This window comes from Thamnophis elegans, chromosome 3 (assembly GCF_009769535.1).
Source record: "Thamnophis elegans isolate rThaEle1 chromosome 3, rThaEle1.pri, whole genome shotgun sequence".
Lineage (NCBI taxonomy): Eukaryota > Metazoa > Chordata > Lepidosauria > Squamata > Colubridae > Thamnophis > Thamnophis elegans.
The window spans coordinates 87,624,792-87,696,880 of record NC_045543.1 but is presented as its reverse complement, the minus strand read 5'-3'; the positions used below and the strand labels follow the sequence as shown (position 1 = coordinate 87,696,880).

At 41.7% G+C, this 72,089-nt stretch overlaps 2 protein-coding genes across 2 annotated transcripts in view; both read left to right on the top strand.

Moving 5' to 3' along the window:
* Positions 1-10,420, top strand: part of LOC116506477 (hippocampus abundant transcript-like protein 1) — a 21,095-nt gene extending 10,675 nt beyond the window's left edge. The window contains exons 3-8 of the mRNA XM_032214249.1: positions 1-27; positions 1,704-1,775; positions 3,838-3,950; positions 5,611-5,708; positions 7,906-8,057; positions 8,810-10,420. The exon at positions 1-27 is cut by the window's left edge and continues 87 nt beyond it. Of these exons, the coding sequence (XP_032070140.1) occupies positions 1-27; positions 1,704-1,775; positions 3,838-3,950; positions 5,611-5,708; positions 7,906-8,057; positions 8,810-9,013 (666 nt within the window). The 3' untranslated portion in view covers positions 9,014-10,420. The remainder of the gene's footprint in view (positions 28-1,703; positions 1,776-3,837; positions 3,951-5,610; positions 5,709-7,905; positions 8,058-8,809) is intronic.
* A 30,497-nt stretch (positions 10,421-40,917) lies between these two features.
* Positions 40,918-67,220, top strand: LOC116506201 (maestro heat-like repeat-containing protein family member 7). Its single transcript, XM_032213848.1, has 25 exons — positions 40,918-40,971; positions 43,013-43,120; positions 45,089-45,205; positions 45,727-45,849; positions 46,404-46,553; positions 47,418-47,537; positions 49,244-49,323; positions 50,564-50,699; positions 52,077-52,172; positions 52,325-52,429; positions 52,947-53,082; positions 54,165-54,271; positions 54,597-54,746; positions 55,270-55,424; positions 57,439-57,586; positions 57,943-58,124; positions 58,360-58,497; positions 59,174-59,288; positions 62,411-62,554; positions 63,123-63,299; positions 64,233-64,379; positions 64,924-65,049; positions 66,325-66,427; positions 66,869-66,934; positions 67,054-67,220. The coding sequence occupies exons 1-25, from the start codon at positions 40,918-40,920 to the stop codon at positions 67,218-67,220; spliced, it is 3,150 nt and encodes a 1,049-aa protein (XP_032069739.1).
* Positions 67,221-72,089: the final 4,869 nt, after the last annotated feature.

Below are 72,089 nucleotides of genomic sequence, written 5' to 3'. Positions count from 1 at the left end.
TCTAGTTTTTTCCTTTATTTGAGACAAGTAAGTAGTTTCCAACATTTTTCATTGTCTAACTAGTTGTCTTGAACAAAGCTTTAAAATGGAGTTTTCAGCTTTGTTGGACTTGTGGGCACAGAAGAAATTGAAAGCATGCCTGTGAACCACCTGACAAAATAAATACCTGTTTTGCACAGGACGTTTCCCATTCATGAAATGTTAACAGATTACAAACTCTTGAGGATCCTTTTTAACCCCTTAAAATGGTTCCCATAATCCAATTTCCTTAATATCAACCCACATATTTTTTTCTTTTCTCCCAAATGCATATAAAAGCTACTTTGGAAATTCAGTGAAATTATAGGAGATATGAATGAGAAATAACTCCCATGTTTTGGGCCTCGCATGTGATTCTAACTTATCTGAAGGAGCTCTAACGTTTAACCCAATGCATTGTAAATATTCCTCAATTTAAATCACAATTGAGACCAGAACTTTGGTCACTTAACAATGTGATTGTTAAGTGAATGATCACATGACTTCACCCAATTGGATGACTTTTTTTTTTTGCTGTTGTCTTTAATTGAATCACTCAGATGTTAAACCAACCCAGCTTCGTCCATTGATTAGAAGTCAGCTAGGAAGATCACAAATGGTGATCACTGGGATGCTGTTGCAAACATGAATGAGCTGATTGACAAACTCTTGGATCACTATCATGTTACAGTGGGATTGTTGAAATGGTTGTAAGTGTGAGGACTGGTCCACTTATTAGCACCTTCATAACTTCAAATGATTGCTAAGCAAATGGCCATAAGTCAAGAATTACCTGTAATCTTATTTTACAAACAACAGACTTTTTCAATTTAAAATTTTCCCTGAAGTAACATAATATTGCTTACTCTAATCATGACAGTCTTCTTCCATAGACTGAAAAGGTAGATTCCAAACTTTATATATATAAATAAATATCCATATATATGTATATACTATTTGACTGCAAATCACATACCAAATCTGATCTCTCACATTTCTGATTTTTCTAAGAAAAAGCAAGTAAGCAACCAAAAACCTGTTATTGTAATGAAGAAATAAAACGATATTATTATTTGCTATATAAATTTGACATCTTATTGATGGCAGAGATTTCCTTAAAATATTTCTCTAGCCATTCTTTCAGAATTCTCTTAAAAGTTCATAAAAAATTAAGAAATAGCACAAAGGCAGATAAATGTGATAGCAATCTATAACTTTTAGTTGGAGACAAGATGTTAATTTCACCATGAAGGCCTGATTTCCAGAAAGACAGCCATTATTTAAAAACATCTTCCCAATTTCATGCCTTCCAGACATTTTGAGCTATAATTTCTGTGATCTCTGACCTTAGTATATCATGGAATTGTAACCCAAATCATCTGAAAGATATCCAGATTGGGGGAGCCTGCTTAGTAATTACCTACCTACCCACCCACCTACCTACCTACCTACCTACCTACCTACCTACCTACCTATACTACTATACTACCGATACTACTTTACTACAGGTTTTTTTTTAGGAGTTATATACTTCACAAAAATCACCTTAGGTTTGGTGTTCTATTCAAGTTTGTTTTCTGTTTGTAAATTTACTTTCTGTAGCTACTATAATCATTCCTTTTTCCGAAAAAGATTTTCAGTAGCTGTGAAGTTTTAAGTACAAATTTTGTTTGATTTATTTACAGGTGATAAAATTTGAGTATGCAAGCATTGCAACATTCATAGCTGTGATTGGCATTCTTTCTATAGTTGCTCAGGTAAGCATAATTTTAATAAGATTTTAAAAAATTGCAACAAACACACATAATTAAAATGTATTAATTAAGTGATGAAATGTACTTTGCAAATTATGTATGTGGAAATGAAATATCTATGTAGGACCTAACTACTATAAAATAAAGAAAAACATTACAAAAAGTACATATTTTATATCAAATTAATGTCTAACAGAATAATTCAAAAATGCTTAACAGAATTATGAATATTTAATATATCAGTCCAAAAATTGCATTAAATAAGAACAATCAGAATGTTAAAAGCATGTTTATTTTACCAGATGCTGACAGAGTATTGGAGTCTTATCAGTTGGCAAAGATTCTTCAACAGAAACCTTTGTCCTGATTATCGTTCACAGAGTGAACATTTTAAAAAATATTTTAGGTTATGATTGATACATGTTGGTAGAGCCTATGGAAGAAAATGGTTCTCTAGCATAAAGCTGATCAGTGCTTAAAAAGTGAAAATGAGGCACTTAAAACTGAACTTGGAAACAAACTATCACCTAGTAGAGGATCACACAGAATACGTGTACGGGTAGTCCTAATTTACCAATCTGCAATTGGGACCAGCAATTCTGTCACTAAAGTGACATGTTGTAAAGTGAAACACCACACTCCTTATGTTAGTTCTGGCTGCGGGAAGAGAATCACCTGCAATTGTTAAGTGTGTTGTCCTGTGACCATGACTTGCAACTTCCTGCCGGCTTCGCCGTTGACTTTGCTTGTCAGAAGCTGGCTATGAAAGTTGTAAATATTATCATGTGACCATCGGACACTGCGACTATCATAAATGCATGCACTGGTTGCCAAATGCCCAAATTACAGTCAATTGGGGAGAGGGGGGCACTGTGACTGGTGCAACTTTTTCACAAATTGTAACTTCAGACTGTCACTGAGCAAACTTACAAATGTATTTTTTGGAATATAAGATGCACTCTCCCCCCCCCCATTGACACCCCCCCCAAAGCGGGTACAAATATGGGTACATCTTATACACTGAATACAGCATTTTTGGCCTGAAATCCTGCCTCCATGCATCCTGTTTTTCGCAAAAAAGGACGTGCAGAGGGTCTGGGAGGCCTGCAAAGTGCTCCTTGGAGCTGGGGAGGGCAAAAATGAGTGAAAAAATGGGCTGGCTTTTGCTCATTTATGTCCTCTCCAACCCCCAGGAGCACTCTAAAAGCCTCCCAAAGCCTACGCATGTCCTGGTTTTTGCAAAAAACAGGTGTGCAGAGGATTTGGGAGGACTGCAAAGTGCAAAACCATTTTTTTTTTAAAAAAAGCCTCTTCAAAATCTTGGTGCGTCTTATACTCCATTGCGTCTTATAATCTGAAAAATATGGTACTGATAAGCAAGGACCACTTGTGGTTCCCATCAGCTTCCTCGTCACATGGCGTTTGTAGCAGTTGCAGTTTCCAACATTTTTCAGGGGCAACATTACATTGTACTAGTAGACAGTTGACCTTGCTTGTTTGCAAGGAATGTTTGACTTCACCTAGCAGCTTTCTTAACAAAGAATCATATATTCTTTTGGAAGACTTTTTTTTGTTAGTGCTTTTATCAAGGTCTTTCCTTGGAAATATATCAAGGCTTTGGTTGTAGTTTTGAAAGCCCCCCCCCCCCCCCCCCATGTTGATGCTGAAATTGTGCACACATAAATGAAAAATTGATGAGTGGTGCAGTGGCCTACAGATGGAGCTCTTGCCTCACAATCAGGAGGCTGTGAGTTCAATCCTAGGTAGAGGCAGATATTTCTCTCTCTGGGCACGATGAGAATATATCTGCTGAATATAACTCTGCATTGGTAACAGGAAGGGCATCCGGCCAGTAAACACTCAGCTGTATTCAGTTGCCCAGACTTCACCCCGCAAGGGATTATGAGGTCATTAAAAGGAGATAATAAATGAAAAATTGATATCGGTTTCAGATGATTTTTGCACAGCCATACAAATTAATTTTAAAATATTTTCTTTTTGCCTCTGCGTTTATTCAGATACTGATTTATAAATAAATTGTATAATATATTTTTGACTTTTGTAGACTGTTTTTCTCAGCATCCTAATGAAGACTATAGGGAACAAAAACACAGTACTGCTTGGCCTTGGTTTTCAGATGTTCCAGCTGGCCTGGTATGGTTTTGGCTCTCAGCCTTGGTAAGTGCAGTGCAGATGTGTTTTTAACTGACTCTTCCTAATTTTGTTTTTAACAATTCAGTTGTGTACTTGTGGGCTTGGAGGGTACAGTAGATCTACCTGGGCCATATTTTTATGTACAGTTCTAACTCATAGATGTAATAACTCCATGGTTATTGGATAGGATGTTATAGGAAGAGGTGCTTTAAGAACATGATGCTCTGCTGAATCAGATACTTTGCCCTTCTAGTCTAGGAGTCAGTCTTCATCTTGGCCAACCAAGTGCACAAGTGGTCTCCATGCTGATGGCCTTCAGAGATAGATACGCTGACATCAAGGCTAATAACCATTGGCCAAGATCTTAAGTCGTTTACCAAGTTCTAAGTTATTGACAACATTATATGTCAAAACGTAGAATTTGAACTGCGGCTGGGGACAAAATAGATTTTAAAGGAAAAATGTAGTTGCAGCCTGGTAATGTGTGACAAGGGATAAAGGCAACTGCCATATTTTGGTTTGCTAAATTTTGAAATCAGGCACTTTTTAATAGAAAGATATAATGGCTTATTTTGAGAGGGGGGGAGGAGGAGAGAGAGGGAGAAAGAGAAAAAAAATAGAAAGAGAGAGAGAGGGAGAGACAGACAGGCAGAGAGACACAGAGAACAAGAAAAACTATAAATATATCCTCTCAAAGTAATATTTTATCACATAGTATTTATGATGCATCTCACACATGACAGCAAAGTTTTAGCTTCCAAAGGCCTTTCAGAGTAGTCAGAACTTAATAAATAATTGAATAAGGGAAGTTATTCTATAGAAGGCAGGTGCTTTCACAGATAATGTCCCTTTTTGAATCCTCTTCTAATAGATACTCCAGTAGGTATTTTCTCTGCACTAGTTAGGGCCATTTCTTCCTGGAAGAGGTGCTCTCGAAAGATACCCATATCTCAAGTCATGTTGGGCTTTATAGGCAATAACCAGTTTCTTGGAAACAAGCTGGTAGCCAGTACAGCTCATACTATGGCAATGCAACATGGTAATAATAAATCTGACTTATTAACAGGGAGGGGGGGGGTTAGCAACATTTTCTACCAGCTTATATTTTGGGTGCAATTCTCTTTGTTTTATAGCTGGTAGAATGAAAAACTTTCCATGGGTATCCACATTTTTAGCAGCTGTGATACAAAGCCTGACTTTAGATCTGAGACAACTAACAAAATACATAACATTTGTAGAGACATCTTCAATCAATCATTATTATGATCTGCAACCAATAATATCCAAATAGGCAAAATAATTTTAATTAAAAAACACACCAAGATTCTCAATATGAATGGCATATTTTTAAATACAGAAAAATATAGTGCTAAAGCAAGTGAAAAAAGAGTAATATATATTTTGACCTAAAATATATAATTTTATCTCTCTTACCCTTATTGCTGGTTACCTAAAACCAACTAACTTAATTATTGTCCTGGTGAACCGTTGTTTTTACATGTTTGAAGCTGCTGAGCAGAACCTGGCAATACTATTTCAAATGTTTGTATCAAGATCAGAGAACAAAAAAATGTATATATACAGTATATATAACTACCTGGATAATTCTTTAAAATGTTTAAAAAACCCTACTAAATGGATCCTTCCTTTTAAATTATATAGCATTATGTTTTCTTGTGCTTAGGATGATATGGGCAGCTGGAGCTGTTGCAAGTATGTCAAGTATCACATTCCCAGCAATCAGTGCTCTTGTGTCACGAAACGCAGATTCAGATCAACAAGGTGAAAGCAAGGTTATTTTTCTACAAAACTGATCTTGTAGCTGTTTCCCCCTCTAACATTACTGGGGATGTCTAATTTTTGTGCTTTAGAAAAGTAATTTCTGTTACTAAGCTGTTAAAGTGTTTTGCCCCAATTTACGACCTTTCTTGCCATAGTTGTTAAGCGCATCGCTGCTGTTAAGTTAGTAACACAGTTGTGAATTTGACTTCCCAACTGACTTTGCTTGTCAAGTCACAAAAGGTGATCACGTGACCCCGGGACACTGCAACTGTCATGTATCTGAATGTTGATCACATGACCATGGGGATGCTGCAATGATTGTAAGGGTGAAAAATGGTCATAGGTCTCTTTTTTCAGTGCCATTGTCATACTTCAAACAGTCACTAACTGAACTGATGTAAGTTGAGGGCTTCCAGTTAGTAGTCTTGCAATAACTTTTGAAAGGAGTACAGTCTGTATATTTTTTGTTGCCCCTTGTGCGTGCAAGAAGAGGCAAGTTACACATAGTGTGATTCTTCGTAAATGATATTTCTTTAGCTTGGAGAATTTTTTGAGGGTGATTTTCTTTTGGGGATATAGCTTGTGTGGGGTAAGAAGTTCCAAAGCAAACTCTTTAGCAGTACAAACCCAGGCGTCCTCAGGATCGCAAGTGACAAAAGGACAATCTGATGATGATAATCTCTTTCTTTAGCTAATTGCATGCAACATGGAGCTGCAAATAAGAAAGGTCAGAGCTTGCATGGTAGACAAGATGTGCAGTTCAGCCTTTTGGTATCATTGCAGCTAGCCTATATATCCAAGAACAAGTGATGGGCAGGGATACTTTTCATTATTTTGCCCGCCATCTCTTTACCTCCTTGCTGGGGGAGAATCTCTATCCTATTTTTTTCCAATAGTTTATTGTGAGATTAGCTTGCATTTATTTTTAGCGAAGTTTGCTTGTGACATAGATTATTATTATTCTTTCTGGAAGAATGGTGATTTAGGTTCACTTTTTTAAAAAATGAAGATGGGTGGAAAATGGGGAATGATAGAAATGTCATAATCCCCACAGTGATTTAATTCTCTCTCACTAGGCCCTATCAGTTTTTTATTGTGTTAGAAATAATTATTGTGTTAGAATTTTTGATGAAAAAGAATGGGAATACACTGTTGTTGGCACTTTATAGAATACCTTTCTTGTACAAGTGTATAATGTAATCTAAAATAAGCTTTTAAACTGGGGGTGGGGTTAATAATTAAGTATCCTCTGAAGAGTTTTTAGAAGTTTGAAAGTAGATGCTAATGCCATCTAGTGGTGACTGAATATGTGAGCATGTTTAAATGTCAGATTATATGAACACTGTATATTCTCTGAAATACAGAATTCAAAACAATTGAATGGGAATAGTCATTTCAGTATAAAATAATATGTTGAGATCAGTGATCTAATTGGGTTGTTTTGAAAGTATCTAACAAGAAAATCTGTCTTTCATAGGGCAGTTTTATGTCTCAAATTAATTACTAGTCTGCAACATTATTTTTGAATCTAGCCGATCTCTCTTTAAAGGTACCGTATTTTTCGGAGTAAGACATACCAAGGTTTTGAAGAGGCAAATTAAAAATAAATAAATTTTGCACTCTGCAAACCTCCCCAAAACAGCCTGTTTTTCACGAAAACAGGTGTCCCCCCCTTTTTTTTAAAGGGCATGAATAGCCCTTAGGAGGCTTGTAGAGTGCTCCTGGGGGGGGGGCAATAAATGAGCAAAACCACCCTGTTTTTCGCAAAACAGCCCTGTTTTTTGTCAAAAAAAAGGGCATGGCTAGCCTTTAAGAGGCTTACAGAGTGCTCCTGGGGCCCATTTTTTGCTCATTTCTGCACTCCCCAGCCCCCAAGAGCTCTCTGAAAGCCTTCTAAAAGCTATGCACAGCCGTTTTGGTGAAGGGGATGGGGTTTCGGGAGGCAAAAAATGCTGTATTAAGTGTATTAAGACAAATCCAGATTTTCAGCCTCTTTTGAGGGGAAAAGGTGCGTCTTTAATCCGAAAAATACGGTAGTTACTATTCGGCCAGCTTAGGAGAAAGTCAGCTTGATAGCTGTATAAGATCCCAGAATCCATTTGAAATGCAGTCTGTAGAGCCTCTTTCATTGCCTTTTTAAAGTGGGAATGGCCGGCATAAATTATTTGTCCTTCATTGTGAACTTGCTCTTTCCCAGGTGTCGTCCAAGGGATAATAACTGGAATCAGAGGTCTGTGCAATGGACTTGGCCCTGCTCTCTATGGCTTCATATTCTTTCTCTTCCATGTGGAACTTAATGATTTGGCACCAGTTCAGGATAAGGCTGCTAAGCAGGATCCAAGTGATGAGGTAAAATGATTATAAATCTTTCTTGGAAGAGTGGCTCTTAATAGTTCTTGATGAGGCATCCTATGACTGATATTTCTTCATTTCAAAGTGCAAGACATAACATGGAGTGAATCAGCAGTTGATTCTTTTGATGGGTTGGTTTTCCAGCTAAAACATAACCTTTTTGTACTCTTGCCTTGTTTTTCTCATGTTGTTCAGCTGTTGCCAGCCGTTCGTCTCCTTGGCCTTCTAACAGCTCTGTTCTGTGTCAGTTTCTTGGATTGAAGAATGCTTCTTTTGAAACATGACCTTATAATATCAGCTGTGTAATTTTGACAGTTCACAAGTTAAAATACTATGTTTTAGGATCCCCGTTTCTAAAATCCAATTCTTTGTCAAAACAATTATTTATTATAAATAATTATAATTCAATTCACAGTTCTCACTCACCTAGACCTGGTGCAGTACATGTAGAAGCATACAAGGCAATTTTTGTCTGATTCTTTTCAAAACACCAAGAACCCAAAAGGCTTCCTATTGGCTCATTTCATTATGGGATGAAATAGGAGTGTGATTTCTGGAGAAGACAAATTTCTAACTTTCGACAACAGCCAACAACTGTCAAAATCGATGCAAGTCTGATGTTGGTAGCACAGTAGTGACACATACAACTGTCTATTTACTGGGCAGTTAAGGATGCGGATGTGAGTGGCTTCATTGTTCACATTGTACTAATCTGTGGTTGCTCAGTCTTTCTTATTTTCTTTTTACAGAGTTCAGTCATACCTGGCCCTCCTTTCCTTTTTGGAGCATGTGCAGTCCTCTTAGCCTTTCTGGTTGCCTTATTTATCCCCGAGCACAGTAAAGCCGCCAATACCAGAAAGCACAGCAACAGCATCAACAGTATCCAGAGCAACAGTCCAGATCGGGACAGTGATGAGGATATTGAGCCTCTGCTTCAAGATAGCAGCGTATGAAAGGAGTTTTCTTCTAAGATAAACAGAGACAGCCCTTGGGCAGACATAATCCATGCACTGAGCTCTGAATCCAGAGCAGTTCTCTTTTGGAGTGAACTTTTGATCTGTCAAAAGCTTTGCACATTTCACTCACCTAAGATATCATGTGTAAGTGGCCATTGGTATTCAATTAAGGCTGATTGCAACCACTTAACTGTGGATTTTCTGTAGAACAGTCCAAAGCAAGTTTTTCTTTTTGTATCCATGCAATTATTGTTGAACCCAACACTGAACTGAGAATGTGGAATTGCAGTATCTTGGGAAAAATGATCTTCAGATGTAGTTAAATACTTGAGTACCCAAATTCACTGTGAGTAAACCATAACCCTGCTAGCCTCCCCCCCCCCTTTCCCCCCAATGTCTTCATTGCTTCTCTACTCTTGTAGCTCGTGGGGATTTGGAAAGAATACTTCATTTCAATAAACATTATTGACAAAGATTTCTATCACAATCCCACTCCATCAATATAGTCTTATATCTCTCTCTTAACATGCTGCCTGATTGATTGAATATTGCCGAACTATTTAAAAGTGTGCAGGGAATGTCAATTGAAAGATAAACTATTGGTGCATTTTCAACCCTTGTTTTTAAAATCTCTAACTGAGATGATAATTAAAAGGGCTCCTATTGAAAACCTGAGCAAGGCAAGGATGATCATTCCTTCGATAGAAAGCATTAGTGATGCTCACTTCTGGCACCACCAGTGTGGCCAGTTCTGACATATGATCTAATTAAATGGGTGCTGAGGCAATTTATATTGACGTGTGTATTTATTGCATCATCTGTCGTCTTTTAACTGCCATATGAAACATTTCTGTCCCACTTTCACTCCTGCCTTAACTGCTATTTAGTGTACATTGTTATCAACTATATTTAGCCTTCATATCAGTCTCTGAAGAATCTCATAGAATTATAATTGTGAAATGTCTATCTAAAAAGACTTTAAAAGATGATTTAGTTTCTACAAAGTACCATGTTACAATTTTTAGAAGCATTTTTGAAATTGCACAGATTTCTGTGTATTTTGTGGCAGTAAAAATGGAACATTACACAAAAATCTAACAGTACTCTTATGAATGTTTTATATGTATGAATATATGTAGATATTTATAAGAAGTTCTACTTTTTTTCCTGATGGGGTACTGTGTAAATCTTGTATTTATAAATGTAATGAGGGGGCACTGACAGATATACAGCTTTTATAAAGGATTGTGTAATGACGGAACAAAATTTAAATATATATATATATATATATTTTGAAACTTGGTCCGCCTTAAGCAAAGATATCAAACCTTTTGTACTATGCAGTTTGTTTTTAAGTTAATAAGCTTCCTAATGCATAATAAATTTGCGAACTATATTATTCAAGGTTGTAATATGATTTTGGTATCTTTTGTCTCCCGTTAAAAGTATAAATGAATTATTTATATAATTTAGGGTTTTTGCTAACTAGATACTACATATCAGCCCAATGTCAAGCATTTTTCTCCAACAAATTCTTATTTATGCTACATGGGATGCTTTATTAAAAGCATCTTTATCAATAGAAATAATTCAAAGTAAACTGAAGGGATTTCAAACCTGTCATCGGGCTTCTCAAAGACTGAAAAAAAACCACAGTATCAGGATCTCATAATTGCCAAATTTCAACTTTCACAAACTGTTGGATGTGATACAACTAAAGCAAAGGCAATAATAATAAAATGTAATTTACCAATTTGAGAAATCTGTTGATCTAGTACAGATAGTCCTCGACTTAATGACCTCAATTGGAACTTGAATTTTGGTTGCTAAGTGATGTAGTTAAGCTAGTAGTCACATAACCCGATCCATTTATTTGCAGTCATTAAGCCAATCACAGTTGTTAAGCAGATTACATAGTTGTTAAGTGATTCATGTGATCCTTAAGCGAATCCGGCTTCTCGACTTTGTCAGAAGCTGGCTGAGGAGTTCGTGAATTGTGATTACGTGACCAAAATATGCTTCAACCATTGTAAAAGTGAGTTGACTCTGAAATGCCTGAATTGTGACCATGTGACCACAACAGCCATAACTTTGAGGATGGGTTGTGAGTTTTTCTGAGACCATTGAAACGTCAAACTTAAAAGAATTGCTGTAAGCCAGGGACTACCAATATTCTCTTAGTTTTGCTGTAGGGACTATCTGCAAGCAAATCTGATTGATTAAAAACCTAAAATAATATTTTGGGTGGGAGGGCTGAAGATTGTAATACCATTTCTCTCTTGGCTTTATTGTGAGATGAATATTCCTTGAATATTTAAATTTTTAAAATCTTTTTTATGTTCCAAGCAAATGTGGAGTTTGCTGATAGATTGGTAAATGAAAGTGAACTGGATTGCGGATCTCTTATCCAATTGTCATGTTCAAACAGTCCATTATAATTTATCTGCTTTGTAGGCAGATGGTCCAACTTTAAATCCTTGGTCTCTCCAGACAGGAGATGTACAGGACTGAAATTTTACTTATTTGGATTGAATTTATTTGGCATAAGGTATTCCCCTGCGTTACTATTAGTAATCCAACATTTGGTAGCGAAAAGAAATTAACATAGGCTAAGAGTGCAATATGGGATGTGGTGGCTCAATGGCCAGGACACTGAGCTTGTTGATCAAATGGTTGGCAGTTCGGCAGTTCGAATTCCTAGTGCTGTGTAATGGAGTGAGCTCTCGTTACTTGTCCCAGCTTCTGCCAACCTAACAGTTCGAAAGCATGTAAAAATGCAAGTAGAAAAATAGGAACCACCTTTGGTGAAAAGGTAACAGTGTTCCATTTGCCTTCGGTGTTTAGTCATGCCGGATACATGACCACAGAGATGTCTTTTGACAGCGCTGGCTCTTTGGCTTTGAAATGGACATGAGCACTGTTCCCTAGAGTCGGGAACGGCTAGCACATATGTGCGAGAGGAACCTTTACCTTAAAAGTGCAATGGTGCAATATCTCTCAATTATATGGGTAAAAACGTTTATGCTACAAGCATGGAAAAGGTGAAAAGAAATCCTTTGAATTAAATTGCTAGAAACCCAGGTTGTTTTCTTGGCAACGGTTGAGAAGTGGTTTCCTATGTCATTTTCCTGGTCTCCGAAGAGCAGGCCCTGCTTAGCAAGTTTGAGGATAAGGCTGGTTTGATTATACAATCTGTAGAGAGCCCTAAAGTTGTGACTAAATGTGTGGAACTGTTTTTGATAAAATTCAGACATCAAAGGCATTGGGATTTTATCACTGCATCGCTTGTAAATGACAGACCAGTTCCCATGCTTTACTGGTTAAAATATTTGAATATTTAAAATCGCCTTTTGAATGTTCACATTAAAAAATAAATCTGAGGGTCATGTTAAGTTATCAACATCTCTGTAAAGGATTGCAATATCCCTGCTACTAGAGAGCAGCCATCCTGGGAAAATAATCCTTCTACTAAACCAGTAACATTTTATCAACAATCCCAAATGTGTGTTAGTCTTAGAGTTGACCTTGCCTTGGACACTGATCATTAACGTTTTATTAAGCTAAAATGTGAAACTTGAGTATTAACATCTGAAACTGGCTTTTTATTTCTTTGGAAGAAGCAAACCCATACGGAGGTCCCTTTTATGTGTATAGCAAAATATTATATTTCACTATAAGTCACCTGGCCCAGAAGAACTCAAGAGTACTAACTTTTGAGTCCTTTAACTTAGAGTAGAAATACACTTTACTTAGTAAAGTAAAATAATGATTTAACATTCCCCCACACCCTGAAATAAGCTCTGGGTTACTATAATGATGCAGATACAACATGGAAGACTTCCTTTTAGGACAAAACTTACTGCTTTAATATAAGTGGTGAAATGGTAATTTTATTTAGCAATAAAAAGCAGGGCTAAGATAGGGCAGCATGTTTTGGGCCACTTTAGATTTTAAACGTAAAGGAAACCATCTGTGGAATTGTCATTGCTTCAAATAGATGGAGTGGACGACATATTCATTCATGGTATCTCTACACCCAATGTCAAACCACGTTGAGAATTATGAGGAACTAGGATTAGGAACCCCAAATTTCAACCTCCTTGTATTATGCACCAGAAGAGTAACGATACACAATGCCACATCATGGATCTGAATGCTTGGCACTACACAAAATCAACAGGGGACTAAAGAATTCAGTTGGATTGTGGAAGACAACACTGGAAGTCAACTCAAGGCAGATCATACAAGTAGCCATCAAGTGTGGCATATACCAAAGTGATATATTAACCCCCACTGCTGCTCTGCCTAGACTTGCACCCCCTGAACCAGATAATCACAAGGGTAGGATATAGATACTAGTTTAAGAGTGGAACTAGCTGTTGTGGCCCACCGGCAGCAGAGTCATACAGTGAAGAGCTTGGGGAGGAACATGGGCCAGTCCTGGGGTTGAGGAAAGCTCAAACGAGGGCTCTGCATCAGAGGCAAAGAGGGAGTTAGACAGCAGTGAGGCAGATGAATAGCTGGAGCCTGTTCCCAGTGTGCACATGTGCAGAGCTGCCAGAAGACAAGAACTAAGAAAGCAGCCCTTGACTTAGTAAAGCCACACCTTGGAGGTGATTGTCCCCTCCCATAGGAAACAAAAGAGGAACAAACAGGGAGTGGGCTTTTACAGGAAACAATTCATTCATTTGGTCAGTTTAAGATTGGCAAGTTCTGTGTGTGACTTTTAAGAGACTGCCAAGTTTGCCTTGCCCTGAGTTTGGAAACTAGTTATCTCACACACTGAGATAAGCTATGTGTGGATAAACATTCCTCTGAAAGACTTTACTAAGCCTTGCTGACTATGAATGAAAGGAATTCATAGTCGTGTAAATAAAAGAGGTTTTGCAGGGACCAAGACATTGCTTCTTGCTTTCTAAGGAAGTCTGGGTCAGAACACTAGCATCAGCCTCTTCCTCTACACCAGAGGTCCTCAACCCCTGGTCCCCATCCCAGTATTGTGCCACAGCCCATTGGGAACCAGGCTACATGAGCAACGGATGAGCAAGTGTAGTTGCATTTATTCAAGTAGCACATGTGTGCATGAAACTTCTCCCCCCCCCTCCACCTCTGCTGCCACCAGTCCACAGAGCTGGCAAGATTGGGGACTGCTGCTCTACATGGATGACAACATGTTGTATGCTAAGAGTGAATGAAATATTGACTTGCTGATCTACTTGACATGGATCTATAGTGAGAACATTGGGATGTCATTTGATTGGAGAAGTAGGGCTGAATGGTAGTCAAGAAAGGGAAGATCATTAAGACTGATGATGTGGAACTACCAACAAGGCCACATAGCAGACATACAGACCATTTATAAGTACCTTGGAGTCCCATAGCCACATGGGAACCACAGTGTTGAAATGAAGACAATAACATCCAAGTATTTTTAAAGGATAAGACAGGTCATGCTTAACTTTTAGTGTCTACATACACCAGGGCTGTCAAACATGCAGCCCGTAGGCTGGATGCATTACAACTGGCCATGCCCACGCCCAGTTTAGTAAAGGGGGAAAAAGTCCCAATACGTCATGTGACGATGCCATGACGACGTGAGTTTGACACCCCTGACATAGACAGATCTGGGTGGGTTTCTTCACAATAATACTTAGCTTTGTTTGCTCCTGACTTTTGGGAGGTCTCCTATGTATTAACCAGCTCTTACTCTGCTTAGCATTCCAAAATCAGTCAGGAGTATCTAAATCAGTGGTGGGATGCAGGCGGTACGCCCCAGTACAGGCGTACCAGAGCCTGCCCGGAGCACCAGATACCATTCTGGTACAGTACTCCAGAGGGCCCACCCGCCTGCCTGCCCAAGCTCCTTACCGGTCTTTTAAGTCTTTGGCGCTTCCGTGCATGTGCATGGCGCATACAGCACCTGTGCAATGCTCCGCTGAACAGCTGGCGCGTCATGGAGGCTCACAGAGGCGCTAAGATGCATGCTTGAGCCATGTGGACGCAGTCAGGCTTGTTCCAACCGTACCAGTTGGAACGGGATCCGGAACCCACCACTGATCTAAATGTGTCATCTTGCTAGGCCAGAAAAGCTAGAATAGAGAAGGGCAAGATTTAGTGGATTCAGGATGTAATGAACATTGTGTGGTGGACGGGAAGAGACCCCGAATTATAGATGGTTGGATTGCATCACATATATGTGTATTTATATTGCATTTCCCAAAACCGTTTATATGCAATAACTCAAAATAATAACAGCCCCCCCAAATATATAGTGTAGAATTTTACAAATAAGGAATGAGGTTAATTGAACAGAATGAAGGACAATCCAAAAGTATTATATTTTCTGCATTTACCATTTAGATGGCTTTTCCCATTTTGAAATACAGTTGTATGTTTGAAATAAATGGCTAATCTCAACTGCAGCTCGTGCACCTACATCTACATCTGAGGCTGTTACTTTACATGGCAAGAATTCTAAAGGGAATTATTTCTAATTGCTGCAAGCTTCACGATCTGCAATGACTGCATTGTAATACTGTATTACGATATCTTTCAAAACTGCCTGGATTGAATTACCATGTCTTGCAGTCAACTAACCACTAGCTGGCAGTATAACACAGCTCTTATAGTAGATGCACCCTCTGATCTCTTATGATGTCTGTGTAGTGTCTCCCTCTGTGTTTGATTTTAATAAGTGGAGAAAAGATATTAGATTTCTATGCAGATGGGGTTTTTCTTAGTATTTCACTGATGAATTAAGAATAACAAAAAATAGGTATCCTGTTTTTAAACAAAAGCAAACTGTATAAACTGTATAATATGGGACTAAACTATCAGTCATGAGGCCACCAGTTTGAATCCTGCCTTTTTCATACATTTACTACTGTATTTTTCGGACTATAAGACTCTCTGGAATATAAGACACACATTAGTTTTTGGGGAGGAAAATAGGAAAAAAAAATCTGCCTACCAGATATTCATCTGGCTAGTGTCCTTCAGTTCATTAGTTCACTGGTTGTGAGCAAGCGTCCACATTTTCTGTCCCGTTGGGGCATAAAAGCTGTTCCTAAAGAACATCTGATTGTTGCAGGGAGCTGCCATTAGTAAAGCAGGTGAAGCGTGGAAGAGGTAAGAGAAGGCATCAGCTGTTCCGGGTTGCCATTTTGGGCTCCGCACCTTGCGTTTTCAGCTTCCAAATGCTCTGATCCTCTCCTGAAAACACGACGCTCAGAGGTGGCGATCAGCAGTGATGTGCTCTGGTCATCCCAGCAGCCTGGAACGGGTCCCAAATGGAGCATTTGGAGGCTGAAAATATGAGGCATGGAGCCCAAAAATGCAAACCATTGTCTGTGGCAATCTCTTCAACCAGGAAGAGGACGTGCACAGCCGAAGGGTGGGAGGCGGTGGGTGGGTGGGCTACATTCAGAGCATACGATGCACCCAAATTTTCAGCCTCTTTTAGGGGGGGGGAAGTGCGTCTTATATTCTGAAAAATACAGTAAATATTTAAACCTTTCATTCTTTCATTGGACTTTTCCATTTATCACACCGAGGTACAAGGCATAATAATGTGTGCATCAGCCAATATCAGATCAAAATTGAATTGTTTTTTCAATATGAATGAGAGATTTGAGAAGAACAAGATTTGATTTCAAGCAAATTTGATTCCATAAAAGTTTCCACGTGGAATTGGAAATTGGAAACATCGAAACACTTAAAGCTGCTTCATTTTTTTTTTTGTTGCTAGAAAGGAATTGAAGATAGATAGTAGAAAATAACTGGCAGATCCTTTAGAAGACATTAACCTTGCTAGGTATCAACCAAGATAGTTTGGAGGATTTTACTGTTAATATAGTTTTGAAATATTATTCAGTACCTATTTTTAGGGGAAAAAACAAAAACAAAGATGAGGAAAGACAGCAGTGTAGTCTCCAAAGATTCTAGCCAGAGAAGTGCTAATTGCAAGCTGCATGTGTCTTATTACAATTTGCCAACCTCTTAGTAATAATCAAATACTATTTTAAAAGTAACCCCTTACTGAAGAACAAAGACTCCAACACCCTCCAATCATTGGTTTTTCTGGGCTAATTGGCTTGTTGATATAGCCCATTGGCATAGTTAGTCTGTTCTGTAAACACAATGTAGCACTTGTTTTAATTAAAAAAGGTATTGAGAAGTATGTGTATTATGGTATTTTTATATGTTACAGTGTATAACAATGGATAACACATTCTAACAAACCTGAGGTGGGTTGCTCCCGGTTCAGCTGAACCAGTAATGGAATTCAGGCCTGGGTTTCTGAACTGGCAGCAACCCAGGCCTGGCCACGACCCTGAACCAATTCCCTCGCCACCACTGGGTCGCCACCATTTTGGTTTTTAGTGACTGCGTGTGCGCAGTTCACAGTAAATTGTTCTGCACATCTGCAAAGAACAATTTACATTCTTACACAGCGTATGTCTGGCGTGTTGCAAACTGGTAGTAAAACCAGCAGCAACCCAGTCCTGTAACAAACTGTTTTTTTAAACTTGGGAACTTTAGGAGGTGTGGACTTCAACTCCCAAAATTCTCCTGCCAGCATGCTGGGAGTTCTGGTCCTTATATTTCCCAAATAAAAAGTACCATACTATATGTTTTGTTGAATAGCGAATGCCAAGCTTTTTGAAGAGAGATTTAATATACTCTTCTAAGGTATCGATAAATCCAGGAGCTTATACACACTGCATTTCCTGTTTAAAATTGAAATTATTTGAATTCATACTGAGGGAAGTCCTCCCACTCTAGAAGAATGAAATATTTTAAGGAATATTAAAAAAGGCAGAATATTATATTTCCCAAAGGGAGAAATGGAGAAACATCCTTTTTCTTTTAGAGGCAGGAAGCATACTCATTCTTAAGAGCCCACCCCCTAGCAGATACTGAGGCCAATTTTTAGAAATGCAGATTTGGTAATCCATTCAAGAAAGGATATTTTGAAAGAAAGGCAGAATGGTATGATTGGAAGCAGTCATCACCCAAGAGCCAAAACAGGATGCCTTTATGCCACAATAGGAATTACGTAACACCCTTTCAGAACAGAAGCCACTTCATTGCATCACACCCCCCAGCAAATTTCAGATAACCTAGAGTCAGCTATGACCCCTCCATAATCCCTACAAAAGCCAACAGAATACATATTCTTGCACAGGAACAGAAAGCTAAAATGCAAAGCCCAAGGGTAGCTATAAAAAAACCTCCACTCTCAACTCCATATGGTCAGCTGCCCAGGGTTCCACCACAATACCGCAAAGCCCTTATCCGCGGAGACATAAGCGCGAACCCTAATCTGCACCATCCGAATCGCTAAAGCAAATGCGACCTTACCGCGCTGACATAAGGGCGGAGGGCAAATCCGCGCCTTCCGAAACAGCACCCTAAACCTAACCCTAAACCTAACCCTAAACCTAACCCTAAACCTAACCCTAAACCTAACCCTAACCCTAACCCTAACCCTAACCCTAACCCTAACCCTAACCCTAACCCTAACCCTAACCCTAACCCTAACCCTAAACCTAACCCTAACCCTAAACCTAACCCTAAAGCAAACCCCTAAACCTAATCCTAACCTTAATTTAAATCAGCTTTCTGCCGCTGCCCTGTTTTAAAGCGCCCTTCTGTCGCCGCGCTGTTGTCGCGGCGGTGATGACACGTGATGATGATGTCGCGGCTTTAGCGACGCGGTTTTATCACCACTATTTTGACGAGCGTGGTTTTGTCGTGCCACGGCTGTCCAGAGCCACAGCTGGTTCTGCTTCATCAATAAATCATGTTCCCAATCAGCCTCCATGTTTCCAGTGCCTTTCTCCCTGCTTGGAACTAAATCAGATGGATTTTTCCTCTCACGATACCTAATAAAATAAAAATAGCAATCTTTTGTAAATAGAGTTATGGTTCACAAAAGATTACTCAGACAAAGAACAATTTTGAATGATCCCATCAATTTGCTTGTATCATCACAGAATGTAAGGATTAGAAGAAGCTTTGGAAATCATTCTAGGATTCCAATGCAGGAATCTGCACTTGTTGATTATAGATTAATAGGTAAATATACGTCTGTTAATTCATTAGTGGGAACTAAAGCTTGAAAAGTACTGGAGAAAACCAATTAACAATTTGCTGATTGTAGCTGAGATTTCAGTCAGAAAAACTATTAAAACTATTGTTTTATCAGTAAAATGCAGGTTTGCATCAGTGCTCATTTTAGAGCTCGCAAATAAATAAATTTGCTTTATGAGCCTATAAACACTCTCCATTTCAGAAAAAAACAGAAAGAGAGGAAAACAATAAAATGCCAATTAAACTATATGAACACAGGACTGGGTTTCAATCAAGGGAGATTTTTAAATCCTTGAGCATTTATGAAGATCCTGAAAGCAGATGGAATATTTAGTGCAAAGATTAAAATTTTTGGCCTTTGATGTTGCCATTGTAAATCTTCTTCAACTTAATATCGAGCACAGGAGGCCAGTTGAAGGAAAGATGCAAGCTAGAGAAGTTGAAGTCAAGAATTAATGTTAATTTAAAAACAATAAAAATGATCTGACTAATCAGAAAATGAAGAGAATAAAAACGAGTGTGGATCGTTATGCTTGCGTCTTCAGGCCTGGAAAGTGGCAAAGTTAAAAAAAAACTACATCTATTTATACTTTTCTGTCACAACTATTTCTTGAGAAGGGTGCTTCCTACTTCTTACTTTCCTGCTGTGGCCATGAAATCACAGCAAAATGGCTTATTTCACCTTCAGTTGTCGTATCAGAAACTTCAGATCACGTACAAGCAGATGTTTCAGATAGTTTCTGAGACGGATTCTGAAATCAGGAGGACAACATGAGACAATCTGTTTCCCTAAATCTGAGGTTTCCTGTTATCATTTCATTTGAGAAACAGTGACATTATAAAATGACACAGCCTATAAATGTTTTGATAGGCTTAAATAAAACATTTAACCTAGTGGGAAGACAATTAATGTTGGCCAGCTAGATTACAATTGAAGGCAAAATCTAAAAATCAAAACACTCCTGATTTTTAATTTGTATGGTCAGTTAAACTTGCTGAAGTGAAATAGAGCGCAATCTAGTTTATCGCTTCAAGATTTTGGGTTCCTAAGAGTTGGCAGAGACAGAGCTACCAGATCTAAGCAGCAAAAATATGGACCACCATTAGATGTTATGAAATAATGAGTTTTCTGTATCGCTTGGACCACATTTAGTAATTAATCACATTTCTGCAGTTCAATTTTGTAGCATTAGATATAGGAAGTTATTTGGTTGTAAGGTGAGAGACAGGAATAAACTAATGGTCTTATTACTTTTATAAATAACTCAAGGCAGCAAATATATCTAATATTCTTTCCTTCTCCTACTTTCCCCACAGCAACTTTGTGAGGTGGGTTGTGCTAAGAGAGACTGAAAGCCCCAAAGTCACCCAGCTGGTCTTCACTGCCTAAGGCAGGACTAGCTCACAGTCTCCTAGTTTCTAGCCTGTTGCCTAAATCACTAAACCAAACCGTCTCTAGGTTTCTTTACCTCAATTTCCACCTATGAACTATAAGAAACCCAGTTTAATATAGTGATTAGGGACGAGGCTAGAAATGGAGAGAATATGCGTTCTAGTTCTGTCTGAGGCACAAAGCCAGCTGGATGACCTTGGATGAGTTGCTCACTCTCAATCCCATGAGGAGGCAATGTAAAATTGATTTCAAAATTGTTTTTCACTTCTGAAATCTTGCCAAGAACACTACAGGGTGGGAGAGAGGAGAGAGCGGTGGGAAGGGAGGTTGGGAGGGAGGAGGGAGGGGAGGGAGGGGAGGAGGGAGGGGTGGGAGGGAAAGAGAGAGAGCGAGAGAGAGAGCAAAAAGGCCTAATTTGTTTGCCCTACACAGGGTCGCTTGCTTTATTATTTTTAGGCTTTACCCAAATTAATCTTTTCTCTTCTTTTCTTCAACAACTGAACCTGTGTCCTTGATGGGCAGATAGATTGTATCTTCTGGAGTTCAAGACATATTAACTCAGGTCAGAAAATTGATATACTTTCTCTGGGCATCATCTACAAGAGCACAGGAAGTATAATCTATCTTGAATTTAGGAATGTGTGACCTTATGACACTTTTAGTCTCTTGTAGCATAATCCTGTTTGCAGCTGAATTGATGCACAGGTCAGTAAAATCTGCTCCATTTTAATGGCCGGAGTAATAGATTAGTATTTCCTTATTGTCAGTGGCTTCATAAAAAAATTATTCTTTTTTTCAACAACTTCAGTAATATTATTTTTAAAAGAAAAATAAACATTAACTGTGTGGGAAGCACAGAATAGAAGAAAGAAAGAAAGAAAGAAAGAAAGAAAGAAAGAAAGAAAGAAAGAAAGAAAGAAAGAAAGAAAGAAAGAGGAAGAGTAAAAGAACCAGAGAAGGTGGGATCTGTTGAATCAGCCACCTCCACTTCGATACTACCACATTAGGGCCCCGGCTAACTGCCAGAACCAGATCTTTGGGTTCTTATAGAAAGGTCAGGATGGTTGGGACCAGTGGTGGGTTTCAAAATATTTTAGAACCTCCTCTGTAGGTGTGGCCTGCTTTGTGACAGTGGCTTGCTGGCCATGTGACCAGGTGGGAATGGCTTGCCAGCCATGTGACCGAGTTGGAGTGGCTTGGCAGTCATCTGACTGGATGGGCATGGCCAACTTGTAAAATGTGGTGAAACTCACTTAACAACACTCTTGCTTAGCAACCAAAATGTTGGCTCAGAAACTCTGGCATTGAAATGTGCAAGTCTTAAAGCTGTCAAGTTACAAGACCCTTGCACCCCTAATCCTTTAGAAAAAAAAACCCCAGGGGTGTTCAAACTTGACAGCTTTAAGACTTTAAGGTTTAGATAGGATTCTTAGAGGTGGCTGGGCCATTGGTGAGCCAGCCAATCAGTGAGTGGCGGGAGCGGCAAGTGTGGTGTAGACGGGTGGGGGGAGCTGGAACCGGTTCTAAATGGCACGGTAGATTTGTGGAACCTCTTCTATAGAAGGGGTTAGAACTGGCAGGAACCCACCCCTGGTTGGGGCCAATCTCACACTGGAGTGGGCAAGATGTTCCAAGACAGCAGGTGTAATGCCAGAAAAGGCCTTTCTAATGGACTCTGTAGCAGATGTGGGTTGCTCCTGGTTCAGCCCGATTCAGCTGAACTGGTAGTGGTGACATTGGGAGGCCCCGCCCACCCACCCGGACGCTTCTGCGCATGCGCAGAAGCATTGCATGCACGTGCGTGCGAGCATGAAACCAGTAGTAAACTGGCTAGCAACCCACCACAGCTCTGTAGACCAGAATAATTGGGCTGATGGGCCCCACAGCATGTCTTCTTTGCCAGCATGGGTGGGATGGGCCGATTCCAGTGGGATGAAATGGTCCCTCAGGTAACCTGGACCCAGGCCATGAATAGCTTTAACAGTGATTACTGACACTTTGAATTGCACCCAGAAGCAGACGGGCAGCCAATGCAGCTTTGCAGAGCAGTGATGTTACACGGGCCAATCAATAAACTATATATAGGAAAATTCCCAATCAGAAGACAGCGAATTTCTCCAGCTGTGACATCATTGATAGATTTGAAACTGGATGCTCTTTGTGGCAAAGGACCTGTGGCCTACCCCCTACTGCTGCATACAGTCCCCAGCAACCCTCAGCATTAATCAGTCTGGTTGCTGGGGGCTGTAGTACAACAGAAACTGGAAGGCTGCCTTCTCTCTATTTCTGCCTTATATGATATTGGCAATGCTTACAGGCATAAGATAGAGGCAGAGATGAGTAAGAAATTCTAATCAGCTTTATTTTGGACTTTTGACCATTTCATTGAAGGCAGAGGACCTCCTTATTCTCATTTTCCCAACTCCTACTATGCTTGTTACTAAATTAGAATTCAATAAATATGCTTCACTTCCTGGGCCCAGAATAAGCATATGCATAATTCTTCATAATATGTTAAAGTAACCAAAACAAACATAAACAGTAATGGCAAAACTGTATGGATAATTAAGCATGCTAATAAGCATTTTAAATCTCACTAGAATTCTGTAATCATTCTCATTTTCTATGTGCCATTTGTTTCTGTGTTTTTAATTCAAATGCCCCCATCTACACAAAAGAAGACTGTGTTGGTAGAATTAGGAAAAAATGAAGATCTATAGAATATAAAAATATATTCATAAAAAAATAAATTAAAAATGGAAGAATGTTAGTAGCAAGAAATCAGGAGTGTTAGCACTTTTTCTAACTACAGTGATATTTTGGTTACTCAACTGGTTTGCAACCCATTGAATTTGATACCCAATAAATTTTGATGTGAAAATGTTTTCCTAGTACTCATTGTTTGTTTGATACTCAACACACAAGTTAGAACTTGTCAGTGTTGGCTGCCTTTTGACTCACTATATTATTCCTTATGGGAAAAAAATGTTTAATATTCATTTTTGGTATTCATACACCTCTCAACTTTTAACTCTAACAAGATTCCATTTAAAAGACATAGATTGCCCAATATCCTAGTGTAAACTAAATACACAAAATGTAAATTGCCTTTACAGTTAACATAACAAAAAGAGACAATTTCAACATTAAAAAGACAAGCTCCAATACACAATATGGTTCCCAATCCAAATATTAATAATTTCAAACAATCCCATCCCGAATAGTAATTTATGCCACTCAAATAAACATTCCATATTTCAATTTTCTGCCGATCAGTTCCACTCTGGCTAAATAATCTTTAGGAACTGTAATATATTCCATGCTAAAAGTTTTCTAATGATGATTATGAATGTTATATACATGAAATATTTTTTCTTATTACATTCGGATTGGATAATTAAGATTAATTTAAAAAAAATGGTGTGCAGTTTAGGTGATTTGGGTGGAAGATTATAATCAATTATAATGTGAATTTATGTTTACTTTTAATTGCTTAAATTCTCGTGGGCTTCCTCAGACTCTTTACTGCATGAAATTTGTCATGCCTCTCTCTCTTGGAGGATCTTCAGTTGAATAAGTTTTTATCAACTAGGAAATGTTAATCTCAGACAGAAATCTTTGCACCAGCAGAAACATCCTAAATTGTGTAGAGAGGGCTAGTACAGTATCATCTCTCTTATTTTTAAAATTATTTTACTATTTTCTTTCCTGTTTTAATGGCTTTTAGCCCTAGTTACTCACCTAGACCTGCTTGGCAATTGGGCCATCAAATGAATAAATAAATAATAATAAAACTAAAACTAAAACTCCAAACTGACCTTGCCAGTAATACTGGCAGTGATGGTGAACCTTTTAGAAACTGGCTGCCCAAACTGAAAGTGCGTGACTGCATGCATGTATGGACATGCACACACAGATGCATGGACATGCACATGGACATGCTCAGACATGCGCACATATGAAGCAAAGTCCTGAAGACCAGCTGGTCGGTGGGAGGTGGGGCATCCCAACACTGGCAGTGCAGCAAGAGGTAAGATCTTTTTCCTTCGTGAGCTTCTTTTTCATCATTTGCAGAGAAACAGAAGCTCACGAAAGAAACTCTACGGAGATGTGACCTGGGGCAACGGTGCACATGCCAGCAGAGAGGGCTCTGCATGCCACCTCTGGCACGGTGCCAGAGGTTCACCATCATGGCTATATGGCCTTGAAGTTTGTTTCCTCTCTCCTCTTTAAAATTCAGCTGAGGTATCGCAGGTATATATTTATGAGTGTGCATGTGTTGCATTAGGATAAGAAGCTGTGATCTTATTCTGAATGTGTTTGCCAGGAATCTCAATATCTCTCTCTCTCTCTCTCTCTCTCTCTCTCTCTCTCTCTCTCTCTCTCTCTCTCTCTCTCTCTCTCTCTCTCTCTTTGCCTGCCTGCCTGCCTGCCTGCCTGCCTGCCTGCCTGCCTGCCTGCCTGCCTGCCTGCCTGCCTATCTATCTATCTATCTATCTATCTATCTATCTATCTATCTATCTATCTATCTATCTATCTATCTATCTATCTATCTATCTATCTATCTATCTATCATCTATCTATCATCTATCTATCTATCTATCTATCTATCTATCTATCTATCTATCTATCTATCTATCTATCTATCACCTATATTTATCTATCACCTATCTAATCAAACAAAGCATACATTGATTGAGATGTTGTGATGCCTTCTCCCTTCCTAAGTGTGCTGGGAGAAAATTGCTCGAAGAAGCAAAACATAGAAAGATCAGGTTTTGAAGGGACGAGTGATACTTTCTTATGAACTATGTTTTCAGTAAAGGATGTATTCCCCCCCCCCCCCCAGTTACTCATATTGTATATACAAATAGAGTAAAGAATAAAATACATATGACTGCCTTGTTAAGTCTGGTTAGCCCTATGCTGAATCAGAGAGAACATTGCTAAAACAAAAAGTAGTTTTAGTATGTAGCTACCAAATATAACCAACAGCAATCTAGGATATTTGGTAATCTTACGTAAGATAACAAGGGCCATTCCAAACATCTTACATGCATTCCTGCAATAATCTTTCAGCAACCGTCCAAGGGAGGTTAATATTATCTTCATATAGAATCAGAACATTTTGTGTTTAATTATGTCCATTTTTATTTTAACATCTTTTTTTTGTGGTGCTTTCTGTAGGTCTCTTTCAAGTATTTTATAGTCATTGTCTAAAGCTTTATGCATTTGTCTTTTTTTTGAGTTTCTCTTCCTTGTGTAATCTATTGTCAAACCTCTGATAACAGCCTTCATTGTGTCCCAGAGATTCTGCAACGACGTATCTTCTTTCCTATTTTCTTTAAAAAAAAGGACTAGCTCTTCTTCCATTTTTTGTACAAACTCTTTTTCTTTCAATATAGTGTTATTTAGTGTCCATCTAGATCTTGCCCTTTGGCCTTTCCATTTAATTAAAATTCGATTGTGGTCCGCCCAGGTACTTGCTTCAATCTCAATTTCTTTTATGTTGGAGCTCAACTCCGCTGAGACCCATATCATATCTATTCTAGAGAATGAAGAATGTCTATTTGAGTAGAAGGTATATTGTTCTTTTTTAGCGTTTCTTTCTCTCCATATATCTTTTAAATTTAGTTCATCTGTCATCCTAAAAAAAGATTTCGGCAGAGGCTTCCTATTTAATTTTTTTGTTTTATGTGTTTTATAGTCCATATTTTGATTCACAATGCCATTAAAGTCTCTCATCATACAAATATCAGCATAGTCTAGTTCCAAAACTTTTTTGTGTAGTTTTTTGTAGAATTCATCTTGTTTTTCATTGGGGGCGTAGATTCCAATTAGGAGTGTCTTTTTGGTATCCATAATTTCCACCATCAAAATTCTTCCCTCTTCCTCTGCGTATACTACTTTTGTTGGGATGTTGCCTTTAATATAGAAGACCACTCCTCTTTTCTTACAATTTGCCAATGATGAAAACATTTTCCCAAGCTTTGGTTGAGTTAGTAAATGTTCATATTTCTTTTGAATATGTACTTCTTGCAGACAGATTATGTCAAGTTGTAATTTCTCTAATTTATGGAATACTTTCTTCCTTTTAGTTACCGAATTGAGTCCATTAATGTTAATTGTAATCATTTTTCTTTCTTCCATGTTTATACTTTATATACAGGGTTTATCGCTCTAGTGGATCTAGGTTCTCGTTTTTCTTTGCGGCTCCCATTCCCTGTCTCCCCTTCTTTCTCACTTCCACCTACTGCTCCTTCTATTTTTTCGGTCGCGGTTACAGGTGGTTCCAGTATTTGTATCACTGCATCGTCTTTCCCAGCTTTCTCCGCCGTTTCTCTAAAGTATTCTTCGTAGAAAGCTTCTGCCTTCTCAGTTGTATCTATCCTGTGTCTTTGTCCTTGCCAAGTACATAATAAACCTTCCGGTATGAGCCATCTGTAGTTAACACCTTTTTTTATCAATACTTTGGTCAAAAATTGATATTCTCTTCTCCTCTCTCTCACCTCTCTTGGAATTTGTTTGAGTACTACAATCTCCTTACCTTTATATTCTAATTTTCTATCTCTCATTTTCTGTAAGATTTGTGATTTAATTGTTTTCTTAGTAAATCTTACATGCACTTCCCTTGGAAGAGCATTTCTCATTGCATATCTTGTGTATACTCTAAAAGTCTCATCAATTGTTTCTTTTATTTGGTCCTGGGACATCCCCAGAACATCTATCAAAATATTTGAAATTATCTGAACTAAGTCCTCTCCTTTTTCTTCTTCTATGTTTTGAAATCTTAAAAAAAAATCAGACCTGTCCATCTCCCATCTTAATATTCCACTGCTCTCTCTTTCTACATCACTTAGTCTGATCTCTAGCTTTTCAGTTTTCTTCTCTCCTTCTTGGATCTTATTTTCAATTTTTTGAATCCTATTTTCGTATTTCAGCATCCAGTTGTGTATACTTTCTACTTTTCCTTCCATATTATCAACTTTTTGCACTATGCTTTGGTTTTGTTGTTCCATTGCCTCCATTTTTTTTACAAGGGTATCGTTTCCTGCTTGCATTTTCTGCATCATTTGTATAAGTGTTTCAAAGTTGGCTTCCTTCTCTTTTTCTTGATGGGACATCGTCTGTGTTGTCCTCTGGCCTCCCGCAGGTGAGGGGGCAGGGGTTGATGTAAAGCCAGAGGCAGCTGCTTTTCTACTCATAGCCAATTAGTATTAGAGGGTGGAGGGTTATAAGTATGGTGGATTAAGTACGTAAAGTACACAGAGGAGAGGGGGGAGGAGATAAGAAAAGGGGGAAAAGAGAAAGGGAAGGAAAAGAGAGAAGGGAGAGAAAAGGAAGGAAAGGAAAGGAAATTTTTTTTTGTTTCAAAGATGAAATGCAGTAAGAATGCAATAAATATATATATATATAAATAAGAGAATATGAAATAGTAAAAAAGAAAAGGAAGACACTCCCCCTCCAAAAAGGGGAGAAGGGGTGCTTCAGTTACAAGTGAGAAAAGAAAGAAGCAGAAAAAATGTAAATAGTCAAGAGGTGATCCAAAGGTTAAAAAGAATAATCAAAACAGAAAAGAAAAAAAAATGTAGAAGATCAAAAGGTCGATGGTGATGATCAAAAAAGAAAAACTCAATGTCGATGTCTCCACAGCCGGTAAAATGAGAATGGTGTTGGGAGATGAAAGGATGCCAACAAGCTAAAACAAATGATTTTTTCCGGACTCTTTTTCCCCCCCCCCCTAAGATAAGAGTCTCTCCAAGGTCACTCTCAGCTTTGCTGTTTTATCTCACAGGTTCCCAGCTGCGTAAACACGTAAATCAAATGCATTACAGGGGGGATTTTAATAACAAAGTTCGAGTCCACAAGATGGCAGTGTAATTTTATAGAAAATTACACATGAAAATATTTGCCAATCACCTCCAAGATGTGGCTTTACGCCCAAGTTCACCCTGTTTTCTTAGTAGTTCTTGTCTTCTGGCATCTCTGCGCACGTACACATTGGGAACAGGTTCCAGCTGTTCCTCTGCCTCACTGCTGTCTAGCTCCTTCTCTACCTCCAATGCTTCAGTGAACTTCCCTCAGTCCCCAGGACTGGCCCATGTTTTTCCACAACCTCCTCACTGTCCGACTGCTGCCAGTTTCACTGGTGCCCCACAACAAAAGGGGACATAAATGACAAGGCGCGAGCAAGGATGAGTGCAGCCTGGATGAGTTGGCGAGACCTCACTGATGTGTTATGTGACAGATGGATGCCAACCCATCTTGAATCTAAGACCTACAAGAGAACCATCCTCCTGTTGCACTGTAGGGCCCTGAATGCTGGGCAGCAACAGGAGGGAGCAAAAGCTCTCTCCATACCATGGAAATGTGAAGGCTCCATTGAATATAGGGCACTTCCCTTCCTGACCACATCACACATGACACCATTTGACCACATTTTGGTGTGGCACCAATTACAGAGAAGATGAGAGAAGTCCGACTCCGCTGATAAGGACACATCCCGAGAGCAGCATCTTCCACCATGGCCAAGGCTGCCTACCAACTAGAAGTCAATGACTGGTGACCTTGTGGGCATCCAAAACAGGGATGGCAAGAGGTCATCAACAAAGATATGGAAGTTGCAGGCCTTCTCCTAGGCGATGCAGGTGACAGAGCAAAGTGGCCCTCAATGATCCCAAAACCGGACCCTGCACCTGTGGGAATATGCTAGGAAGAAGAAGATGGGGCTCTTGGTTCTCCCTGGACTTGGTTCTTTAGTTTCGCACTTTTCATGACCCAAGTACATCATCAGTGCTGGTGAGTGTGATGTTTGCTCCCTGCTTTTTCAGGGCAAGCTATTGTGTATAAACAGAGAGCAAACTTCACTCCTTTCTAGCACTGATGATGTTCTCTAGTTGGGCCATGAAACGTTTGCAAGAAAACAACCAAGCTCAGAGAGCCTCAAGGATCCCATTGTCCTCGTCATCAATATTCATCTTACAGTCACTCTCTTCATCCAGCTATTCTGTCTCATACGCAAACTCCCTTCCTATAGCTTGACTCGCTGAGTGACCATTCAAAGTTACAACGGACCCCCTCAAAAGTATTTACCACATATTTCGGTTTACGACCATTTGCAACGTTCCGTGGTCACCTGATTCTATATTTTTGACGCACATACCCAAAACCAGCATTTATTTTCATTTCCCTGCAAAACTGGCCCGTTGTAAACCATTGCTTCACTTACTGACTGTGTTCACTTACCGACCGCCGCAAAAAGCCAAGCTTCTCTAGGGCCTTCACAACTTGCAACCATAGCCTCCATGAGGGTCATAAGTTGAGAATGACCCTGTGTTTTGTCTTTCCACATAGGAACTCCAAGCTTACCTGCAAACATCGCCCGATAATAGTCTCGTGTTTTAGTCCCGGTGTGCATTTTATCTTTGCTTCGGGAATCAGCATTGCAAAGGTCAACTCTGCAAGGGTCACACACAGCTCCGCCGCATCTCTGCCCATAAAACATTAACTTTTACAACCAGGCAAACTGAGATACGAAGGAGTTAAGGCTTCTCCCCGGGTGGAATCGTGCATCATTTTAACCTGGCTGTTAATCTGTCAGTGTTTTTTCTACCTTGGCCCCTTTAAGAGGGGTGGACTTCAATTCTCAGAATTCCCCAGCCAGCTAGCTAGCTGGCTAGGGAATTCTAGGAGTTGAAGTCCACCCCTCCTAAAGGGGCTGAAGTTGAAAAAAAAAAACACTGAACTAGATTTTTGGCATCAGATCTAGAAATGGTCCATGGAACATTCTTCATTTATTTGATTAGTTATCCCACCTTTGGAAGCAGTCCTCGACTTATGACAGTTCATTTAGCGACCGTTCAAAGTTACAATGGCACTGAATAGTTTAGGAACGCATCCCACAGTTACGACCTTTGCGGCATCCCCGTGGTCACGTGATCAAAATTCGGATGCTGGGCAACGGACTCCTCTTTACGACAGTCGCTGGGTCATGGGGATCCCCTTTTGCGACGAGCAAAGTACAATGGGGAAGCCAGATTCACTTAACAACTTGAGGGATTCACGTAACAACTGTGGCCAGAACTCACTTAACGAATGACTCACTTAAGGATGGAAATCTTGGGCTCAGTGGTGATCCTAAGTCAAGGAGCATCTATATTACATATTCAAGGTGGCAAAGATGCCTAACTCTTCTTTCTCCTGTTTTCTCTTCAACAACAACCATGTGAGGTGGGTTGGACTGAGGGAGATAGACTGGCCAGTCACCCAGCTGCTTTCATGCCTAAGGCGGGACTAGAACTCTCCGTCTCCTGATGATTGGCCCCAAATCACCCAGCTGATTTTCATGCCAAAGGCAGGACTAGAACTCTCCATCTCCTGGTGATTGGCCCCCTATCATCCAGCTGATTTTCATGCCAAAGGCGGGACTAGAACTCACCAGCTCCTGGTGATTGGCCCAAAGTCACTTAGCAGACTTTCTTACATAAGGCAGAACCCACAAAGTACTGGAGATCAGCTCAAAAGTTGCGAAACCCACTTTAATTCCTAAGGCGAAACTAGAACTCATTGTCTCTCAGAGTTTAGCCAAAGTTGCCAGGTTAGCTTTCATACTTAAGGCGGAACTAGAATTTGTGGTATCCTGGTGATTGACCTAAAATTACCCAATGAACTTTCTTACATAGGTGGGACTAGAACTCCCAATCCCACGATGATCGGTCCAAATCCCACTTTAATTCCTAAGGCTGGATTAGAACTCAGGGTCTTCTGGTGATTCACAAAAGTCACCCAGACTTACCTCCTGTACTTGCGCAACTGTCCCTGACACCTATTAGCTCTTCGGTGCCAGGCATCCAGGAACAACTCACTACTGGCATCCGGCTCACTCTCCCTTGTCTACTCCCCACTGGTCCAAGGCTCAGGCGCCTCCTGTGGCCAACCAGCCTCTCTGCGCCGTACTCAGAGTTGGAACCCTGTCCAGGGTCTTCCACATCCTCCAGAGCCAACTCATAGGGCCCCTCGCTGTCGGAGTCTGGTGGCAGCTTCAACGGCTCCTGCTGGGCCACACAAGACATACGTTTTGCTATAAGTAATAATTGGATATGAATATTGAATGGTACCTATGAAAGAAAGATTAAGGTCAATAAAAAAGAACTAAGTTAAATTTAGTTAAGTTTTGTTTATTAGGGGGCAAATGTTATGATAAAGGACACAGTCAAATAAAGGAGGGATAATGATAACAACGTATATACATGTATGCATGGGTACAACATAAGGAAAGTGGTTGTAAATTGTAAACAATGATTTGGAAAGGAGGATTAGAAATTTTTGTTATTAAATATTATGGATGTTTAGCCAGAATAAGCCATAAGGATTCAGTGTTATTGGAAGATATTAGAAATAGCAAATGAAATGAAAGGCCAGTATGTGGTTATGTTTTAAATCTTGATATATTTTATGATGAAGGACGTTTAAACAACTATAGTCAAATGAAAATGGAGGTATGATGATGTAACATGTGTAAATATATCTGAGTTAAAATACTTAATATGAATTATGGTTGATGACTGTGGAAGAGATGCACGAAAGTCTTTTGTAACCAACTGATACACTTTCTACTGTAGGGTTATTACAATGTTCATCTGGATGGTTTTTGGAACTGCGGTTACACGTAATTGCAAGCGTCAGCAATTCTTTGCTTGCAGTGTTCCCAAGCATGTACAAGGACACAGGATGAAACAATGTATAACCTGTAACATTTGCTGCTTTGAATGTATAATATTTGAGTCTTTCATTGTGTGTGAAAACATGCATATTCTCATGAACACCAATGATGTAATTACTAACCAATTACTGTACCATGGAGAATTGTTAACCAATAATGGAATAACACGTAAAGTAGGTAAGAACTGAGAAACTAAGAAACTATAAAAATCCTGTCTGATGCTCAATGAAGTTGCTGTTGATTCTCAATAAACTGCTGTTGATTCTGCTATCCGTGGATTGGTTTCCTTTCACTCATCTTCAGCCTCCGGGGACAAATGCTACATTCTAGAGGACGTAAAGAAGGAGGATTCTTTGTGTTGTGTCTGTTTTGAAAATAAAAAATAAAAAAAATTATATATATATAAAAAATTAACGTTGATTGGATGAAGGCAAATATATGAGTCCCAGGATAATGTCTATGGAGCTTCTCTGTCATTCAGGTCCTGGTTGTCCCAAAGGTGCTTTTTTTTTTTAATTAAGAAAAATTTTTAGTTTTTAATTTAAAACAAGTACAACATCTTTCTTTACATGCTATAGAAAGTGTGTCAGTCGGTCACAAATAAACTAATAATCCTCCACAGTCAACAAACATAATTCATGTCAACTCGAACATTTTAACTCAAATATTCATACATATCACCATCATCATATATCCATTTTCATTTGACTGTAATTATTATTTAAAAATATTAATAAAGATAATAATCTTAAACAATACATGCCCACACCAGTGGGAAAAGAAAAAATCAAAAAAGAGGGGGGAAAAAAGACAAAAAGAACAAAAGACAAGGCAGGGAAGAAAAAACAAAAACAAAAACAAAAAACAAAAAACAAAAACAAAACAAAAAAAGAACACAGGTATATATTATATAAAAAAAAGTATTTCAGCTGGTTACAACATGTTTTGGTGCATCTCTTCCATTAATTCATATTAATTCAAATATCTTAACTCAAATGTTTACCATATTAACATCATCATACTTCCACTTTTAGTTGACTACATTTATTTAAACATCCTTCAACCTTAACTATGCCAAAGAATTAATCCATAACACCTGCTGACATTTCATTTACGTGCTTGTAGAATCCTCTATTAACATCAAATCCTCGTATCTTATTTTAGCTGAACATCCATAATATTTAGTACCAAAAAGTCCATCTTCCATGCAGTACAGTTTATTATCATTCTCCCTTCTTTATGTAGTTATATCATATATCATAACATTTCCCCCATATTAATTAACATCTAACTGTATATATTTTATTTTATTTTTTAATAGTGATAATTATTGTGATTAATAACCTTTGTATATAGTCCAAAAATATTTCCAACCTTCCTTTCTCATATCCAATTATTATTTATCATATCAACTCCACATTATATACATTACTATCAATATCAATTATTATTCAGCTATATCTATTACAAATAAGAGTAATTAGATTTAGCTAATTTTCAATTGTATTCTTCAATCTATCAGCCTATGTCTCTCCAATAGCAAAACTTCCTTAGCCCTATCGCCATTCTTAAAACAAATTCCCCAAACGTTTTTATAAGCAAGTCCAAACAGAAGTATCTTCGCACCTTTTTGCTTAGGGTGCCTTTGGTGTAATAATGTTGTCCTTGGCTTGTTCCACTCAATTTGTTTTTGATTTTCAAGGGTGGTATCAAAAATTCTGCAAATAATGTTTCATAAAGTATTGATTCTTTTATGCTTCTCATTCCTCCTGCAATCTGTCTTTTAAGATAATTTTTTTGTATAGCCGCCCCTCTTTCACGTGTTGTATCTCTTTCCCTTTCTGCCTCCGAAATAGACCAGACGCCCGACGTGTCAGCAAGTTGAGAGACTTCCTTTCTGACATTCTTCATTTGAATTTCAGGAGCACTCAAACATTCAACGCTCTCACTCTTTCTTTCATATTTTGATGTTAAAGACAAGAGATAGTCCAGTTTTTTTTCAGATTTTTCTGAAGATTTTTCATACGTATCAAACAACTTTTGAAAAGCGGAAAAAATCACTTGAAATGAATCACTTGAAGCAAGTACAGACGCCATGATGTGATGCAGAAAATATTCGCAAGTAAGGACACGCTGAGAGCTATGCAGTCTTATCTGATCTTAGACCAACACAGCCAAGCAGTAAAAGTGTCAAGTTATAAGAAGCCAAATTAAAGTAAATTGGTTTACAGCCCACTTAAAGAGAGAGCCTGCGGGAGTGTTGAAGTAAAGTAAACTTTCCTTTATCCACGTAAACAGCATTCAAAACATTAAAGAAATAGGGTAACCACCAGCCATAAATCCATTAAAAAAAAAACAATTCGCTGCTAGATTCTTCTGTTCTTTGGTTTCAATTAGCTTAGATTTTAATGCGGACCATCTCTCTTTGAGTAATAAAATCAGCTTACCAGTTGGAATCACTTCTACCATTCTTAGGGGCTACCTGCAGTTTCGGTTAGCATACAGCTAATCCAGAAAGGGTTGGCAAAAGGGGTTAAGTTCTGAGCCCCCCCCCCGAGACCTGCAAACGTCTCTGAGGTCACTGGATCTCCCCAAACCTTCACTGTCCCTCCAGGACAGCTAGGATCGAAAACGACCCGTCCAATTCTTCCGGAATAGGGGAATTTCAGGAATGGCCTGAAACTCCATCTTCTCACTGCTAAGCCACGCCTTCTTCCCAAAGGTGCTTTTTCAAGAGGCAACAGGACTCTCTTGGTTTTTCTTTGAAAATGTTTCGCTTCACCTCCAAGAGAACTGAAGAAACTTCTTGAATGAGAAGCAAAATGTCTTCAAAGAAAAAACCAGAAAGTGCAGTCTTCTGAGGACGCCTGCTGGAGCCCATTTTCAGGGAACTTCTCTCTACCAGAATATATGCTTCAGATTATTCTATGCTTCATACTTATGTGGTGCCTTCCCATTGGTTGAGTGGTGTGTTTGGGTAATGTTGATTGGCTTTCTATTTACCCACAACCTTAACACAGAATATGGTTTTTAAGATGTTAGTTTAATGAAAAGACGGACCAGTGGTGACATGAAAGCAGTCTTCCAATATCTCAGGGGCTGTCCCAAAGAAAAGGGAGTCAAGCTATTCTCAAAAGTGTCTGAAGGCAGGACAAGAAACAAAGAACAGCATAGCATAGCATACCATGGAATAGGAATAGGAATGGAATGGAATAGACATATGTAGGGTTTTTACAGTGAATCATCTGGATGGTCCTTAGAACTGAGGTTACACGTGTAAGTACAAAGTGCAGCAATCTGCAGAAAATATTTGCTTGTCAGCTATTCTTTGCTTGCAGTGTGTTCCCAGGCATGAAGGACACGGGATGATGAAACAAAGTATAACTTGCAACATTTTATTCATTTGAATGATAACACTTGATTCATTCAGCTGCAACAACATGCACATTCTCACGAACACCAATGATGTAAGGCCTAACCAATTGTTGTGCCTTGGAGACTTGTTAGCCAATAATGATATAACACGCAAAGTAGGTAGAACTAAAGAAGCTGCAAACACTATAAGAATGATGTTTCATGATTAATAATTTTGCTGTTGATTCTGCTATCTATGGAATGCTTTGTTCAATAAACTTTTGTTGGTTTAGCTATCTGTGGGTGGATTACATTCTTTCATCTTCAGCCTCGGGACCCTAATCACTACAGACATAGACATAGAAATTAGAATAGAATAGAAATAGCATAGCATAGAATAGAATTCAAATAGAATAGAAGAGAATAGAAATAGAAATAACATAACATAGCATAGAAATAGAAATGGAATAGAATAGAAAGAATAGAATAAGAATAGAATAATAAGAATAAGAATAAGAATAAGAATAAGAATAAGAATAAGAATAAGAATAAGAATAAGAATAAGAATAAGAATAAGAATAAGAATAAGAATAAGAATAAGAATAAGAATGGAAATGGAAATGGAAATGGAAGAGAAGAGAAGAGGACCTTGGGGGTCTTCTAGTCCAGCCCCCTGGTCAAGCAGGAGGACCTATACTAGTGATGGCTAACCTTTTCCGGACTGAGTGCCCAATGTGCATGTGAATTGGCATGAATGCGCACATGTGCACCCAAACCCTCCAAATGCAATGTCCATGCGATCCCACGGCAAGAGGCACGCTTCCTGTGCTTGCATACGTGCCCCCCCATGCACCCCATCTCCTGCACATGTGCGGCAGGGACCTGAACACCAGTTGGCCAACGGGCGCCGAGCGGTGCCGGAGCTGAACTGAGGAGACAGCTTGGACTCTGCATGACACCTCTGGCACGTGGGCCATAGGTTTACCATCACGGAGCTGTACCATTTCAGAGAAGTGACTGTCTAGTCTCTTCTTAAATGGATGGAAACTAATGAAGGAGAGAAGCAAGCTGCAATTAAGGAGAAATACCCAGAGAGTCAGAACAGTGGGACAACCAGTCTTCATAACTTGTGGTTGCTCCAACTCTGGAAGTTTTAAAGAAGAGGTTGGACAACCATTTGTCTGAAGTGATATAAGGTCACCTGCCTGAGCTAGGGGTTGGACTAGAAGACCTACAAAGTCCCTTTCAACTCAGTTGTTTTGAAATAATTGGAGAATTCCATTCAGTTCAAAGTTTATTCTGATTAAGACAATAGCTGTGACTCATGATAACAGCAGATAACTGTGTTCAGCGAGAGCATTGAAGATATCCATTTTTAATAAGGTATTTCTTTAACAGACATTGGGACTCTGAATGTAACATCATCTCATATTGTTGTTTGACTTATTATCTTTTATTTCGTGCATAAAGTCTTTTTCAGTAATGAAACTGTTTTTGTCCAATCCAGGAAACGTCCAGCAAGTGAAGGGCAGCTCAAATCTCTGGAGAAACCGCAGATGCCTTGATATGCCCTGTAACCCCATAAGAAAGAAGGAATTGTTAGGTGCAAAACTGATTCCAGGGAGATCTGAAGCCACGAAGGTCGTTCAAAGCGGAAGAGGTCAAGAAACTCCGAAATGGAAAAGCTGCTGGTGTCTAAGGCCACTGAAGCAAACTCCGCTCTGGAACCAGAAGCTGCATTGAATGACAAAAAACTTCACAACAATTTTATTTCTTTCTTCATCTAAGTTAACTAGTTGTCCATCTCACAAAGAAGAGATTCTGGAAGGTCTGCAAGGAAACTAAAATACAGGGAATCTTTGACCTGCGACCCCAGTCGGGTCCAAAACTTTTGTTGCTAAGCGAGACGATTGTTAAGTGAGTGTTGCCCCATTTTACAACCTTTCTTGCCACCTTTGTTAAGTGAATCCCTAGAGTGGAATTAAGGAGAAACTTCTGGACAGTGAAGAAAATTAACCCCTGGAATAGCTGCCTTCAGGAATCGTGGGAGCTCCATCACTGGAGGCTTTCAAGAAGAAACTAGAGAGCCCCTTATCAGGAAATAGTGTAGCTTCTCCTGCTTGAGCAGGGGCTGGACTAGAGGACCTCCAAGGTCCCTTCCAGCTTTATTCTGTTCTGTTCTGTTCTGTAAGTTAGTCACGTGGTTGTGAAATGAATCCAGCTTCCCCATCGACTTTGCTGGTGAGAAGGTCACAAAATGGGATCACGTCCCTCCTGGGACAGCGCAACCGTCATAAATGTGAGTCAGTTACCAAGCATCTGAATTTTGATCATATGACTTTGGAGATGCCGTAACGGTCATAAGTGTGAAAAACAGTCATAAGTCACTTTGTTCAGTGCCGTTGTAGACTTGAACTGTCACGAAACAAACTGTTATAAGCCAGACGACAAAATATCATATAAGATAATGTAACATCACATCACATAATGTCATATATCATATATCATGAATCCTGTATCCTGCATCATATATCATGTACCATGTAAGAATAAAGTGGATCAGCCATAATCTTGGTTGGGGTTTTTGGAGATCCAGCAGGTGGAGAGCCTCCCTCCCTCCCATTGGGTCATTCCATATGAGACTCCTGGCTTTGCTCCACATGATATGGCCAATGTGATCAAGGGGACCCTCCATATCCCACCCCTGTCACCTGGGGGAGTGGGAGGCCCCTGGAGTCATGGCCTCAGCTGTCCCCATGAGACATAAAGGATGCAGTGATGTCATGGCCCCTGAGGGCAGACTGGGAAAGGCCCAAGGGAGGAGAGGAGAGCTTTGGAGCCTTGAGTTAAGCAGCTCTGCTTTCTCTCTGCTGCCTGTCGCTCACTCTCCGTCTTCTCTCTCTAGAGGAGTTTTAGTTTGGTTGCGGTGCCAAAACAGACAGTTGTAGAGGTAAAAAGGACAAGAATTCCTCTGTAGAATCAGAAGCTCCTTGGGCAGTCGGAGCTTTCTGAGTTGACCAGGGAAGAACATGTAGATAGGTAGATAGGAGATAGATAGATAGATAGATAGATAGATAGATAGATAGATAGATAGATAGATAGATAGATGGGTGGGTGGGTGGGTGGGTGGGTGGGTGGGTGGTTGGTTGGGTGGGTGGGTGGGTGGGTGGATGGATGGATGGATGGATGGATGGATGGATGGATAGATAGATAGATAGATAGATAGATAGATAGATAGATAGATAGATAGATAGATAGATAGATAGATAGATAGATAGATAGATGATGATAGATAGATAGATAGATAGATAGATAGATACAGACAGACAGACAGACAGACAGACAGAAAGATAGACAGACAGAACCACCAATGAACACTTTGGAGTTACAAACTTTCTCTTTTGTTGATAGGATCTGTTTCCAGGTCTAGCAATCATTCTTTACGGCAGGATGTCTCACAGGCTGAACAAGTTGCCCTGCCTGAAGAAGGACAGCCAGAAGGCCCGTCCTCAGATCACTAATAATGACCCACAGCGGTCGGACCAGAGAGCCCAATTCTCGGGCTCCAACCCATCCACTTCTTCAGCTGCTCAGCGAGCCACACAGGTCCTGCCTCTGCTGATGAAATCTTCTCCAGCTCCAAAGGAGCCCAGGAAGAAAGTGCAGCTTCCATCACTGGGGCTGCCTGATTTGGCCAAGAAAGGAACTGTGAAGACCCCTCCGAAGGGTGCTCAGATGGAGGTCAAGCATGGCCAGAAGGAGCCTCCTTCCCTCCCAAGAGGGCCTGAGTGGGAAAAGGGTCGGAGCAGCAGCCTTGACCAGGGGAGAAAACGCTCCCAAGATGCCATCCTATCTTTATATCCAGGTATCTATGCTACAGGGCTGGGCTACTTCTGGAACCAACCTTCTCCTATCACATCAGCCCATCCCACCCTATCAATCAATCAATCAATCAATCCATCCATCCATCCATCTATCAGAACAGAGCCAGAAGGGACCTTGAAGGTCTTCAAGTCCAACCTCCTGCTCAAGCGGGAGTCCCTACACCATAACAGACAAGTGACTGTCCAGTCTCTTCTCAAAAGCCTCCAGTGATGAAGCACCCACAACTTCTGGTGGCAGGCTGTTCCACTGGTTGGCTGTCCCCACTGTTAGGAAGTTTCTCCTTAATTCCAAGTTTCTTCTCTCCCTTGATTAGTTTCCATCCATTGCTCCTTTTTCTGCCTTCAGGTGCTTTGGAAAATATGTGGACCCCGTCCTCTTTGTTCCAGCCGCTCAAATACTGGAAGACTCCTCTCATGTCTCTCTCTCTCTCTCTCTCTCTCTCTCACACACACACACACACAAACACACACGCACACCGCCCTTCTTTCCTCTACATGAGCGAAACCCAAATCCTGCCACTGTCCTTCATCAGGCAGGGAAGAAATGGCGGAGACCCTCTCACCTCTTGAGAGTTGCGCCCCTTCCTGGATCGGGATGCTTTGTGCACAGTCACTCGTGCCCTCGTCCTTTCTCGCTTGGACTACTGTAACGCTCTCTACATGGGGCTGCCCTCGAAGAGCACCCGGAAGCTTCAACTGGTCCAGAATGCGGCTCCGCGGATTATCATGGGGGCACCTAGGTGCTCCCATATTACACCCCTTTTAGGCAGCCTGCACTGGTTGCCGCTTGTCTTACAGGTGCAATTCAAAGTACTAATTATGACCTTTAAAGCGCTCCATGGCTTAGGCCCAGGATACCTGAGAGACCACCTACTGCCACCGGTAGCCTCCCACCGTCCATTGCGATCCCACAGAGTTGGCCTCCTCAGGGTGCCATCAGCCAGACAGTGTCGGCTAGTGACCTCCAGGGGGAGAGTCTTCTCTGTGGAGCGCCTTTCCTCTGGAATGAGCTGCCCCCGGAGCTTCGTATAATCCCTGACCTCCGGTTCTTCCGACGCGCCCTAAAAAGTTGGCTTTTCCAGCAAGCCAACCTCTCCTGAACAAAACAAGATAAATTATTGATCACTGTTAATTTTAATTCGATTTTTTTTAAAAAAATGTCATTGTCAATTTTAATTGGGTTTGGGATATTCTATTTAAATTATTTTTAACTTTGGTATTATGTGTTTCTTTTAATGTTGTACGCCGCCCTGAGTCCTTGGGAGAAGGGCGGCATATAAATCTAATATACCTAAACCTGAACCTCTTCCCTTCAAGAAGGCTCCTCCTGCCCAATTGCCCCTCGATCTCATCCTGTGTCTCCTTCCCAGAACTCTCGGATGAACATTTCCAATATTTATGGGCAAGAAAGCGGTGGTTCAAATGCAGACAGAAGAAAGAAATATTGGACTCGATGGAGGAGGGAGAAATTTTGGATACCATCTTGGAACATCTTCATCCTCTCCAGGTAAGCAGGGGTCACTGGGGTCCCGGAAGTCCTTTGTGGAGAGATTGCGGAAGCCACTGCTGCCACGATGGAGATAACTGACCCCCAAAGTAGACAAAGGTGGTTCTGGAGAAGTGGCTGTACGATGGGGCCCTTGGTGGGAGGAGCATGGAAGGACCATGGAATGATCGCCTCAACCATTTCAGACTTCTCCTGAACATCAGGACAATGCGGTCCTTAGAGTCTGTCACCAGCCCTGGAACGCTTCCAATCCATGGAGAAAACCCAAAGAAGGTGGAGATTTTTGCATATCTGGGATCCCACCTCCAAGGCAAAGGTCTTCTGACCCAGGCTTCCTTAAAAAGCAAGAAGTAGAGTCTTGGTCACAACTGTGAATTCCTTTCATTGAGAGTCAGCCAGGCTTGGCAAACAGTCTTTCAGAGGAATATTTATCTACACGAACCTTATCTCGCTTGGAGAGCTGCCAGATAATCAGTTTCCAAACACAGGGCAAGGCAACACTTGGCACGGAGTCTCTTATAGTCACAAACAGAACTTCCCACTCTTGAAACAGCCAACCAACTGAATGCCTAAGCCCTCGTCTGAGCTTCCCTCAGTCCCCAGGACTGACCCATATTCTTCTCCAACCTTCTCATTGTCCCACCCTATTGCCAGCTCCACTGGAGGGCCACAACAAAAGGGAACATTAATGACAAGGTGCAAGCAAGGATGAGTGCAGTCTGGATGCATTGGCAAGAACTCACTGATGTGTTACTGGACACACAGATGCCAACCCGTCTTGAATCTAAGATCTACAAGAGAACCATCCTCCTGTTGCACTGTATGGCCCTGAATGCTGGGCAGCAACAGGAGGGAGCAAAGTCTCTCTCCATGCCATGGAAATGCAAATGATCCCTTGGATATCGGGCACCTCCCTTTCTGACCACATCACACATGACACCATTTGACCACATTTTGGTGTGGCACCAATTACAGAGAAGATGAGAGAAGTCTGACTCTGCTGATAAGGACACGTCCCGAGAGCAGCACCTTCCACTGTGGCCAAGGCTGCCAACCAACTAGAAGTCAGTGACTGGTGACCTTGTGGGCATCCAAAATAAGGATGGCAAGAGGCCATCAACAAAAATACGGAAGCTGCAGGCCTTCTCCCAGGTGATGCAGGTGACGGAGCTAAGTGGCCCTCAATGATCCAAAACTGGACCCTGCACCTGTGGGAATACGCTAGGAAGAAGAAGATGGGGCCCTTGGTGCTCCCTGGACTTGGTTCTTTAGTTACACAGATTTCATGACGCAACTACATCATCGGTGCTGGTGAGTGTGATGTTTGCTCCCTGCTTATTTGGGGCAAGCTACTGTGTATAAACAGAGAGCAAACTTCACTCCCTTCTAGTTCTGATTATGTTTTCTAGTTGGGCCATGAAATATCTGCAAGAAAACCCTTCTTCTCCTCCACTCTGAAAACCTTGTACTCCCTTGTACTACTGACAATGTTCCCTATGTGAGGGATGCCCGAATTAATCATGAGCCTCAACCCAACCTTCAAAAGAAATCCAGTTATTTATTAGGAGCTTCATATCCATCCCATCCAAATGGAGCCAACTCTGACCTCACTTTTTTGCATGTTAGCTCTGACCTTGTTTCCCCCTCCCCCAAGGTGGGTCATCAGTCGACGAAGCAATTTCACAGGTTGTAGATGTTGATAAATCAAGGACTACCAACCTCTGGAGACTGGTTGCTTCCTGGCCATTCCAATCGGAGGAAAAAAATCTAGACACTTCATCTCACCATTTGTGGCAGAGCTTTTCCTTCTGTTCCTCTCAAAAGCTCTCTTGGCTCCAGCTGATGCAATCCGGATGGTCCTTCTTAGGGGCTTCGTGTCTGTCCCAGCTAGAAAAGTCGAATCAATGATCCGATGCACCCTGAGGCAGAAGGGAGACCAACCCTCCCCTTGGAAACACAGAAAAACCTCTTCCTTCCTCTGCTCCTTCACTTCCTCACAACTTCTTTTTTGTTGTCCTTGTTGTCGTTGTTGTCAAAGCAGATTCCTGCAGACCACAAAGTCACCAGGGGGAAAATGAGTGGATGGCAGCCCATCAGCCAGAAGCTTTCAAGGCAACAAAGCACTTCCTACTTCTTGTCTAAAGAGAAGGTAAATATGCTGAGCTTTTCCCCTTTTAGGGCGCCAGTTGTCTTAGACAAAGGTTAGAAGAGGACAACTTGCTTATCTCCATCAATTTTTATCTCTTTTCTTCTTCTGTGCTTTGAAATCTAGGGTAGAGTTCCAATCCATCCATCTCCCCTTTCCATATTCCGCTCTTGCCATTGCCAACCCCGCTCACTTTGTTGTCAGTATCCACAGTTTTCTTATCTCTTTGCTCATTTTTTCCTTCCATCTTTCAAATTCTGTCCTTCACTTTCTTCATTTGCTAAACATCCTCAGTTTCTCCATCAGATTTTTCTGTTTTGTATTCCATATTCTCCAATCTCTTCAATTCTCTCTGTCACAACTAATAGATTTTGAATTTCAAACATAATCATTTGCAATATTACAGTTTCTTTTTTTCTGCTGGGCCATTCTTTCAATTTTTCAGATACTGCCACTATAGGGTTCAAGGCTATTTTAATAAACTTCAAACAGGTTCATTTATTATCTTTATATATATTAGTTTGATAATATGATATTTTATATAAACAATATATGGAGATTATGAGAGGAGGTTTAAAAGCTTTATCTAGAATATGTTATAAAGATGTATTGCGATTGGATGATTTTAGGATGATTTAATGGAATATTATCATATAATCCTATTCTAGATTTTGAATATTATATATAAAAGGACGTAAAAACAATTATAGTCAAATTAATGTTGAGATATAATAATTGCAATATACATGAATATAGGTGAATTTAAAATATGTGATTTGATATGAAAAGCAGGTGATGACTATGGAAGAGATGCATGGAAGTACCGTAACCAACTGACACACTTTCTACAATTTGTAATGGAAGATGGCTTTTTTATTTTTATTTTTGTGTTTGTTTGTCCTTGTTCAGAAACAAATAAAAATTGTTTAAAAAAAGAGGACAAATTCCTGTAGCCAACTCTACACTGCCCACTAGTCACGGCCAACTGGCTGTGGGTTAATTCAACAATTCAAATGTTTTCCAATAATGTTAAAAGTCATTTTAACGTTTGTCGTTTCATTTTGTCTCTCCTTTGGCATCCTTTCTTTGATGCTTATGCATCCTTTCTTTGATGCTTCAATATTAGACAGATAAATGAATATTAGAATTACAGACTTGGAAGGGGGCCTTGGAGATCTTCTAGTCCAACCCCTTGCTCAAGCAGAAAACCCTTTACCATTTCAGGCAAATGGTTGTCCAATCTCAACTTAAAAGCCTCAAGTGATGCAGCACCTACAACCTCTGGAGGCAAACTGTTCTACTGGTTAATTGTTCTCACTGTTAGAAAGTTCCTCCTTAGTTCTAGGTTGGTTCTCTCCTTGATTAGTCACAGACTAACATAATAAGAGAGTTGGAAGGGACCTCGGAGGTCTTCTAGTCCAACTTTCTGCTCAAGGAGGAAACCCTATACCCTTTAAGGCAAATGTTGTCCAATCTCTTCTTAAAAATCTCTAGTGAAGAAGCACCCACAACTTCTGGAGGCAAACTGTTCCAGTGATTAATTGTCTTCATTGTTAGGAAGTTCCTCCTTAGTTCTCCTTGATTAGTCACAGAATTACATAATAAGGGAGTTGGAAGGGACCTCGGAGATCTTCTACTAAGATCTTCCACTAAGAAGTTTCTACTTAGTTCTAGGTTGGTTCTCTCCTTGATAAGTTTCCATCCGTTGCTTCTCGTCCTGACTTCTGGTCCCTGGGAGAATAGGTTGACTCCCACTTCTTTGCGGCCACCCTGAGATATTGGAACACTGCTATTAGTGCAACTCTTGTTCCCTACTGAGTGGGCCATGGCGGGTAAGCCATGCTTAGTTGGAAATGGCCCTGTGCTTGACCACACTTGCTCCTTTTCTGATCATCCTTTGTCCTGTTCTTCCTTTTCCTGGATGATGGGTGGAGCTCCCTCAGACTCACAAACTCAATTTCCAACCTTCAGATAAACCTGTACAAATATTATGGCTTCAAATTGAGGAATACCAAGCAGAAGGACCTTGTAAAAGATCACCTCAAGAAGCTTCTGGCAATCTCACTTGAAGATGAGACAGACAGAGAGGTGAGTGGGAGTGGGCTTCCTGTGGGGGCTGAGACCTGCAACTTTGTGGGGTCCTTGGTGCTCTCTGAGCTTGGTTACAAGAAATGTAAACCTTTTGCGACCCAACTAGGTCATTTCATCAGTTCTAGAAGGGAACAGGATTTGAAGAGGGGAGGTGAAAGGAGGAGAAGAGAATAGGAGAGGAGGAGAGGAAGGAGTGGGCGGAGGAAGGAGGAGGGGAGGAGAGGAAGAAGAGGAAGGAGGGGAGGATGAGGAGAACTGTGGGGTTTTTGGAGTAGGAGGAAGAAGTCTGTGGGGTCCTTGGTGCTCTGTGTGCTTGATTGCTTTCTTGCAGACATTTTATTACCCAGTTAGGTAATTTCATCAGTGGTAGAAGGGCTTGGGGCTTGCAAAGAGGAGGAGGAGGAGGAGGAGGAGGAGGAGGAGGAGGAGGAGGAGGAGGAAGAGGAGGAAGAGGAGGAAGAGGATGATTAAAAAAAGAAAATGCAAATGTCCTAATTCACAAGCATTGCTTTGCCTAGGGAATCTCGGAGAGCATCCACCTAGCTGTACACCATCATCTTCCCGAAATTCTCTTGGTCCTCAGGGAGGTCGGTAACATCGCACAGCCCAAGAGACCATCTCTCTTGGAAGACTCCCATGAGGTAAGACAAGGGATGGGGTTCCAAGGTCCAAAACTCAGTAGAAAAGAAGGCTGGGGGATTCTGGGAAGGAAAGTCCTAGATGTTTAGAAGGATGGATGCTCCAGGCGATCTGGTCTCTTCAGGCTAGTCATAGATCTCAAAAACCTGAGACCAGCGCTGAAATTGTAGGTGGGGCTGGAAATTCTCCACCTCCATCTCCTGGAGGACCATTTTATAAGTCTAGAGAAGATCATGAATTGTCCAACAAACGTCTCAAGTAGACTCAAAGGTGCTTTTTCAAAGGGCTTGGACTTTGTTTGTCCTTGAAGACATTTCGCTTCTCATGCAGGAAGCTTCTTCTGTTTTGACCAAAGTCAGAACTGAAGAAGCCTCTTGGATGAGAAGCGAAACCTCTTCAAGGAAAAAAAGAAGTCCAATTGCCTTTGGAAAAAGCCCCTTTGGGACAACCATGACCTGGATGACTAAGAATCTCCATCTGTTTCCATCCATGGCTTCTTGTCTTGTCTTCTGGTGCTTTGGAAGAGAGTTTGACCCCCTTGTTTTTGTCCTGGCAGGACCCACAATATGTGTCTGACAGAAGGATTAGGACAACATTAATCCTCTGCTATGGACAAGCAGCCCAGGGAGCCTCCCCTGAAGACCTGGGTGATTTCATCCAACCCATCGTGTCCGAAATGCTTGTCCAGTACTCCACTATGAACAAGGTAGGCTGGTTTCCACTGGAATTTCTCTGGATTTCAGTTGATGGTGAAAAAATATAAGAAACGTCTGTAAAAACCAACCAAGCTCAGGGAGCACCAAGGGCTCCACAGTTCAACCCTGAGCTACAAATATCCCCTTTTGGTGAACAAGGACAACCTGACTGCAGTTCTTAGAGGTTGCTGGGGAGAATCTAGTTTAAAACAAGTGACCTCCAGCTCCCAGTTATGCCTCCCATTCAGATCTGCTTCCTGTTCCAATTGCCCTGGAGATGATGAAATGCTATGGGTTTCTTTATCTATGGTCATATCACATTCATTACACTCAAGGCAGCGCATTATCCTCTTTCTTCCTTTTCACACAACCACAACAACCCTGTGATGTGTGTTGGATTGAAAGAGAAGAACTGGGCCAGATGTGGACTCACCCAGCTGGCTCTCATGCTGAAGGTGGGACTAGAACTCACAGTCTCCTGGTGATTGGCTCAGACAGTTGACTTTCATGGCTATAGTGGGATTAGAACTCTCCATCTCTTGGTGATTGGCCCAAAGTCTTTCAGCTGCCTCTCATGCCTAAGGCGGGACTAGAACTCTCCATCTCTTGGTGATTGGCCCTAAGTCTTTCAGCTGCCTCTCAGGCCTAAGGCGGGACTAGAACTCTCCATCTCTTGGTGATTGGCCCTAAATCTCTCAGCTGCCTCTCATGCCTAAGGCGGGACTAGAATCCAGAATGTCCAGGGGGTATTTTGATTGGGAGCCCCCCGGAGTTCAAGAAAAGACTGTCAGCTATGTAAAGGTTGAAATAAATAGATGCACCCTCTTCCCTCTGGTGTCTTCTCACCTCACCCTCTTCCCATTTGGGTTTCCCAGGACGAAGGCCTGAAGAAAGCCTTCATGAGGTCCATCATCATGGTCACCAAAGCGGCTGCCCTCAGCAGGAGGCAAGACCTCCATCTGCCCCAGAAACAGGAATTGGTCACCAAGATCATCGTAAGTGGGGACGGGGGGCAGGTGCTCCTGGGCGCATTTAAGTTTGAAAGAGAATTTGAACTGAATTTAGTTCTAATCAATTGGGCCCCAAACGATTCTGTTGCTAAGTGGAACAGCTGTTAAGTGAATTCTGCCCCATTGTATGACTTCTCTTTCCACCGTTGTTAGCTGAATCACTGCCGTTAAATTAGTCACACGGTTGTTAAGTGAATTTGGCAACTCCTTTGTTTTTATTATTAGTATTTATTTTTATATCCATAGACAGACAGACAGACAGACTGACAGACAGACAGACTGACAGAAAAATAGATGATGATGATGATGATGATGATGATGATAGATAGATAGATAGATAGATAGATAGATAGATAGAGTTCTGACCCCCTCCTCCATCCAGTAACGGATGCCAAAACAAACTTAAATGGAATGTACTTTATTAGCAAGACACCAAAACCTCGGTGGCTGAAAGCCAAGCATAACAACAGATAAGGACCTTGGCAGCAACTCAGACAAGCCTCGGCAGCAATCCAGCCTGCCAATCTAGTTACAAAAGTTCTCCAACTTTTAATCAATGCGTTAACTTCTGCAAGAGGGTCGTGTGTACAAGCAGTCCTTTTTATAGTCTGGAGAGGAGCCTATAGTCTGGAGAGGAGTGCAATTACCTCCTGTAACTGCGCAACTGTTCCTGGCGCCTAGTAGCTCTTCAGTGCCAAGCATCCAGGAACAACTCACTGCTGACCTCAGGCTCACTCTCCCTTGTTTCCTCCCCACTGGTCCAAGGCTCAGGCGCCTGGTGGCCAATCAGCTTCTCTATGCCCTGCTTGGAGTTGGAACCCTGTCCAGGGTCCTCCACATTCTCCAGAGCCGACTCATCGGGATCCTCGCTGTCAGAGTCTGGTGGCAGCTCCAACGGCTCCTGCTGGGTCACAACAGATAGATAGATAGATAGATAGATAGATAGATAGATAGATAGATAGATAGATAGATAGATAGATAGATATGGATGGTGAGCGAGAGAGAAAGAGAGAGAGACAGACAGATAGACAAATATTTAATATATAAAGTAGAATGAAAAATAGAAATGGGAAATTAGGGGAAGAAAAAAAATGCATTGAAACTTTCTAGAAGAAACTATGTCCAATGTCAATGTCCAGAATGGCAGAGGGTGGAAGTGTATAACATTAAGAGCGGTGGATTTAATTCCCAGAATTCTCTGGCCTTTAGGGGTTCTGAGAGTTGAAGTTCACAGGTCGTAGTGAAGCCCTAGTTACACATCCCTGACTTAAACCATGGTCAGGAGACACTGCAAATTGCCATCAATGCAGGCTGGTTCCCAAGCGACCAAAATATGATCCTATGATCCCTGAGGAAGAAGAGCCTCTCAGAACTTCAAATCTGGGTCATAAGTAGTCCTTGGGTGTTAGAATTAGAAGAACAAAGTTGGAAGAGACCTTGGAGGTCCTCTAGTCCAGCCAGGAAACCCTATACCACTTCAGACAAATGGCTATTTGGAAATGGAAATTTCCCCTTAGTTCTAAGAGGGATCCTGGAGAGATCCGTCATAATTTTAAATGGTGGCTAAGTGACCAGTTGTAAGTTGAGGACTTCCCATGTCAACCAGGAAAAGCGTAGAGATGGGAATAGTGCCAGCTGGATGGTGGCCACATCTCAGGAGCTTTCTTACACGTCTTTCCTTCTCCTTTCAGGAAGTCATTGAAGATGAGCCCCTGATACCCTTGTCTGTCACAATTCTCCATCAAGCCATCGTCACCATCACCTGCATGAGGTACGTACCTGCACCACCCTCATCTTTCCCCCAGCTGAGGAGGAACTTGGAGTTGCACCAAGTGATGGGATTTCCGTGGAAAGTCCCCGTGCTCTAGAGCATGGGGGGTGGGTCAAACTCCATTTCATTGAGGAACACATCAGGGTTCTGGTGGGTGGGTGGATTGATGGTTCGATGGATGGAGAGAGAGAGGGAGGGAGGGGGAGGGAAGGATAGATAGATAGATAGATCCAGGAGAGCAGGAGTTCAAACTCCATTTCATTGATTTGCTGGAAGAAATGTCCTTCTGGTTTCGGCTCCAAGTGAGGAATAAGACATTGGAGACATGGAGGCTGCTTGGAAAGATGGTTTTAATGGTGGACAGGAGCACATGGCTTGAGTCCTGAACAGAAAAGGTGATCACGTGCTTCAATGTTGGTGGAGAAGAAGAGAAGGGCTGAGGGAGGGGCTTGCTAGGCTTTTTATAACCTGTTCAGTCCCACCTCTGTTTCCTGTTCCTGTGTAACAAATGTATTCTGATTGGTTGTCAGACTCCCATGGGGCCATGCAGGGGCACCTCTCTAGGCTGCGTTTTGAATCCAGATATGGTTGAGTTCTCAGATGCCATTGGGTGAATTGGGTAAAGGGCCAGTATCATCATGCCTTAATCCCATCACCTGGAGCTGAAGGGGAGGATTCTTTATTATGTAAAGGGAGTAGCTTGGTCATCTTAATGGCCCATTGATAAAGGGGGTGGGGGCAGGAAGCTGCAGGGAGCTATTCTCTCTTCCTTTTCACATCCAGGGAAATATTCTGACTTTTCAATATTTCCTAGGATATTTCATTTTTCTGGGAGAGGGCGGGGTGATAACTTTCCATAGGAGGACACATCAGGGCTGTGGTGGGTGGGTGGGTGGGTGGAAGGATGGATGGATGGATGGATGGAGAGGGATGGATGGATGGATGGATGGATGGATGGATGGATGGATAGATAGATAGATAGATAGATAGATAGATAGATAGATAGATAGATAGAAGATTCTTTACACTGAGAACAATCAATCAGTGGAAGGGTTTGCCTCCAGATGTTGTGTGCTCTCCATCACTCGAGGTTTTCGGAAAAAGAGAGGACAAGCATCTGACTGGGATGGTTTAAGGACCATTAAGCAAGAGTTGGAGTAGAAGACATCCAAGGTCCCTTTTTGCCCCCTGAGTCTAGAATCTCCTCACACCTCCCTCCTCTTTTCTTGTCTTTAATCAGCCGTATGAAGCCCTCCTTGAACTCTGAGGTGAGGTCTGAAGTGGTCAACCAAAGCATCCGGAAGGTGTTTTCATTGCCAGCTCTCAAAGTATCCACAATGAAAACAGATAGCCAACCCCCATCATCTCACTCTCAGGTGAGCAGTCCAGATGGAGCAAAGCAATAAGGGATCCACCTGGAAACAAGGATGCAGTGAACAGGATTCCTGATCTCCTCAACAGCCCTGGATCCATCCCTCGAGCCAAAGGTCCCCTTGGCTTGTCCCTTCCTCTTTGGTCTTGAAAGTCTGCTTCCCCTTCTCGTTCTACGTTTCTGGATCCCAGGAGTCCCTATTTTGAAGCCCTAAACATTTCCAGGGGTTTTTCCTCCCCATCATTTCTCTCTTCCTCCACTTCTCTTTTATCTTCTGGTTGAAGGATCTTCTCAAGACCAATTCCCATCTCCTCCCTTTGCCCCACAACAAAAGAAGGGCCATGGTGGGGCAGAGCAACCATGGTCTGCAGGCACTAGCTATGATTCCTAGCAGAGGTGGGTTCCTACCAGTTTGCACCAGTTTGGTAGAACTGGTTCGTCAAATCCACTGAACCGTTTAGAAGAGGTTCCAACAGTGGACCCAGAAAGCAGGCCACACCTACAGAAGAGGTTCCAAATTTTTTTGAAACCCAACACTGACACACACACACACACACACACACACACACACACAGAAAGAGAAAGAAAGGAAGAAATAAATAAAGAAAAAAAGAAAGAAAAAGTGAGAGAGATGAAAGAAAAAAAGGAAAAGGGGACAGAGAGACAAAAGGAAGGAGAGAGAGAGAGAGAGAGAGAGAGAGAGAGAGAGACAGAGAGAGAGAGAGAGAGAGAGAGAAAACACCTGGCCAGCAAGCTACTTCCACCAGGTCACATGGCCAGCAAGCCACTCCCACAAAGGAGGCCACACCCACAGAGTAGGTTCGAATTTTTTTTGAAACCCACCACTGATTCCTAGGTAGTCTCAGATAACCCTCAGAATTCACATGCTTAGCAACCGAATCAGATTTATGATAGTCGGAGTATTATAGGGTCACATGACACCCCTACTGTGACCTTCTGACTAGTAAATAGGGAAGTTGGATTCACTTAACAACTGTGTGACCAACTTAACAACCAAAGTGATACACTTAACCCCTGTGGCAAGAAAGTTCATAAAATGGGGGCAAAATTCACTAATGTCTCACTTAGCAATGGAAATTTTGGTCTCAATTGTGGTCATAAGATGAGGACTGCTTGTATTTGAATCTCCCAGAACTGTTAAGGAAGAAAAAACGGCCCTGCAAAGTCAGCCACTCCATTTACTGCAGACCTCTGGACTTCAACTCCCAGAATTCCATGGCTGGCTCAGGAAGGTTGCGAGCTGCAGTGCCCCAGTCGTAAAGGGGCCATCAGTTCCCCACCTCTGGATTTCTGCCTCTTTCAGGAGCCGTTCCTTCCTTGATGCCCCTCCTTCCTTCTGACATTTTCTCCTTTTTTTTAGGATTTCTATCATCAAATAGCCACTGCCTGCAACAACATGCTGACCGGATTGCTGTCTGAAGCTCCCAATTTGGATGCCCTGCAGGAGATCCTGATGGTAAAGAGAGATCCTTTCTTGGGGTGGGTCGCCCGGTCAGCCAGATGTTCAGGCTGGATTTGGCCCTTCTGTCCCCCTGTGGAGTCTGTGGCTCTTCCAACTGGGAATGACCCATTCCTCCTTTCCTCCTTCTCCTTCGTTTCCCCTGGCAGCACACAAATCCCTGGATCGATTCTCCCAAGAGCCACGAGAGATGGAGGGCCCTCAAGACCATCAAGCACCTCTTCAAGTTCGTTTTGGAAAATGTCAATTTCGACGTAAGTCTCCCTTTGGGATGAGAAGCAAAATGTTTTCAAAGAAAGGAAACCCCCCAAGAAAGTCCAGCTGCCTTTTGGGAAAAGCACCTTTGGGATGTGACCAGGAGGATACAAGGAGTCCTGCTTGAGCAGAGGATTGGAGGAGAAGACCTCCACGGTTCCTTCCAGCCACTGCGGTTCTGTCATGCTGTGATACTGAGATTCTGTAATTCTCAGGTTCTGTGATTCAAAGATTCTGAAATTCTGAAATTCTCAGGTTCTGTGATTCAAAGATTCTGAGATTCTAAAATTCTCAGGTTCTGTGATTCAAAGATTCTGAGATTCTGTAATTCTCAGGTTCTGTGATTCAAAGATTCTAATATTCAAATATTTGATAATTCTATGATTCTATCATTCTGTGTATCTAAGATTCTGTGGTTCTGTGGTTCTTATTCCCTGATTTCAGCCGGCTGAAAGCTTCATGAGCCCCCTCCCCTTCTCTCTCCTTTTTCCCCTCCTTTCCCCTTCCTTTCTTTAGACCACAGGTGACTTTTCTTTGCTGGGACAGCTGGTGGCTTTGCTGGCCCTGCACATTGGCGACAGCAGACCAGAAATTGGCCAGATATCCGCAGAGGTTGCCTACCACCTGCACCACCTCCTCATGAGCAAAATGGGTGAGAACTTTGGACTCCAAGGGTTGACTTGCTGCAATAGCAGATTTTTTTTTATATACCGCTTCATAGGGCTTTCAGCCCTCTCTAAGCGGTTTACAGAGTCAGCATATTGCCCCCAACAACAATCCGGGTCCTCATTTTACCCACCTCGGAAGGATGGAAGGCTGAGTCAACCCTGAGCCGGTGAGATTTGAACCGCTGAACTGCTGATCTAGCAGTCAGCTGAAGTGGCCTGCAGTACTGCACTCTACCCACTGCGCCACCTCTGCAAGAAGACCAGGGATGTTCCCTGCCCAGGAGAGCATTGGGTGGCACAGTCTGTGGCTTAGCCAAGAAACGTTGGGTCATTGGGCTTGGCAGAGATGCCTGGAATTGGCAGTTGATATTGGCATTTTTCAGGGCCAGGGGTCCTTTTAAGAAGGCGATTCTCACATTGTGAGTCAGCTAGGGAGGAGGAAGAGGAGGGGGGAGAGAGAAGGAACGATGAAGAGAGGGGCAGGGAGCAAGGAGGGGGAGGAGAGGGAGAAAGGAAGACAGGGAGGAGAAGGAGGAGGAAGAGGAGTAGCAAGTGGAGGAGGAGATGAGAAGGGAGGGAAGAGAGAGGAAGAGAGGGAAAGGAAGATAAGGAAGGGGAGGAGGAGGAGGGAGTGGGGGAGGAAATCAAGAGGGAAGGGAAGAGGAGGTAATGAGAAAGTAGCGAAGAGAGAGGGAAAAGAGTTAGAGGAGGAGGAAGAGGAGGAGAAGGACAGCGGGGTCCTTGGTGCTCTCTGAGCTTGGTGGTTTTCTTCTTGACATTTAATGACCCAACTAGGTAACGTCATCAGTACTTGAAGGGAGGGATCTTTTCTCTGTGCTTCCATAAGTATTGATGGTCATCCCCCCTGATGACATTCCCTAGTTGGGCAATGAAACACCTGCAAGGAAACCCCCCAGGTCAGAGAGCACCAGGGACCCCTCAGGTCGACCCTGAGCTCCAGATCTTCTCTTCTCTTGCTATGATTAAACTGGCCATCAGACGAAGGAAGTTCCCAGGTTCCGAAGGCCAAAATCTGACCTTGTGGTTTCTTCCCCTCCCTCCCAAGCAAAAGAAATGGACAAGAAACAGAAGAACATTGTACATTTGCAGAGGGAAGAATTCTTTGTTTCGGGCTCTGGGATCTTCCACAACAACATCTCCAAAATGGCGAAGGTATGTTTTGGATCAGCCTTTGGCCTGGCTTCCTTTTCCTCCTCCTCCTGACCCGGAGAGCCTCAAAGGAGTCAATCTCACAGTGGGGATGGCATTCTCCCAAGATTGGGCTTTGGGTACCCCTCCCCCCAATGCCTAGGAGGAAGAAAGGGTAGCTGCCATGTTGGCTTCTTTGACCCCATCCGAATCCCACCTGATGGAGGACATGGAATAAGGCTGCATCTCTACACGATGTGCTGTCCCCCAATCTGGGTCAAAGTCTCAAGAGAAGGGCATCAAAGCTCTAAGGCATCTCTGCATGGTCTCCTTTCCTTCTCTCCGATAGGCTTTTGGGAAGCATCTCAGCCCATTGCAGCTAACGCAGCTGCTCTTGGAAACCCTGGGGGCTTTGACACAAGTCGACATCTCACACTCTGCGGGGCTGCTCCTCAACGCCATCCTATTGGAGTTTGGAGATGAGGAGGAAACGAAGGAAGTAAGGACATTGCAGGGTTTGGAGCAAAAGGGATGTAGGAGATTTTGTAGAAAACAAAGATGAGAATGGCTGAGACCTTTTTGGCTCAGTGATGACACTTCTTCTGGTTTTAAGAAGGCTAAGGCTGGATAGGAGGCGAGCGATCCTAGGGCTGTTGAGAAAGTTGTCCAAACCTCCCAGAAGAAGGTAAGGGCAAAACAAAGGAGCCATTTTTTTCATGAAAAATAACATTTGGTGAGCCAGTGTGGCAGTGGTGAAGGCTCCAGATGTTTTTATGGCTTTGTCAGCCGCCTTGAGTCGTCATGTGCGAATAGGCGGCAATATAAATCTCCTAAAATATACCAATAAATAAAATATCACAGGCAGCTGGACAAATCAGGAGTTTTTTTAAAAAAACGTAGGGCAAACTTTGACATTGTGGGGGCCAATTTATTTTCCCCAATGAGTGGAAGTTATCATCCCTACTGCATCTCCAATGGAGACCAACACTGAATCTCATCCTCCAATCTCTCTTTTGCCATAGCTACCCATGATCTTGAAGGAGATCTATCAGCGTCTCCCGAATATTACCCACCCAGCAACCAAAGCCCTCGCCCTCAAGGCCGTATATCACTTGGCCTCCAAGAGGGTCAACCAAGTTGTGGACATATTGCTGGAATCCTCCGTTGGCTGTGATGGGTAAGAAGAACTTCAAGGAGATGGGCATCCTGTTGTCTTGGATTCCTCAGAGTCTCTCAATCCTTTGCAATGGGGTGAATCCCTGTTGCCTTTGAAGCCCTATATGTCCTACGACCCGGGTATCTGCGAGACTGTCTTCTGCCACATACCTCCCTCAGACCAATAAGATCGCACAAGTGGGCCTTCTCCGGGTGCCGTCAGCGGGACAATGCCAGCTGGTGGCGCCTAGGAGTAGGGCCTTTTCTGTTGCCGCTCCGGCCCTGTGGCATGAGCTGCCCCCTGAGATCTGGGCCCTGCCCACTCTCATGGCCTTTCGCAAAGCCATTAAAACCTGGCTTTTCCGGCAGGCTTGGGGCTGTTGACCCCATGATTGAGGTCCAGCCCCCTCCTGATTGGGTGTTTGTTGAGTTTCCCTTTTTAACCTTGTTGTGCCCAATTGTTTTTAATAATTCTTTTTAATTTTTTTCATTTCTGTAAGCCGCCCGGAGTCCTTCGGGATTGGGCGGCATAGAAATTTAATAAATGAAATGAAATGAAATGAGCTCAGGTGGCGGAAGAGGGTGGAAGTTGGTTCTCTAAGCTTCTGCGTTGGTTTCCAAATGTTTTGTTACCAGGCAAGGTAACATCTTCAATGGAGTTTAAGGAACGCTAGTGCTGATGATCTTCTGCCTGTAAGGGCTTGGTGTGGTCAGTAGGTCTTGTGATGGAAAGGTCACATCAGGTGTGGGTTGTCTCAGGTGAGGGTCATATCAAGTGAGGGTCTTGTGATGGGTCTTCTGATGGACCAGGTGAGAGTCATATCAAGTGAGGGTCTTGTGATGGGGAGATCACCTCATATTGAGGGTTATGTCAGGTGAGGAACTTGTAATGGGTCTTCTGATGGACCAGGCGAGAGTCATATCAAGTGAGGGTCTTGTGATGGGGAGGTCACCACAGATTGAGGGTTATGCAGGTGGGGATCTTGTGATGGGTCTTGTGATGTGGAGGTCATGTCAGGTGTGGACCATATCAAGTGAGGATCTTGTGATGGGTCTTCTGATGGACCAGGTGAGAGTCATATCAAGTGAGGGCCTTGTGATGGGGAGATCACCTCAGATTGAGGGTCATGTCAGGTGAGGATCTTCTGATGGGTCTTCTGATGGACCAGGTGAGGGTCATATCAAGGGAAGGTCTTGTGATGGAGAGGTCATGTCAGGTGTGAATCATATCAAGTGAGGGTCTTGTGATGGGGAGATCACCTCAGATTTAGGGTTGTGTTAGGTGAGGATCTTGTGATGGACCAGGTGAGGGTCATATCAAGTGAGGGTCTTGTGATGGAGAGGTCATGTCAGGTGTGGATCATATCAAGTGAGGGTCTTATGATGGGGAGGTCACCTCAGATTGAGGGTCGTGTCAGGTGGGGATCTTGTAATGGGTCTTGTGATGGGGAGGTCAGTAAAGGTCGTGTCAGGTAAGGGTCTTGATGGATGTTTTGATGGGCCATGGGTGTGTCACAGATGAAGTCTTCTAGTGGGAGGTCACATCAGATGAGGGTCGAGATGGGAATGAACTTTGAAAGATATTTTATGACTTTTCTTGTCACATTCGTTAAATGAATCACTGCAGTTGTCAAGAGGGAAACATGGTCGTTAAGTGAATCTGACTATTGAATGTGCTTGTTAGAAGGTCACAAAATGTGATCACTTGACTTTGGGATGGTCATAAATTTGAACCAGTTGTCCAGGAGTCTGAATTTTGGTCAGATGATCCTAAGGATGCTGGAAAGTGTGAAAACTGGGAATAAGTCACTTTTTTCAATGACGTTGTTTCTTTGAATGGCTCCTGGAGAAATGGTTGTAAGTCGAGAACTACCTGTGTATATATATTTTTCTGGCATGAGAGCCATTCATTTGGACTTCGGTTTTCCAATCCTTCCTTCTGTTTGGGGGTGGGGGATCATCTCTCTGGCTGGCCGTCTCTTCCGAAATGGGGAAAGGATCTGATTCCCTCCCAATCGGTTTCTCCCCCTCCGCAGAAATGCCAGGGAGATTTGGGAGGCGCTGGCTGAAGACCCTTATGCCAATCTCAAGATCATGAAGCCCCTCATGAAAAGGCTGGAAGACCAAGACCCCAGCACCGATGCCCTCTCAAGGAGGAATAGCAAGTCCCTCATGCCCATTGCTGTAAGCCCTCCACTGGTGGCTCTCTTTCCCTTGGATCTAGAGGTGGGGAACACCTAAGGGAAGGGGAGAGGGAGGCAGTGGGAAAACTGCTGGGGCTAAAATTGGAGCGTCATTTGGCATAAGCCCCTCCTCCTTTTTAGGTGGAGGCAGATGTTTCTCTTCCTGGGCTCAATGAGAATGTATCTGTCGAACAAAACTCCTCATTGGCAACAGGAAGGGCATCTGGCCAGTAAACCCTCAGCTCCATTCAGTTGGCCAGACTCCACCCTGCAAGGGATTCTGGTGAAGAGGAAGAAGGTGATGAATCTAAGTAAACTGGGGAGCCCAAGGTGACTCTCCCTTCATTCCATTTCTAGGCCACCAATGCCCTCTCTTTCCTCCTGTCCCTCCCGAACGCTGCTGAGCTCCTCCCCAACAAATTCTCCAACCTGCTCCTCGCCCTGGTCACGCAGCTGTACTTCCTCCTGGGAGCCAGCAAGAGTGGATCCGGGAGGTCCAGCAGAGTCATGGACCTTTCAGAACAGATCAACCCCTTGAGGTAAGGAAATCTCCTGGGACCAATCTGGATCCAACTGGATATCACTGAAAGGGGAAGAAATAAAGGGAGGCTGATTTGCTATTGTGTTTTGTGGTTGTTGCACAAGCCACCAAGTGAAAGCTGGAGCTCTCCTGAAGGGCAGCGGGAGGCCGATTGGGGTCAGGGGAAGCATGGCCTTTGCAGGGGGCATCAGCTGAAGCATTGGCACCGACTCTTCTCCCTTCCTTTGATTTAGCACGGCAGTGGAGGCGATCAAAAACCTCATCCTGTCTGCCGGATACAATGAAGAATATGAAGATTTGACGACGCTGGGATGCTGGAAGATGCTCTTGAGCCCAGATAGTCTGTTTGAGGCCATTTTCCACCTGGTCCGGTAAGAACTTCAGAGTCCAAAGAACTTGGCCTTGAGTGGCAGTGGGTGAGAGAGGGAGGGGAGGGCTGAGGGAGAAGAGGAAGAAGAGGCAGAGAGAGAGAAAGTGAGGGAGAGGGGGAAGAGGGAGGGAAGGGGGAGGGAGAGAGAAAGAGAGGAAGAGGGAGGGTTAGATAGAGGAAAAGGAGAGAGGAAGGGAGAAAGAGAGTGAAAGAGAGAGGAAGGGAGGGCAGAAGGAGAGGAAGAAGAAGAGGCACAGAGAGAAAGAGAAAGAAAGGGTGGTTGAGTGGGAGGAAAGATAGAGAGAGGGAAGGGGAGATAGAGGAGAGGAAGGGAAGGGAGAGAGCGAAAGAGAGGGAGGCGGAGGGGGAGAGAGAGGGAGACAAAGAAAGGAGAGGGAGAGAGGAAGAGGGGGGAAGAAGAAAAAGACAGAAAGAGAGGGAGTGTCAGAGGGAGACAAAAGGAGAGAGAGAATGAGATGTAGAGGGAGGGACGGAAGGAGAGGGAGGAGGAGGGAGAGAAAGACAGAAAAAGAGAGGGAGGGTGAGAAATTCTGTAAATGGACTAATTCATTGAGTAATTCATTTATCCATAATTCAGATAATCATTTCTCTAGCTTGGTGATTTTCTCCTCACTCACCAGCAGATCTTATCTGATTTCTCCCTATTTGATCTTTAGGAAACTCTTTGCATACAATAAAGCGGAGATGAAGATGATGTTCAGACATGCCAACACCTACCTGCACCATCCCGACTTAAGGGAGAAGACAATTGGCATGGTGTTCTTCTCGGAGGTGAGGATGCACCACAACATTGTGGAACTCCAGGAAAGTTGTGCAGGATTCAGGGGGACTTTATGATTAGGAAGTTGAAGTTGTGGGGGCTCCATCACTGGAGGCTTTGAAGAAGAGACTGGACAGCTGTTTGTCTGACATAGTAGATGGTCTCCTGCTTGGTCAAGGGGTTGGACTAGAAGACCTCCAAGGTCTCCTCTTACTCTGTTAATCGATGGAATTGGAGGGAGGGAGGGAGGGAGGGAGGGAGGGAGGGAGGAAGATTCAATGACCCCAAATTCCGTTTCCTCTTTGCATTATAGACAGTTTTGTATTGCCATTCTGTAGTCTTCGACATAAGACCGTCATAGAACCTCCACTGGTCACTAAGTGATCGCAGAAGCCCTCAAGCCAATGCCGTGGTCATAAACTTAGGATAAACCAGATATTTCAGTGATTTTCTTCTACAGGTTGTCCTCGACTTATGACCACAACTGAGCCACAACTGAGCGACTTATGACCACAACTGAGCCACAAATTTCTGTTGCTCAGTCCCTAAACAGGTTTTGTCCCATTTTACCACTTCCTTTGCCACAGTTGTTAAGTGAATTGCTGCAGTTGTTAAGTTAGTCACACGGTTAAGTGAATCTGGTTTCCCCATTGACTTGGCTTATCAGGCGGTCACAAAATGGATCACGTAACCTCAAAACACTGCGACCGTTAGCATGTGAAGCTGACATCACAACGATACGATTTCTTCTCTCCCTCATAACTTTCTCCAGTCCTTCCTTCCTTCCTTCCTTCCTTCCTTCCTTCCTTCCTTCCTTCCTTCCTTCCTTCCTTCCTTCCTCTCCCTATCCTCACTTTCCCTCTCCTTTTCCCTCTTCCTCTACTCAATAATCAATTTTAAGGAGTATTAAGGGGTGATATAGTCTATATATCAACAGATTCATATATTATAAGAAAACAATAAAGGGGGGGGATTAAAAAAACAACCACCCTACTCCTTAATCTTAATCTCTTGAGCTGTTTTGGAATAAAAATACCTTCCTCCAAGATCAGGAATCTGTTAAGCCACTCGCGACTCCTGCAGCTTCTCGCTTATTGCATGTGTTGAAGTTCTTTTAACCCAAACCCAAGATGCCTTTTAAAAAACAGGTTTACATCACATTCTTATGCATGCCAGTTCTGTGTGTGAGGTAATTTAAGGTGGTTCTGACAAGTGTCGTCGGCATCTTCATATTCGGTCGCATGGGCAGCAAGCCACTCCCATCTGGTCACATGGGCGGCAAGCCACTCCCACAAAGGAGGCCACACCCACAGAGTAGGTTCGAACAATTTTTGAAACCTACCACTGCTATGGTCGTGCCAAACCAACCTTCTCTTCAGTCTTCCCTACAGGAAATCTTCGGTTTACAAAAGTCTTTCCAGAAACCCCTCCGGATGCCAGATCCAGCTGCTCTTCATGGAGCTCTCCATTCAAGCAGCCATTCGTCCTGGCAGCTAGCCCCACCCCCTCTGTTCTTTAATCTTTTTATTGATGGAATTTTTTTCAAATGCTTCTTACTTTTTAAACTGGACTGGATTTTTTCTTCTTCTTCTACTTTCTTTCTTTTTCTTTTTTCAATTCTCTAGTGCATATTCTTTTTAAAAACTTTTCTTTTTCTCCTGAAGTTTGGAATATAAAGAGGGGAGTAAAAGTAGAAGAAAAGAAGTTACACTGCCACTTAGAGGCTTGGAGGCTTGGAAACATTGTTTTTCTTTTTTTTTTCTTTGCACATTTGATTTACATTTCAAGGTCTCTGAGCATGGATTGTTTATACAGGTGCTCCTCCGGGGTACTATCAGTAAAAAGAAAGCCTTGAAAGAGAGAAGAATTGCAGTGAACTTGTTTGGAACTTAATAAAAAAGCCTTGGATTCTATATAGTGGCAGTGTATGTATACTATCTGGAGGAATGTTGCAACACGAAAAAGAAAAGAAAGAGAATGCAGAATATTGAACAAAGAACAGAAGAATTGAAGAAAAAGATGAACAAAGAGATAAGAAAATTGGTGATATTGACAGGAGATTGAGGTTGGAAAAGACAAGAGTGGAATATTGTTATGGGAGATTGATAGATCAGATTTCCAAAATATAGAAGAAAAAAAGGAAAAAAATTGGGCAGCTCTAATGTTAGAAATTTTGGCAGAAGCATCGGTAATAACCAAAGTGAAGTTGATGCAAGGAACAGAGAGGGGTTTCAAGTCTTTACAAGATATGCAATGAAAAACAAGTTGCCAAGAGAAGTCCATATAAGATCTACCAAGAAAGCAATTAGAACACAAATACTACAAATGGCAAGAGATATAAGATTTCACAACTATTGGAAGGATACAGGATGATGTAATGAAGTGCTATAATAAAAACTAATTTAGTTAGAATATTACGCATAAAATGAATAATAGTTATAGTCAAATAAATGATTAATAATGAAATTCTATATAAATTGTAAGTGAGGACTATGGAGAGGATGCATGAAAGTTTTGTAACCACATCAATAATTTTATATAGAATACAATGTAAAGATGTAATATTACTGGATGGTTTTAGGATGATGTAATGAAATGTCATAATATAAATCTATTCTAAATTTAGAATATCTCACATAAAGAAGTAATAATAACTATAGTCAAATAAATGTTAAATAATTATAATAATTGTATACATATATATTAGATTGATAATATGAGATTCTATATAAATTGTAAGTGAAGACTATGGTGAGGAGGCACAGGAGTTTTGTGACCAATTGACATACTGTATGTAACTGGAGGGTGGTTTTTATGTTATATGTTTATTTTGTTTGTTTAAAAATTAAAAAAAAGAAAAAAGAAAAAAAAGAAACACTGTGACCGTCATAAATACGGACCGTCAAGTACCCAATTTTTGATCAGGTGACTGTGATCAATGGTCATGAGTCTGAAAAATGGAGTTGTCCCTTTTATCAGTGCCATGGTGACTTTCCGCCATCACTATATGAGGACTGTCTTTTCTTTTCCTCTCCCCATAATGGCTGAATGTGGCATCTCTTCATAGAGGCTCTGAGGAAAGTTCTCTTCCTTTGCTTGGTTAATAATCCATCACTCCACTCTTCTTCCCCAGCTTCTCTCTCACCCGGAGCTTGGGCACTTGTTCATCATGAAGGACATCCTCAGGGTCCTCCAAAAATGGATGGCTGAGCCATATCCCCTCATCCAAATATTTGCTGTTCGTGGTCTGGGGTATCTTCTCCAGCACCCCTTTGAGGTAAGAGATGGGGGGCAGGAAGGGAGGGACTTTCAAGGGAGCAGCAGGTGTGACCTCATTCTCTAGGAATTCTACAAGGTTAGGAAGGGTAGAAGGAGGAGGAGAAGACAACCACCAGAAAGAGGATGCCCTCAGCTACAGTGGCCTCTCTTCTACAAAGATGGAGGCATCCCTGGAAGATCTGAAGGATCAATTTGGAGACAGATCCTCTTGGAGGACATCCAAAGCAGAACAAGAAGCAATGGATGGAAACCAATGAAGGAGAGAAGCAACCTAGAACTAAGGAGAAATTTCCTGACAATAAGGACAATTAACCAGTGGAACGACTTGCCTCCAGAAATTGTGGGTGCTCCAATACTGGAGGCTTTCAAGAAGAGACTGGACAACCATTTGTCCAGAATAGTGTAGGGTCTCCTGCTTGAGCAGGGGGTTGGACTAGATGACCTCCAAGTTCCTTTTCAACCCTGTTATTCTATGTTCTGTGGGCTTCTCTGTGTTTGTCATTCCTAGACTCAGAGAACTCCAGTGACCATGTTTAATCGTTCCCTCTTTTCCCTCCTTCCTGCAGAATACGATGTTAGAGCCGGTGCTAGTCCCCGTGGTCAACTGTGCTTGTCACCCAGACAAGTCTGTAGCAAAAGAATCACTCCGGACGCTTCAGTTCCTTTTCCGGCATCTGAATGCTCAAACCTATGGATGGAAAGCTGTCAATCTTATTCCGGTCCTGGGGAATTATTTTGCAGATGTACGTCAACCAAATCACAACAAACTAATCTACCACCCCCTCTCTCTCTTCCTCTCCCACCCTCCCTCCCTTCTCTCTTTTTCTCCCACAAAGATCACCTGGGTACCATCTGAAGAATTCTAATTTTATCAAAAAGTCTTAGAAATAGTTCAGCAACAACTGTGTTGTTCTCATCTAAAAGAGTGTGTGAGCTTGCAGATGATCATTGAGCCCTTCCAGAGAGCTGGAGAAGTGCCAGATGAGGTGGAAGAGAATGAAGGTTGCCACTCTCTTCAGCTTCACCAAACCACCATCAATCACCCTCCATATTTATTAAAAATCCCAATTGGTGTTGCTTGATCTCAGACACTTTAAGGTGTGTGGATTTCAACTCTGCTGGCCTGAGAAGGTTGAAGTCCCCACATCTGAAAGCTGCTCAGATTGGGAAACTCTGGTCTCCATCAGTATTTCTCCCTCTTGGCAACTTGGAGAGGTGAGGACTTCAACTCCCAGAATTCTCCAGCCAGCATACTGGAGTTGGAGTCCTCACATCTGAAAGCTGCAAAGACGGGAAAACAACCCCTCGATCACACCATAGAGGTTGGTCTGCAAGCCTTTTACACCCATGGCCAACCATTGGCATGGCCTTGTCTAGAGAAACAGTTGCCAGACTCCCCTTGCTTTGTCTCGTGAGTGGGAAACTGAGGCAGATCAGATGAAGAGGATGGGAGTTACGAAGGCTTTTATTGTAGGTTTAGTGGATCTCTCCCTGCCTTTCTCTTTAAGGAAACAAAGGAGAATCAAATGTGAGACGTTTTCTCGCCTGAAATTTCTGCTCTCAGATTTTGCTCAGCTGACTGTTGTGTGTGTTGCAGTTTGTTCTTCTAGGTTCTCACAACACCTCCCACTTCCTAAATGCTATTGGAGGGACTGACACATTTCTCTTCCTTGTAGGAGGACACCGAGTTGCGCAACACCTCCATCACCCTTTTTGGCCTGGTCTTAAAAGGGGTCAAGAGGGCAGAGGGGAATCTGACCAAATCCATCCTGCACAACCTGATTCCTCTCATAATCCAGTTGGCTAATAGTTGGACCCGAGAGGTGAGTTGAAGGGCGGGGTCAACTAAGTTCCTGCTCTCTTCATGCTCCCTTCTCCATGAGACCACGCTGTACCCCCATCTTCACTCAGAGCAATGTGGTTGCATCATGTGGACCCTCTGGAAAAGGCAAAGAAATTCTGCAAACCTGAAGTTGTGAGGTCCTTGGTGCTCTCTGAACCTGGTTGTTTTCTAGCAGGCCGTTCCGGACCCAACTAGGTGACAGCATCAGTAGGTTGGAGGGGAGGGTTTGATCTCTGCTTAATGCTGGATCATTTTGATGTGGGTGTAGGTTTTCTGTTGGGTCATTCTTGGATTAGGGGGTTGTTTTCTTCTTGATGGTTTCCCTGGTACCAATATAATATGATCAGAGTTGAATTGTGGGGAACTCTGGTCTTCAGGGCCCCCCTTGCCCTGCCATAGCTTCCTCCTGGGGTGGCTCATTCCCTTTCCCACCCCTGAGCAAGGAGGAGGCTGGGCTTTCTCTGCAGAAGATGGACAACCTCAGAACCGGCTCCTCTGACGCCTCCTTTCCTCCCTTGGCCCAGATCTCCAGGAACACCCTGATCTCCTGCATCTCCTTTATGAAGTGGGAGGAGGTTCCAGAGACTTTGTTTGACTACGAGATTTACACCAGTCTCCAGAGCATGTATTCCAGCATCTGCTCGGAGGTGGTAAGTAGGAGCCTAGCTGGTTCCTTTTCTTCCGGATTAGAGTATAATATATTTTCTTTTTCTCCTGCCTTTCTTCTTTAGATAAATCATTCAAGATGGTGGACGTCCCTAATGCTTCTCCTCCCCCTCCCCATCCGCTAATTTCCTTCCCAACAACCCTGTGAGGTGGGCTGCCCTGAGGGAGAGGGATTGGACCAAAGTCACCCAGCCAGCTTTCATGCCTAAGGGCAGGACTAGAACTCCCCAAGTCACCCAGGAGGCTTTCATGAGAAAGGTGGGACTAGAACTCACAGGCTCCTGATTTGTTTGCCTGATGCCTCAACCACTAGACTAAACTGGCTAGAGGGATTCTTCTTGGGTTGTTGCTCCCTTGGGAACACCAGAGGTTCCATGCCACCATGAGGACTATAAACCTTACTGATTTGTGGGTTTGAGGATCAGAAATGGTAGTTTGTGGAAAAGGGGAATTACGATGTAAAGAGGGCAAAACATAAATGCATTTATAAGATCAGAAGCCATTTCCTTATCATCTTTCTTTCCCTTTTCTTTTTCTATTCTTTTTTCACTATCTACTATTTTTCTTTATTTTCCTTTATGGTTTTTACTTGGATAAAACTGTCTTTAATAACATAAATGTGTTTGTGCGTGTATGTGTGTGTGTGTGTGCGTGTTTGTGTGTTTGTGTGTGTGTATAATATAATACAATATAAAACTGTATTATACTAATACTTACGATATACTATACTATATAATGTAATATATATTATATTGTATTGCATTGTATAATAGTCCAGTCTAGTCCAGTCCAGTCAAGTCTGTTAGGTAAGCTCCCCAGTTGCAAAACGTACAATAGCTCACGCTGATCACTATACGACACTTCTAACAGCCAGCTTCCAAACACTCAGATCAGATCAGCATCTAACAGTGATTCTGGCTCCATCTTATGGCCGCTTGAGGAAACAGCAACCAATCACATTTACACCATTATTTAAAGAAACAGGTACAGCATTGTTACATGATTCATATATTAACAACCCAACCGTTAGATTATATGCCTAACAAAATCCAATATAGTATAATAATATTATTTAGTGTAATAAAATATAGTATAGTATAACAATCTTATAGTTTAAAATACAATACAATACAGTATAATAAAATTTAATATGTTATGGAAGACATTGTTGTTGAGGACATGAGGACTAGAAACTGTAGAAAGAAAAAAAGAGGAAGCTACAGAGTTCATTGCCTTGTTTGTGGCCATGTGTTCCTCAGATCAATCGATGCAAGGAAAAATTGCCGGTAATGTTGAAGCAGATGCTGAAATTCCTGAAGAGCCGGAATTCTTCATCCCGAGAGGCAGCTGCCCTCTTAATTGGTAACTCCGAATGCAAACTCTGGAATGAGGGGAGGAAAAACCAGGGCAGGCGGGCTTCCTAAGGCCAGGCATGCTGACCATTCTCTCTCTCTCTCTCACACACACACACGGCCCCGTTTCTTAAGGGTATCACTGTGGTTGTTAAGTGAGTCACGTGGTTGTTAAGTGAATTGGGCTTCCTTCCGGAGTTTGCTCGCCCGAAGGTTGCAAAAAGTGATCAGGTGACAACCCCCCCCCAAGACTCTGCAACCATCATAAATATGAGTCATATGAAATTCTTTCCATCCGATCTCTAGATAGACCCAATTCCTGGGACCATCCCATAAAGTCCCAAAGCGACTCTTCCAAATATAAACAAAAGAATTCTGCATTTTCTTTCTTGAATCAGTTGATTTAGCCATTTCTGCCAACTCCACCAACCTTTTCTTTGCATATGTCTAGGCTGCTGTGCAGAATACATGAAACAGAATGTGGTGACTTCCAAACAAATCGAAGAAGTTTTCCTGGGTGAGTTTCAAAGTTCCCTCACTTGAAGCGGAGACTTTCTCTCCAGAAGCTCTGTCGCTGATCAGAGTTGGTTCTCAAGGTGGATCCTGGAAATCATTTCTTTTCTGGATTCCTTCCAGGTCTCCAGGATCTGCAAGAGGATTGTGAAGCCTCCGTGGCTCAGGCTGCAGCTGAGTCCATGAAAGTAATCGTCTGGCAGTGCGGCCATCGGATGAAGCCAGATCAGATTATTATCCATTTCCTCTCCAATGCCATCCGGAACACCTCCGTGACCAAACTGTCATAGTTAAATAGTTTAATCCTTTACTTTATTGTCTTGGCACCCCATACCACAAAGGTGTGCCTTCTGCAGTGTATATTATATATGAAAAATAACACTATGCAATTGTATACAACTGTACATTCTATACAATGAAATTGGAAACTCCTAATATTGCATTTGTGTTGCCCTCTACAGTAGAATTTAAGATAGTTACTGCTCTGGGATGGAAGCTCTTTTTCAGTCTACTTGCCCTTATTTTTATTGTCCTGTACCGTCTGCCAGATGGTAATAGTTCCAAAAAATGGGTGCCCAGGAGGAGATGGATTTTTAAGGATGTTTGGAACTTTCTTAAGGCAGCAGGAGCTATAAAGCTCTTCCAAAGAGGGGAGGGGGCAACCAAGGACTCTCTGGACATCTCCCTTTCAGCTGGTCTTTGGGAAAAGGGAGGAAGCGTGAAGATAATTCCTATGTTGTGAAAGACCACAAAGGAACATCATGGAAACAGGACCTGGCAGAGAGATTAGTAACTCATAGGTACCTGATTGGCTGTTGACTGACGAGGGGCCCATTTTCTGGGCTTCAAACATTTCCCTGGCTGTTTTTGTACATGCTCAGCCAACAATCTTAGTAGCTGCAAAATTGAATGCATGTTCTTCATTGCAATGTGAGGCTACCAATGAGTTTGGGAAATGTTGATTGGTTTCTATTTAACCACAACCTTAACACGGAATGTGGCTTTTGAGATGCTCAATTTCAAATTAAGATGTGGATGGTGGTAACAACAGATATTCTGTTATTCTGTTAATTATGTTCAATTAGGACATTCAAAGTATCTAGGGACATTATTGGACAGCCACTTAAATATGAGGTAGCATGTGATGCAGCAGCCAAAAAAGCCACCACAGTTCTAGTTTTGGTTGCCACGATGTAGAAAAGATGTGGAGACTCTAGAAAGAGTTCAGGGAAGAGCAACCAAGAGGATTAGGGGACTGGAGGCTAAAACATATGAAGAACGGTTGCAAGAACTGGGTATTTCTAGTCTAATGAAGAACTAGGGGAGACATGATAATAGTGGTCCAATATCTCAGGGGTTGCCACAAAGAAGAGGAAGTCACGCTATTCCTCCAAGCATCTGAAGGCAGGACAAGAAACAAAGAATATTTTTTTTTCTTTCTAACATTGTTCTAGTTTCATCTGGTACCTGGGGGAGATTGGCATCTTGTAGATACTTTTTGACTCGTCCCTCCTCCACCTTCTCTTGTTCATAGAGTTTAACGTAGTAGTCATGTATAATATTTTTTTTTTCGGTATTTCCATATTGAATTTCTCCTTGTTTATCTCTTAGTTGAAGTATTTTCTTTGTTTCTCTCTCTTTTTTCATCTTATATGCTAACCACCTGCCTGGTTTGTTCGCATTTTCAAAATAATTCTGTTTGGCACCTCTAATTTTTTGTGCCAGTTCTTCCTTTTCTAATAGGTATCTAACAAAGAGAAGGAACGCAAAAAGCCGATTCAAATTACAGGAAAGTCCAGCCCGGCTTCCAGGAATTAAAAAAAAAGGAACAGAAAAATAAGCTTCCAAATGGCAAACATTTATCACCGCCGCTTTTCTCACTTATCAGCCTTATTTTGAACTAAGTTTCCAAATTTAGAGTGTTCTCTTTCCAACAAGAAAAAAGGATTTAAGACTCACATCAAACGACATGTTCATATTCAGCTCTCTCTCTGGGCCTTTGCAGTTGCAGTCAGCATCAAGCCGATCCGGAAGTCACTGGATTAGGGAGGCTTTCCTTAGGTTCCCAGAGATTTTGCGAACATCTCTGGGACCACTGGAGTTCCCCCCACGTCACTGTCTCTCCGGGACAGCTTAGATTCAAACGAATCGTCCAAAAAAGACTCCGGTATAGATGGTCATTCAGGAAATGCCTGAAAGTCCGTCTTCTCACTGCTAAGCCCCGCCTTCTTCCCATATAGAATCAGAACATTGATAGAGGGGTAGAACTGTTTGTTCACAGCTTGTTAAGTTTTTCAATATTTTTTTAAAAAAAGTTTTTTGTCATTTTAATCCTATTTGCTATGCTTTCTCTTTTCTTAAGTTTGAATAACTGTTGGAGAAAATAAAACTTTTGAAGCATTGGTCTAGTCGTAAATGGCCTTGATCTCTTGTTACAGGGTGATGGCTGTTAGATGTGCTCTCCCCGTCTCCCGATTATCATCCCAAATGTGCCTATTCTTCCAGAAGTAATTTAGATGGCAGACATATCTTTGTAGTCGAGCAATTGAGATGGCTGAGTGTTCACTACAAGCTCTGTAGCACACAACACGTTCCCGCTATGCAACAATCATTGGGCTTGTGCCCAGCACATAATTTCCCAGTGAAATGTGTTAGGTGGGAAATATGTTTGTATAGCTAGTAATAATACCGCCTCGTTCCCTGCCTGGCACAGTGGCTGTGTACTTAAAGATTTTCAAGTGGATATTATCTTCAACATTTCATATGTTTAGATTGTTGGATGACATTTAGTGACCCAGCTGTCATCCATGACAGAGAGCTTTTGAAGTACTGTTCTTGTGAGCATGTGCTTAGCTTCAGCACATTTCTGTGGCAGCCACACATCCACAAGATAACTTTCAATGCAAAGCAATACAGAGAGTTCCACCTTCAACCACCTGTTAATGCTCTGACTTTAATTCCATTGATTTTATTTTTTTAATTGTTTGATAAGTTATTGCTGTGTCCTATATTTTGCATTTTGTTTTCTTATCATTAAGCTTTCTTGAACACTTATCACATAAGTAAAAAGTTGGGACATAAAATAAATAAATAAATAAATAGAAATTAGCAATCATGAAAAAGCTAAAACAAGAAGGATGAACAACTAAATCCCACAACACTGTCATATTAACTACTAAGACTGTATTATTATTCTTATCTTCCTTCCTAGTACCTATCTCTTTCCACTTATGACTATAACCATGTTGCTTGTATCTTTAAACTTTATATTGTTTTAAATAAGTTATCCTCTTTTTTATTTTTCTGGGCATTGTTGACAAGAGGAACTGATGTAATTATTATTTAATACTATATGATACTGGCTATGTATAGTATACATGTGATTGTATGTTATGAAAATGGAAATAAAAAAGTATTTTAAAAAAACTTTATATTGTTTTATTTGTTTCCTAGTATAATTTGATTGCTTATTAGTAACTTATGACTATCACTAAGGGTTGTATCTTATGAATTTTGATGAATGTATTCTATTTTATTTTTCTTTATGTACACTGAGAGCATATACACCAAAGACAAATTCACACTTTCTATTCTATTCTAAAAATGACGTAAAGAATTGCTGGCATCTATTACTGCTTTATTTGAAACTGCAAATCCTTCTTGATTCACTGACTACAAAAAGTTATAAAACCCCTTGTTTGAAATTGTACTTGTTTAAAGTACAATTACCAACAAGACGTTTATTAACTTTTTGTTGCAATATACAATGTTACCTGTCTCCGCATGTAACAAAAGAAGAGTAAATGCTTGCATTTGATCACAGATATAATTAAAGGTTTAACATGGCCTGGATATATTCCAAATATATGGGATGGAAGTATCCACTCTTGTAAAAGATGCTTTGCCATTAGGGGGTGCCAAAGACATTCCATAAAAGCTTTTTTCCCTCCTCATTTTTATGCAAATTTAGATATGTTAAGTACTAAATAAATAAATACAGTCTGAAAACAATTAGAGTAAGGTAGTGCAGTGAATCAATGTGTGCCAGTAAATTCTCAGTTAAAATTTCTGACTCTCCATTGTTTTGCCTTTAATGTCCGCAGATAAAAGGTCAATCTATCAATAGGGATTGGTCCATTCAGTTTCTCATAGTAATTTCAGAGTGGTTGGATTCTGCATTTTCACATGATTTGCATGGTCAGAACCTACTGGAAGGAGTCTATCACAAATAAAGCAAAAACTGGAGTTGAAAGCTAAGGAGAAGATTGTTTATAGCATGCGTTTCAGAGACAATGCTGCAGAGGTGGGTTCCTATCAGTTTGGGCTGTTTTGGCTGAACCGGTAGTGGTTTGCTGGCCCAAGTTGCTCGGACTAGTAGCAACTAAGCCTGCCATGCCTCCAAATTGGTTCCCTGGTCGGCGCAGCATGGTTTTTTCATTTTTTAATGCTCTGCGCATGCACAGATCTATTTATGGGCAACTGTGCATAGGCACAGAACCAGGTTACTGTACAATTGCACATGCACTGAACTGGCAGTAATGCCAGCAGCAACCCACCCCTGCAATGCTCTCCTGGATCCAATGCTCAGTCTGAGTCAGAGCAAGAGTAGGTTCATTAAAATCAGTGTAAATTACAATATTGAAGACCACCTTGTCTAACTGATTTCAATAATTCTTTTCTAAGTAGGGTATATCTATATATACTCTCTTATGCTTTGGAAATCATGACACTGAGAAACTCTGCTTGCTCTGAATACATTTTACATTCACAGTCCAACATCACTTCTTGACAAGTCTTTAAATGTCTTATTATTTTGGGATATTTCTCCCCTTCTGACTACTTTCCTTCATATTTATTTGTCATAACATAATTTCTTCTTTATGGGCCAGTCTTCATAAGATCACAACTCCATGTTCAAGGGTACTCATTATTTTCCTGGTGTAGGAAAGCCTCCCCTCCCAAGGTTAAAATATTCTTTATTTTCAATATTAAAAAGAGGCAGATAGAATATTTATCCTAAAGGAGAAAAGGAGAAAAATCTTAACAAATCAGAAAGCAAACCCAGTCTTTCTGCTATAGGAAAACAGCCTCAAGAAGAAGCTTGAAGATGCTGATCTTTAGGAATGGAGATTTTGCATCCATTCAGAATCTATTCATAA

Coding starts and splice junctions, on each gene's coding strand:
- LOC116506201 (XM_032213848.1), top strand. CDS start 40,918: ATGGAGGAGGGAGAAATTTTGGATACCATCTTGGAACATCTTCATCCT. Junction 52,430..52,946: donor TGGAAAATGTCAATTTCGAC/GTAAGTCTCCCT, acceptor TCCTTTCTTTAG/ACCACAGGTGACTTTTCTTT. Junction 65,050..66,324: donor CCAGCATCTGCTCGGAGGTG/GTAAGTAGGAGC, acceptor TGTGTTCCTCAG/ATCAATCGATGCAAGGAAAA.